The sequence below is a fragment of the Atractosteus spatula genome, chromosome 11 (genome assembly GCF_055471065.1).
Source record: "Atractosteus spatula isolate fAtrSpa1 chromosome 11, fAtrSpa1.hap1, whole genome shotgun sequence".
Lineage (NCBI taxonomy): Eukaryota > Metazoa > Chordata > Actinopteri > Semionotiformes > Lepisosteidae > Atractosteus > Atractosteus spatula.
Window position 1 is genome coordinate 19,813,164 of NC_142716.1, and position 60,948 is coordinate 19,874,111.

At 38.5% G+C, this 60,948-nt stretch overlaps 6 protein-coding genes across 7 annotated transcripts in view; 4 read left to right on the top strand and 2 right to left on the bottom strand.

Moving 5' to 3' along the window:
• Positions 1 to 1,889, bottom strand: part of ttc22 (tetratricopeptide repeat domain 22) — an 8,557-nt gene extending 6,668 nt beyond the window's left edge. Inside the window, exons 1-2 of the mRNA XM_088927777.1 lie at positions 1,211 to 1,889; positions 1 to 21 (exon numbers count right to left, since the gene is read on the bottom strand). The exon at positions 1 to 21 is cut by the window's left edge and continues 35 nt beyond it. Of these exons, the coding sequence (XP_088783903.1) occupies positions 1 to 21; positions 1,211 to 1,777 (588 nt within the window). The 5' untranslated portion in view covers positions 1,778 to 1,889. The remainder of the gene's footprint in view (positions 22 to 1,210) is intronic.
• Positions 1,890 to 17,722: 15,833 nt separating this feature from the next.
• On the top strand, positions 17,723 to 27,151 carry LOC148823639 (ciliary microtubule-associated protein 2-like). The gene is made up of 10 exons (XM_088928399.1): positions 17,723 to 17,772; positions 18,116 to 18,203; positions 18,855 to 19,025; positions 19,281 to 19,403; positions 20,443 to 20,583; positions 20,962 to 21,105; positions 21,802 to 21,975; positions 22,862 to 22,990; positions 26,342 to 26,472; positions 27,046 to 27,151. Exons 1-10 carry the CDS (start codon positions 17,723 to 17,725, stop codon positions 27,149 to 27,151), a joined length of 1,257 nt encoding a protein of 418 aa, XP_088784525.1.
• Positions 27,152 to 27,639: 488 nt separating this feature from the next.
• dhcr24 (24-dehydrocholesterol reductase) lies at positions 27,640 to 43,258 on the bottom strand. The gene is made up of 9 exons (XM_088928037.1): positions 42,735 to 43,258; positions 38,816 to 38,971; positions 36,557 to 36,662; positions 34,965 to 35,083; positions 34,081 to 34,344; positions 32,705 to 32,848; positions 31,117 to 31,314; positions 29,493 to 29,671; positions 27,640 to 28,918 (listed from the first exon to the last, which is right to left on the bottom strand). Exons 1-9 carry the CDS (start codon positions 42,963 to 42,965, stop codon positions 28,765 to 28,767), a joined length of 1,551 nt encoding a protein of 516 aa, XP_088784163.1. The 5' UTR covers positions 42,966 to 43,258; the 3' UTR covers positions 27,640 to 28,764.
• A 764-nt stretch (positions 43,259 to 44,022) lies between these two features.
• Positions 44,023 to 48,068, top strand: LOC148823641 (uncharacterized). The gene is made up of 2 exons (XM_088928038.1): positions 44,023 to 44,604; positions 47,281 to 48,068. The coding sequence occupies exons 1-2, from the start codon at positions 44,333 to 44,335 to the stop codon at positions 47,519 to 47,521; spliced, it is 513 nt and encodes a 170-aa protein (XP_088784164.1). The 5' UTR covers positions 44,023 to 44,332; the 3' UTR covers positions 47,522 to 48,068.
• A 3,697-nt stretch (positions 48,069 to 51,765) lies between these two features.
• LOC148823642 (uncharacterized) lies at positions 51,766 to 57,230 on the top strand. The gene is made up of 3 exons (XM_088927486.1): positions 51,766 to 52,043; positions 52,801 to 53,847; positions 56,156 to 57,230. The coding sequence occupies exons 2-3, from the start codon at positions 53,582 to 53,584 to the stop codon at positions 56,322 to 56,324; spliced, it is 435 nt and encodes a 144-aa protein (XP_088783612.1). The 5' UTR covers positions 51,766 to 52,043; positions 52,801 to 53,581; the 3' UTR covers positions 56,325 to 57,230.
• Positions 57,231 to 57,323: 93 nt separating this feature from the next.
• Positions 57,324 to 60,244, top strand: bsnd (barttin CLCNK type accessory subunit beta). Of its 2 annotated transcripts, none has more exons than XM_088927484.1 (3): positions 57,324 to 58,220; positions 58,954 to 59,081; positions 59,471 to 60,244. In XM_088927484.1, the coding sequence occupies exons 1-3, from the start codon at positions 58,044 to 58,046 to the stop codon at positions 59,850 to 59,852; spliced, it is 687 nt and encodes a 228-aa protein (XP_088783610.1). In that variant the 5' UTR covers positions 57,324 to 58,043; the 3' UTR covers positions 59,853 to 60,244. The 2 variants fall into 2 exon arrangements, with proteins under 2 accessions (XP_088783610.1, XP_088783611.1); XM_088927485.1 differs by having other exon boundaries at positions 58,954 to 59,057.
• Positions 60,245 to 60,948: the final 704 nt, after the last annotated feature.

Consider the following 60,948-nt stretch of genomic DNA (forward strand, 5'->3'; position numbering starts at 1 on the left):
TCTCTTCTCTTCAATGGGTATCTAAAAATATTAGTGATGGTAAATACAGAATGGTAAATCAAACAAGATAACCAAACATGTAAATTGGATAATATGAATATAATCTCACTGACCATGGTCACAGATAAAGGTGGAAATATGATGACATCTGTAATGAACCTCATGTAAGAATTATTTCACAGATACAGATAGACACTGTAAACTTTAAATCCTTCATCTCATCTTAAGATGATTAAAACCAACACAACATTGTTTTTCTTTATTTCTCGAAGTCATCTTCTAAACACCTTTTAAATCTGTCCAAAACCCTTTATTTCTTATTGCTGATTCTAACTTGACACAGGGATTGTCTGTCTGGGCTGCATATTGCATCCCATTGGCAAATTCGTGATCCCAAATCACTGACTGTTCAACTGTTCTGCTATGCTGCTGGACATTGTACACACTGTACATTAAATTATATTTGTGATTGACTCCTTTAATTGTAGCCTGTATTGTTACAATACATCATCATTTGCTGCTGAGTGTCATGCCCTCTATATCTCAACGGTGCACCTACTCTATCCTGTTCCTAGTTTCCCTGTGCTTTGCTTGTCCTTCCGGTTTGTCTTTGTGTGGGGCAATATATTTCCAGGTCACCCTTTCCTTCTCGCTCAGCATTGATTGTTCGGATGTCTTGAAACCCGCCTAACACCAGGTCGTCTCTTCCGCGGCCCGAGGACATAGGTTTCTACCTGACATCGTCTGACCTCCTGAACAAGGGCTAACCCCCGTTTTGCCGCAACACATAGTGTCTTAATTGCTCTCCTGGCCATTCCAAGGCATGCCTTTCCAACATCCATGACACTGAGGGTACACTGCCTGTTGGTGCCAATCATTGTTACTGTGATCTACAACAGTTAAAATTAGACTGTATAAATTCCTGTGTTGCATTTTGTAAAGCCATGCATTCCTGTAACTTATTGTGCTTTTCAGATTTTATCCATTTATTTATTTTGCATTTTGTTTTCAACACATTTAAGCAAGCATTGGATCATAATATATGCACTTTAAAAGATGGTATTTCCTAGTGAGAATGTACCCACAAACATCCCTTACATTATTTTAAAAGGTGGAGAAACCAAGGATATGGTTATATTTAATTGTTTTGAAGGTTTAACCTGTTTAAAAGTACATTTATACACAGACATTCCATTCTATCCTGGCTCACCTCCTTAGATCCATACCCAATGGCCTTATTGTACAGCCCAATAGCAGCAGTCAGTCTCTCCCTGTGCTCTTCCTCACCATTCAGATCTACATCATAGGGGTGAGCATAGGCCTGCTCTGCCAGGCATCGGGCCACAAGAAGCCTGGTGTCTTCCTGTACAGTGTCGCCTGTTCCAATCCCCATAAGAGCAGACACCTTTTCCACACACTCAGCTCCCTTGGCCTCCTTCTTCAGGTGATCGTATACATAGCCGAGGTTTGTCCAGGCATTCAGGTTGGCTGGGTCCCCTTCACAGATGCTGTGGAAGATCTCCTCGGCCTGGTTAAGTTCATCAAGATGGAAGGCCAGGAGCCCCAACAGGTTTTGGACCGCATACTGCTGGGACTTGGCCTCAGCCCCCAGCTCAGCAAGCAGGCTATCCCTCTTGAGTCGAGTGTCCCGGCTTCGTAGCTCGGCAGGTCCCCGGGGCTCACAATTCAGGTTCAGATCCAGGTGGAAGTGTCCTGGGATGTACTCCATTCCATCGATCAGGGTCTCAATGTCTTCTTGTGAGGCACTGTCCTCCATTGTACCTGTCCGTCACTCGCCGTCTGTCTCTTTCTGTCCATACACAGTGCCGTCTGTTGAGCCTAGGTGTAGGTGCTCTGAAGTTTGTTCTCAGACACAGAGAGAGGTGGGGCACTACCTGAAATTCAGGTTTTGTGGATTCAGGTAAGAAGGACTTGTAGCAGAGGAAGATTCCCTGCTTGACAAACTGGTAAAGTCAGTTTACAGTAGGTTTACTTGAACACTTCAGTTTAAAATTTTGTTTTGCTTTCCATTTCACAGAGAATATCTCACTGCATTCAACTTTGCTTCCTTTTGTTTCAGTGTAGAACAAAACATAAAATGCATATACACAAAATAAAAATTAAATGACAAACCCATTTCACTTTTCCCTGACAGGTACAGGTGTACTTAATTGAAATATTATAATTTTGTTCTCGGCCAAATTCCAGGGAAAAGTGTATAGTACCCTCCACTTGTTATTCATTTGCTATAGTCTCTGTTAGAGTTCTGAGGGCTTTGCCTCATACTTAAAATCATTGCCCCAAAATAATTTAACTTTTTTCTGATAGGTACAGGTATATAATTTAATAGGAACAAGTAATAGGTTTATTCCATGCTGAAAAAAAAGAAGAAAGAAAACACAGCGTTTCGGCCGTGGAGCCTTCTTCAGGTGTCAATGTCAATATAATTTAATAGGTTTGTCCTGGTGCACATCTCCAACAATATTTATTCTGGAGATAAGAATTTAAACTGTTAGATAATTATTGTAATTATAGAGTGAATGAAAGATTTTCTGAGTCTGTTCCTATTACACCTGGGGACAGAGGCACATCTCTCAGATGGAGGGGGTTGTTGCCAAACCAACAAGTAAGGCAGCACTAAAACACTAAAATTGTGAAAATAGGTCATTCTGTCTAAAAGAGGCTGTGTTTCTGATTTATAAATGATGTCACAACATTTGTACCAAAATTAGTTTATTGTCTATTACCAGTACAAGCATTTGTAGTCATTGATAAATTTGTAGTCATTGCACAAACACTCTGACCATTAGTTACAGCAGGCAGGTGCTTTTTCCACATTACTTGCTGGGTGGTTGCAAACAATCATTATAAAAATTTTAGGAAACACTTGAGGAAGATAGAAACGATGCATAGAAATGGTTAGCAGTTCAATGTCAAGCGTACACACTCTCACACATGATATTTTGGCTCAACTGGTTATTAACTGTTCAACAGACTCCTGCACTAAAATGTTTACTTGAGGTCTCTGTCCAGGAAATATAGTGAAAACCCTTCATGCTTAAAATCATCAATCAATTTAATTGATTCATAAATGTTCTATAAAACTGCTCTGGGATATCACTCCAATCATCAAGGATATGTTTGTTGGCTGGTCTTACATGTGTGAAAACCACAGAAAGCCATCAGCATTTTTTTTTTGTTCTGGGGAACTTTTCAAAGACTGTTACAGTACCATATTCAGTGCTTACATTTGACCAAAAATAAATTACTTGACATTTTTATTTATGACTCTAAGACATTTAAATACTTTAATAATAATTGCTTACACTTATATAGTGCTTTTCTGGACACTCCACTCAAAGCACTTTTACAGATAATGGGGACTCCCTTCCACCACCAATGTGCAGCATCCACCTGGATGTTGCAACGGCAGCCAAAGTGTGCCAGAACGCTCACCACACATCAGCTATCAGTGGGGAGGAGAGCAGAGTAATGAAGCCAATTCATAGATGGGAATTATTAGGAGGCCATGATTGGTAAGGGCCAATGGGAAATTTGGCCAGGATGCCGGGGTTACACCCCTTCTCTTTTTGAGTAACGCCCTGGGATTTTTAATGACCACAGAGAGTCAGGACCTCGGTTTTACATCTCATCCGAAGGACGGCGCCTGTTTACAGTATAGTGTCCCCGTCACTGGCCCCACTAACACCTTTAAGCACAGTGGATAACTGTGACATAACTCATTCCTGCCGTTAGTCACTGCCATGTCACTAAACCAGAACACTAGAAAAAGATAAACTTGTGAATACAATCAAAAATTCATACTTTGGTCTATATTGCTTTGTAGGTGCACCTGTAGGTTGTTATATAACACAAACATAAAAATCAGAAGTTCAGAATGTCTTTAAAATACAAACTTATTATTTTGTACAAACACTTTTACAAACACAGGTAAAGGTTCAATCTATGCTGAAAGGTAAAGAAAAGAAGCACAATATTTCAATTGCTGAGCCTTCTTCAGGTGTGACGGAGAGAGCAGTAAATAAATAAGGCAAAGGAGAACAAAGGACAAATCAGGTGAGAAGGGACTGAGACCAGGGGAGAAATGGGCATAAAGCAGGTGAGAATGACTGTTCAACAGAACAGGAGGAGAGGTACTGTATGGAAAGGTGAAATCTGCAAATGATTAGAGAGGATTTAGAAGGAGATGAGTCTGTTGTTTAGAGAAGGAAGAATGTGTAATCCAAGTTTTTTTAAACTTTTTAGTTAGCGATGAAAGGGTTTACAAACACCATAACCAAAACAGCAGAATAAACATTGCCTTCATCTAACATTTCTGCCACATTGTATATATAAAATTAACTATTTTCACTATGCCAGCAGGTATGGAGGGCCATATAAAAAAAAAAACAATTGTCTGATAAGAAACACAACAAACAATAAAAAAGTCTACACATAGATATCACTGCATATTTTCTCATAAACTAGAATCAGGTCCCTGTAGAGAGATAAATTGAATCCATGTTTCCCAGTATTTGCTAAACCTCTCTGCCTGCAATCTGAGAGAAAAAGTTATTTTTCCATTATATAGATCTCATTCACAACATTAACCCATTGTTCATGTGTTGGAGGTTCTTTTATAAGCCATTTTTGTGTAATTACTTTTTTACTAGCTGCTAGAAGAATCCTTAATATATACACTATAGTATATCTATCCTTACTTCAATATCATCAAAGTCAAAATTGCCCAAGTAAAAAACAGAAAATTCAAATGGTATATTCATATGTACTAAATTAATAAGAGTTATATGTATAAATTTCCAGTATTGGTGTATTTTTGGGCATGACTAAAATATGGGTGAATGAGTCGCATCTTGCTCTCCAACACTGTGAACTGCTGCCTTTTTGTTTGGCTTGAATTTTAGGGCTGATAAAAAAACAGGTCAAATTCTTCCAACAAAACTCTTTCCAAGTCTGTGAACTTGTAGAGCCCTGTTAAAATCTACACATATAAATCCACTGATCCATAGAAATTGTTGTGTTGGTTTCTTTTTCCCATTTTGCTTTAATATATTCCATTGAGTCTTTTTTCATATATTCAATACTACTGTACAGCTTTGATATTATTTTTTTCAAAATAACTTGCTGATATGCAGCTGCAAAATTATCTAGTAATTTATTGCTTTCCTTTATACATGTCTGCTTTCTCCAGCTATTTATATAATGTCTAATTCTATAAAAATCTTCGTTTTCCAGATTATATTGTTGTGATAGATCTTCAAAGTTTTTCAGATGGTCTTGTTTCATCATAGTACATATTGCTGTAATCCCTTTTGTAGCCCAAATCTTAAACCGTGTATTAGATTTCCCAGAGGGGAAATCTGAATCAGAAACTATCCATCTTAATAGTTTTACCTCTCTCTCCAAGTCACAGGTTTTTATTATCTTAATCCAAATTTTAATTGGTAAATTTATCCAAGGTATGCCATTTTATATACTGTATAATTTTTGCCAAAGATCTATCTCCCAGGACCGTCTGTATTGGGAATTCACCTATAATCAAAGACACAATCTCTTTCCATTTTGCAGTATAATATCCATCGCACCAACATCTAAATGTTCTAAGCTGAGGTGCTTGGTAGTATGACTTTAGACATGGTAGGGCAAATCCACCCTTCTTCCTGGACAATTGTAGTGTTTTAAACCCAATTCTTGGTTTCTTTCCATTCCATATGAATCTTGAAATTCCACTGGAAGAGACTGAAAAAGATATAGTAATTGCGGCAGAATATTAATTTTAATTACTTCTACTCTTGATCCCAATGAAAGAGGTATCAGACTCCAACCAGCCAGATCATCTTTTATTTTAGAACTGAAATTTGAATTGAATAATTTTCATAAATTCCTTGGCAAATATACTCCCAAATACTGTACTTATTAGAGGGTGATAATCAATTTAACTTAAATTTTTCTTTTACTTGATCCATGGGGTTGTAATTATTACATAGAACATCTGTTTTTTCTATATTTAATTTGCACCCTGATAGCTGACCAGATTTTTCCAAAAGATCCATCACTCTGATAAATGATTCATTGGGGTCATCCAAATATAGCAGGACATCACCTGCAATTGTACAGTATGTTCTTGTCCTTTAATTTCTATACCTTTTTGGGTCTTGTCTAATCCACTCTGCTAAGGGTTCTATATATAGAGAAAACAAAAGAGGTGACAGGGGACATCCCTGTCTTGTACCTCTTTTCAAACAAAATCTCTTAGACAGATGTCCATTGATTTTGATTTGTGCTATAGGATTTAAATAAATTGTTTTTATTATGTTGATAAATTCATCAGCAAATCCAAATCTCTCCAATGTCTGATATAAAAATTCCCAATTAACCCGATGAAAGGCTTTTTCTGCATCTAGGCTGACTAAAATCGCTTCCCTCCTTTGATCATTAATATGCCTCATATTATGAAGGGTACGTCTAATATTGTCTTGTGTTTGTCTGTTCTGAGTGAAACCAGTGTGATCTAAGTTTATAATATGAGGTGCTTTTGGGATAACAGAAATGATAGCTTCATTCCAAGAGATTGGTAAATCCCCTCCACCTCTTATCCAGTTGCAAGTGGACAGGAGCAGGGGAGCCAACTGTTTTTTTGAATGTCTTATAAAATTCACTTGGAAATCCATCTGTCCCTGGTGCTTTATTAGATTTAAGATCTGAAACAATATTATTAATTTCCATCTCATTTATTACTCTAGTTAATATGCTATTTTATTCCTCACTTAAAATTGGCAGGTTAAGTGACTCTAATAAAAGAACTATATCTTGTTTATTTTGAGTTTCAGAATTGGAATATAAGTTTTTTATAGTATTCTGTAAACATTGATTGTATTTCTTTTAATTTGGAATGTATTTGGTTGGTTACTGGATTAACTATTTTGGAGATTATTGATTTAGATTGTTTACATAATCTTCTTGCTAATATTTTCATTGATTTGGCTCCTGATTCATAATAATTTTGTTTTAGAAATTTTAGTTTTGTTTCTACCTCTTTAATTTGTAATTTATTTATTTCTTCCCTAATTTTCAGTAATTGTTTACGGATTGTACGAGTGGGTGTTTTTTTATGTTTTTGTTCTATAATTTTTAATTCAGATTGTAATTCTTTTAATTTGTCTTATTTTATTTTCTTTTTATATGAACAAATGGAAATAAGTTTCCCTCTAAGTACAGCTTTAACTGTTTCCCATAATATTGCTGGGGAAACCTCTCCCATATCATTATTCTGCAAAAACTGTTCAATCCCCTGTGTAATTTGCTCTTTAACATCATTATCATTCAATACACTACAGTTCATCTTCCAAGCAGTATTCTTTATTACCAGATTTAAGACTAAAGTCAGATAAACTGGTGCATGGTCAGACAAATCCAAAGTTCCAATTTCACAGTCCTTTACTCTTGATCTGTCTAATTTATACATAAGAAAGTAGTCTATTCTACTGTATGAATTATGAGATGTAGAAAAATGTGTATAACCCCTTCCTGTAGGGTAAAAATCCCTCCATACTTCAATTAGGCCTAAATCTTCTATAGATCAATTCACATACTTCTCTAAAGGCTTTAGTTTAGTTTTTTACAACTCTTAGAGGTATCTAATTTTGGATTTAAATTGAGATTAAAATCTCCTACAAATATCAGCACTCCTACCGTTTCTTTAGCTATTAAATCAAAGACTTAAAAAAAAGACCACTTCCTGGTGGTGCATAGATATTAAACAATGTAATTAAAGAGTCTTCTATCTTCCCTCATACAATAATGAGTCTTTGATCTCTGATAAATACTCAAAGTTAACTGTTGGAATGAGTATAATTTCTCCCCTTTTATGTCCCGTTTTATGAGATGAATAGAACACTTTATCAAAACCTATTCTTTTCAATTTAGCATGTTCTGCATCAGATAGATGAGTCTCCTGGAGAAACACTACCTGGGCCTTATCACGCTTAACTTTTATTAGTGTTCTACTTCTTTTTATCGGATTATGCAGACCATTTACATTAAAAGAAATTACTTTAATATTCTCTGAAGATATCATTTAGATGAAGGATCCTGCATATAAATCTCCCAGTCTACCAACCATGCTTGCATTTTAAACTATTCTACAAAAACAATAATAAACAAAAAAAACATTGTTTTTTTTTTTACTTCAGAGCTTCACATGGGGGGTCGAGAATACAACCCCACCCTTTATGCTCCTATAAAAATTAGGGAACAATAATAAAATTAAACCTCTTTCTAAGAGGACCCTAAATAAATATACTGTAACCCCCTCGCTCGGTGGTAAGAAGGAAGCGCACCTAGGCACTCATTGTACCGCGAAGCAGGCTGGGAGTTGTAGCCGGGGGGAGTCTGAGGGTCAGCATGATGACCAGCAGCTGACCCTGCATATGTAAATAGTGTTATAGTAGTTTTAGTGTCCTGTATAGCTCTATAAGTGTATAGCCTGTAGTTAACGAGTTACCACCCTATCGATGTGTACATGTTCCGTCGGTCTCCTCATGTGTGTGTATAGCCTTGTGTGGTTTCGAGAGGAGAATAAAGCAGTCGTTTTGTTTACTATCACGTCTCCACTAGTCCTTTGTCCTGAGGTAACTTGAAAATGCTACAATACTATTATGTTTCTTCGCTTTTCTCGGTTTCTAATTTATTTTACCTTATTCAACAAGGATATTTTATTATTTTATCTTAATTTGCAAGATAAGTTATTTATCTACATCAACCAAATTTATATTACAAAACACAAACAACTCCGTGATTTTCTTAGTTACTTCACAGCTAGTTGAATCTAGTACTTTTGGAAGGTAATGAAAGGGGTGGAACTTTACGGTAAATTATAAAACTAATCCAGTAGATAAACAGGCGGTTTAGTTCTGAGGAAGGTAATACAGTCTCAGTCATCTAGTGAAGTTCGGCGGCGGAAACCTACTGCTCCTCTGTCAGTGTCTCCTTGTGTTTCCCTCTGCGGCTGTGCGCTTGCTGCCATGATCCATGTCTAATCCGCTCCTCCGCGGCGCTCGCTCTGGCCGCACTCATAATCAGACCTTGGCGTATCAAGTCCTTAGTAGCTTCCGCGGCACAGTTATACGTCTGGACACCCGAGTCGAAAAAAACATTTAGTTTGGCTGGAAAGGGTGTTTTAAATTTTGTGTTATTTTCTTTCAGTGTCTTTTTGATTCCTTTGTACTCCAGCCGTTTCTGAAGAACATTGGGTGCATAATCGTGATTGAAGTACACCCTTTTGTTTTCATAGAACAGCTTCTTCCCCCCCAGGCTTTCTTTAGAGCCTCTTCTTTGGTTCTAAATCTTCAAAACCTGATGACAATAGATCTTGTTCTGGACTGGGGGTTCACTGATTTAGGGGCAAGTGCTCTGTGAGCTCTTTCAATCTCTAAATCAGTCGCAGGGGGGAATTCAAATTGTTCTCTAATAAACTTTTTGATTAACTTGGTTATTGGCGCTCCTTCGCTCTCCTCCGGGATTCCATAGATCTTCAGGTTCTATCTCCTTGACATGCCCTTCAAATCCGCTATTTTGGCCTCTAACTGCTTCTGTTTCTGGAGCAGGTCTAAAAGCACGCCATTTGTTTTTCACCCCATGCCTCGGTTTGCTCAATGCGTTCCTCCATTTCATTTATCCTCTACTTCGTTCTGTTTATTTCTTCAGTAAGGTCCATCAACATTTTGTTAATATCCCTTCTGAATTCTCTCAGTTCGTTAAAACATTTTTCGAGTCTCACAGGGGATTCATGATCTTGTCTTCGGACTGGCTCCTTACGCCCCGCTGAGCAGGCAAAGTATTGCGGTCTCCCCGTTCCTTTTCAACTTGTAAAATGCAGAAGCTGTCATTAATGGTCATGGGATTAGAAAGGGTGTTAGGGTGGTATGGAAGCACCAATGGAATGTGGTTTTGAGCCTGGGATTAAAGTAAGCTTGACGTTCGTAAACGATTTTGGCACGCCTGTAGCGTTTTTACGAAACCTCCTAGAGTTGCGACAACACTTGCTTTGGGTATAAAGTACATTGTGAATGTTTTCTCAGCCTTCACTTTGTCGTTTTTATGACATTTTTTTTTACCACGCACGAATATTCTTGTGTCCATATCCTCGCAAGGGAAACACAGAAAGCCTTCAAACCAAATGCATTTTAAAGAACACGACTTGTGAAAATGTTCACAACCCCTTCATAAACGTATGTGAGCTAATTATTCTTTTCTGACACTAGGGGTTTTGATTGATGCGCAATTACGCACCATCTGGAACACTGGGGGACCGCTGTATACATAAATACGTTCACAACGCGAACAATACTGCTGAAGAGTTTCATGCGAAAAATGACCTATGACCATAGGAAGCAGAACAGCACAGTCTCCAATTACCCAGACTGTAAGCAGGGGAATAAAGCTTTGTTTTATTTCTGAAACCCTTTCTTTATTTCCTGTTTTCATTCAGCAGGAAAATTCCTATTCTTTACTCAACAGCTTTTTAAAAACAGCACCCATGATGTTCAAATCATGATGTCCATGATTTTTTACACAGAAGACTGACACAGCTTTGGGTTGTGAATCTCTTTTTCTCTGGTTTTATTGCATGTGGCACTATGCACTGGGATAGGGGGATGCTGTTCACAAGCCAATAGCATTTAAACCACAGCACCCACAATGCTGCAAGTAAGTGTTTTACACACTAAGCAGGTCCTCTGACCTTTCCAAGCCTTGCTTTGGGATGTGAAACCTCTTTTAGTTTTTTTTATGATTTTTTCAATACGGCACCATTAGACATGCAATACACTGGGATAGGGAGGTCTTCTTCATGACTCAATAGCTTTTGAAGCACAACATTCACAATGCTGTAACCAAGTGTTTTATACACTAGGCAGACCCCCTCACTGTCATGGGAGACCTGGCTTCAGAGGATTGGGATCCAATGCGTGGCTCCTCAGAAGGGGAGCTTCAGCACAGTGATGGGATGCTAAGACGTGGTTGAGTGAAAAGCTGGGTCCAAAATCCAGGAAAGCATCTAGGGAGCATCGGTACAGAATCGGGAGGCAAAGGCGTAGTCGGGGAAGAAAGGCAGGGTCCAAAATCCGGGAATCTAACACCAATAATTTGCGGGAAGGAACGTACTAGTACGGAGCTCAGGGAGAAGACCTCAATCTTGAGCAAGGAAAGGAAGACTGGTGAGGGTTTAAATAGTGCAGAGAAGATTGGTGCGTGAACATTTGGGGAGAGAAGAGCTCATGGGAAGGCAGGAGCGCTTGCATGCGCGAGTGCGATTCGTGACACTCACTTTATACAACCTTGCTTTGGGTTGTGAAACTTTTCTTTATTTTTTATGATTTTTTCAATATGGCACCATTAGACATGCAATACGCTGGGATATGGGGGTCTTCTTAATGACTCAATAGCTTTTCAAGCACAACATTTACAAATGCTGTAACCAAGTGTTTTACACACTAGGCAGTAGAGCTGGGCGATAATTCGATAACAATAATTATCGCAATATAATTTTCCTTGACATAATTTTAACAAAAGTTCAATAAATGTTCGATATATATGTTTATGCTTTGCGCATGATATGCGCATGCGCACAAAATACTGCGCGAGTGTGTGTGCGTGTTGCAGACCGGGCAGCTAACAGATTTGTTTAATGATTCTGCTGTTTGGCAAGTGTGTGTTGTGTTCTTAAAATAAAAAGTTATTTAATTTACCAATTAACTGTCTGGTTTCTTCAACTTTCACTCAGGAGAAAAAATCTGCCTTTAAACTTGAAAGAAATAATGATTTGACATTTATCGTGATAATTATTTTTATCGTGATAATGTTTTTGGCCATATCACCCAGCCCTACTAGGCAGACCCTTTCACTTTATACAACCTTGCTTTGGGTTGTGAAACTTTTCCTTATTTTTTAATGACTTTTTCAATATGGCACCATTAGAGAGGCAGTACATGGGGATAGGGGGGTGCTCTTAACAAGTCAATAGCTTTTGCACAACCATACTCATTATGCTGTAACCAAGGGTTTTACACACTAGGCACGCCCACTGACCCATCACAACCTTGCTTTGATATGTGAAGCCTTTCTTTCAGATACCTGGCTATTTTTTCAGATACCTGGATATGTACATTTTTCAAATCCTGGTCTGATGAGGGTATGGTTTGCACAATGTCACAGTGGTAGGTTTTGCAAGCAGGATATGTAGTGATAGATTTGAAAGAAACAAATCATAGTTCAGTGGAAGGACTATAAGTTTATCTGCAGGAGTATTGGTTCTGTAAACTAGGGAAAAGGAATCCAACAGCAAGACAAAAAGGAAACACAGAAGTGTTTATCGATAAATCAAATCTTTTTTTAATCGTTGTATTTCTTATTACATGCATGCACAATCATCGCAACGATAGAAATCAGATGCAACAAATGTGATGATAAAATATTAATGCAATTCAGTGTTCTATCCAGTAATATTAAAACAAAGGGGGGAAGTGTCACGCCTGACATCCCTGATGAGTGTCACGCCTGATGAGCCAATGCTAGACCCCGCGAGCGGTAATCTGGAAAACCCTGGACCCTTATCTGGATTTTTTTTTCTCCCCCAAATTCTTCAAGATACCCTTCCTGTTTTTTTGTCAAGATTCATTTCTGTTTCACTGGACAAGGTAATTTTTTTGTGGATTTTTTTTTAAAAATAACTTTTGGATTTTTTTCTGGAACTATTTTGGTGATTGGACAGCCCTACCTTTTTGTCTATAGTATTCTCTGGTTTTATCTCTTGTATATAGTGATATTCTGAATTTCATTCTCTCTGGTTGTATATAGCCTGTGCTTGTGATATTCTTGTTGTTGATAGTATTGCCCTTGTTTTTAACTGTGTAGGGTGTCAGGAGCCTCCCTTGAGGGGGGGGGTAGTGTCACGCCTGACATCCCTCCCTAGAGGGCGCTCCACTTCTCCTGTTATTGTTTCTGTGATAAAGCTTCCCAGGTGTACCTTTTTAGGTTTATTTAAAGACTAGCTCCTCCAGTCCTCTGGGCTCATCATTAGGGTAAGGATGTCGCTAGGCCCGCCTGGCACCAGGAAACCCTACGTCCGTCTCCTGAGGGCATAGGCCTCATCCCCGACACCTCCTGCTTCCTGAGCCCGGGGTCTGGAGGATCTCGCCCCGTCACCCTTGGACCTCCAAGGGTCCATGTTTTGTCTGTCCGTGTGTTCCCCCCTCCCGGGGATTTTAACCTTGTCGTGTCCCAGGATGGATTACTAGCTGATGGACTTTTGGACTGTGCTCTGACCTGCCTTTGGATCTGTTTGGATTTGGATGCCATTCTTTGTCTCCCCTGTTCACTGTCTCACAGACTGTCACTATTATTTTGTGCACTATTAAACCCCTGTGTGTTCCCTTTTACCACGCTTCCTGTTTTCTCCAGCTCTTACTGCATCGCATAAGGTCTACTACAAGACCCGACACGGATCTTAGTCCGTGTTCGTGACAGGAAGACCATGTCTTCAGGATGATGTTAAAGACCATGTTGTTTTGTTCTTTGGCATGCTGGAGCCAGAAATGTTTGGATTAATTAAAACAGAAAAGCATTGTGAAAGTACTCCAAAATGTGTTTCAGTTGTACAGACAATTTCTTGCTGTAAAAAAATGTCCCTAGGCATAATTTTTTTTTGCTATAAATATGTTCCTAAAAAGGAATTAAAAAAAACATTTGATTCAAATAGCTTTGGCAAAATCTATGGATACTTTGCCTTTGAGCTGTGAAGCTTTTAGATTCTTTGGGTCCTTTAACTGTAGGAGCACCCATTATTTAAAAGAATAAAAAAACTATAGCTTTCATAAAACTGTGAGAGTATCTTAATGCATTCTTCTTCATAGCACTTTACACTTAGTTTAAACTACCGAGTGAACTAGGTTTAATACGGACATCTGTTCTGGGCAGTTCTTTAACCGGTTGTGGGTCAACTTCAACAACTGTCCAACTGTGTTTTTGATCATTTTACTCGGGCTTCCACTATTGATAAGTAAACAGCCACCCCATACTGCACAGCATAGCATAATAGCTATGTTTGAAAATCAAGAAAACAGTAAAGAAAAGTACATGTTTTCTCAGGATAACTCCCCTCACAAAGAAAGCTAAGTAACAGTTTCAATATGCCCAACAAACAAGACAAACAAATGTCTTGCATAAGTGTTAACTTTCAGAACCAATGTGGAGCTGAATAAAACACAGGAAATCCAACCCAGAAACTAGTGGAAGCACCCCCATCCCAGTGTATTGCCTGTCCAATTATGTTATCTTCCAGAAATAGTAAAACATTATGGAAGGGATTCACATTAGAAATCATGACTCCCGCACCCAGACAAGAGAGAGACACAAGACAAGCCCGCCAAGAGTGCGGGCCCGAGAGAGACAGAGAGAGAGACAGAGAGAGAGAGAGAGAGAGAGAGAGAGAGAGAGAGAGAGACACCAAGGGGTGCGGAACCAGGGATCTATTTACATGGAAAAGGGGCGATCTCCCCAGACTGTACGCCCGTTTCACTGTTACCTGGATACCTCTTGGGGGATATCCTCTATATCCTCTTGGGGGGAATATCCTCTTGGGGGATATTCTAACAACAAGTGATTATAAGACGAATATAAGAACCGGTTGGTTCACAAACAGTGTACTGTAGACACAGAGACTCAGTAGCAATAGCAATTAACAATATCAAAATAGCAATATTATGGACACACAATTGACTTTAAAAAAAAAAACTTTTTTTTGACAGCTGTTTTTTGTTGACAGCTTGACACAAGTTTATCAGTGAAAAGACCACGGGCATTCTTCCTCCCCCCTACATTCTCAAAGTAGAATAGAATTTATTATTAGCACAATTTATTACAGTGCTAAATTTAATATTATTGATTACTAATAGTTTATGCTAACACCTAGCTTTCTTAACGCGAGAAGTACTACCGTAAGTAAGTACTGTACAGTAAGTACTTACTGTACTTACTGTACTGTACTTAAGTACTACTACTGTAAGCAAAAAAAAGTTTTGGAAGGGGGGGAGGTGTCTTTCGCCGGAAGACTTGCCCCCTTCTACTTTGAAAATACCTGTGAAACCGGTTTAATTCGTCACAGCCAGCACTCTCGCAGAGAGTGATGAAAACCGCGCAGCGCCAGGCGAATGCACATTAATATGTTGGGCTTTTGGGCTCGGGTGGAGTTTGTGCCCTACAGTTCAACCTGCGGTACCGCTGTGTACTGTACATACAGTACGAACATGTGTTATTTTGAAATATAAAAAATGTCAATATACTGTAGGAGAAATTGAGTATTGGTGTGTATTTTTTCTTTAAAATACCAATAACAGCAACATACAGTTTACATAATATGTTTATGTTCCTAAATTATTATCGTTTATGACCTTTATGACCTTCGTTATGCTCCTCTGCGTTTTATGCTTAGCTACTAAAATTTCCCTTTAGTAATATAAATTACTTTAGTAATATAAATATTCAATACTAAGCGGAATGCTTAAAATGTGCACAGTAAAGAGATTAAATGATTAAATCTTTTCACTAACGACCAATACACCACATTATCTTCTGTGTCGCATTAACATTGGAATGTTTTTTTTACAAGTGTCAAAAGAAGCAATACACAACCTGTCTCCTCTATAACTCTTCAGTTTACAGAGAAATTCCGCCAGAGCCTCACAACATTGTCCAATAATACTCTTCTCGTGTCTAATTTTTAGTTAAGCAGGATTTGAGCTACAGACCATAACAGACCAAAAAACAGAATCCACCTGCGATTTGGGTGTTAACAAAACGTTTTTACAAAGAAAGAGAAATACAGTAATACTACCAGCTATATAGATACATAGATTTAGATATTTAGATCCTTAAATTAATATCATTATTAATTTATTTAGATACGTGATTACATATTTTCGATTATAAAACAGATAATTCCGGTCCTGGAATCTGACTGGTTGAGACCCTTCTGAAGCGGTACCATAATCTCTGGTATACGGACGCCCCTAAAATTTGACTTTTTACTGTGTGATAAATTTTAAAAGCTACTTCTTAGCGTAGATAAGAAACCGTAGATAAAAAAGCTTGGATTCTCATGTATCTGGTACAAGTATCTTTTAAAACAGTCTTTGTTGTGCTCTTGAGGATCCTTGTGATATTTTGAGCTCTGGTTGAATGATAAGTGTCGCAGTTTAAATAATTTTCGTTGTTAGAAATTATGAAACGCTCTGTTAAAAGCAAGGGGTTTTTTATGTCAGTTATACTAAAAGAAAATGCCTGACGAACTAGGGATTGGACAGTTTTTCAGTGCTTGTACAATCGATAGAAATGTTCAAATAAATGTGCTAAAGAAATAAACAAAAAAAGTAATTTATTCCTTTATCATATTGGCTAGCTAATGTCCCATCCTTGTTAGTTAGATCAACGAAATGCTGTGGTGTTACTTTTTGTTGATGAAAAAATAAAGTCTTTTCATTTAAAATGACGATTTCAAATAATGTGGACCAGCATAATACTTTGAGTTTACAGCTTGTCCAAGGTCATTCATTATTAATACTATGAGTAATATCTTCGGTAAAGGCTTTGATGCATAAAATATTTCTGCATAATTAAAATATTTATGATAAAGGTAGGTTTGTGTACTTTTGCCCAACTGAGCAATCTTGCTTTCATAAAATATACCAACTTTTTAATGACTGATGATTAACATGCTGTAATACACAGTTTAAATTTAAAAGCTCAAATGCTGTACATGAGAGGTTAAGCTTTATTGGCTCCTCCTGGTGGTTTTACAAGGTGATTCCGGATACTTTCCGGTATGACGTCAAATGACGCGATGCACCGCGTGATATGCGTGAAATTGCGTTTTGATGCGACACGCCCACCGCAGGGTACCGCGAAATACCCCACCCGTTTTGAATGGCTGCATCTGTACGTAAACTTTTTAATTATTTACTTTATGTACCAGTATTGAATATTCTAGTCATGTCAGTCCAAAGAAATGAATTTAAGAATGCAATATTGACACTACTGTTAAGTTGCAGGTACTGTACAGTATATATATATAGATTAGAACCTATTGAGACTGCATTTCAGAACTCATTTGAACAGCTATATGAAGTAAATTGCAAGAATAAACTTTAAAATGACTAGAAGCATAAAAACTGCATTCTTTAAATAAGAAATGTGCACGTAACATCTTTAATCATTACCGTTATAACAATAAATAATGACTGATTATTTGACTGACGCCCTTATTCACAACAACACCTTAAATTACACTTGCATTATTATTAATAGTAGTAGAACAATAGTAATGCAACACGCATCCATATATATGATATAATTTATATACAAAATACAAATACTAGGAAACGTCCGCTTGCAGAATGTCTGCAACAGCTAAAAACGATTACTTTTTATAATTAATTACTATGACGAAGGTATATAGTAATAACGTAATCTGGTAAGCCTGTCTGTTTATCCCCTACTCTGTTGTTGCCTGGACCACGCTTTAAATATTCAAGAAGAGCAATGAGCGTCGCTTGTTGCCATGGTCACCAGTCCTCAAAGAGGCCTTCCGGCTGTTTGCACTTCTGATGTTTAATCATTCATCTCCATTAGCTGCGGTAAGGAAACGATAATGGGGGAGAAGAAGTTCGAAGGAGCCCCATTCGGAGTACAGTCTGCGAGGTAAAATATGGACTTTTTTGTATTTATGTGAACTATCAGACCTATTTTGAGTTGTACAGTATATTTCATTTGTAAAAATAGTGTCGATAAAAGAAAATAACAGTGCACATTTAAACAAATATTACAGTCACGCATTTTAATTATTACTTCGGCTTAGTTTTCAAGGATAAGGGCTACTTCTAGAACTAAAATTTAGTTTAATTTAAAAAACGTAATATTAATACAAATTAATAACAACAACAAATTTCACTCAAATGTAAAGTAGGAAGGTTGTCCAGGGAACATGGGAAAATCAAACTTAATCATGCAGTACGTTACTATAGATTTTTGCTCTGATCAACAGGTTCGACGTCTCTGGCGTCCATCCTGCTAATAAGAAGACGGGTACCTACACTGAGATACCATACTGCAAAAAAAGTACAAACGAAATGGTAAAGAAGTCTGAGGGAATCTGTTTTCTGTTATTGCTATGCAGCAATATTTCACGTCTCTCCCACAACAACACGGAAATGTGTTCCTGTGTTCAGTTCCCGTGTCTGTGTCATAACAAACACTTAAATGAAAAATTATACTGAATTGTAAATTCTTCCCAAAAAATACTTGCACCTTAATAGCTGTTAACTTTAATTCTCCAAGACAATTCTATTACAAATGCCTGTTTTGTTAAAAAAGTATGAGTTTCTATACAAAACCAGTTTATGGTGGGAGACACTAACACATGTAGGACTCATTATGAGAGAACTCTGTCACTGCTATGTCCAAAATGGCTCTAACTACACACTGGCCAATTGGGTCATCCTCAGGGTCATCCCCTGAGCTGAAAGTATCTAAAAATATGTAGCTCAACATAAAATAATACACATATTACTGTCTGAGTAAAAAAATATTTCCACCTTGGTTTTTTAACTATAAGAACCTTAAGAACAATCTAGACAAAACAGTGAAATATAGACATGCACACTTCCCTTGTTAATGGCCTTTGTTTCTGTTTGTCTGTCTCCCTGTCCGTGTATGTCCTGTCTGTGTCTGTTCCTGTCCAACTCTTTCTTTGTGCACCTGTCTCTGGGAACATCTGTCTGAAGGAGAGGAAGCTCGGCCCTGGCACATATGATCCAGAGATGGGAGATTTCAGCCCAAGGGCAGTGTGGCAGCGAACAAGGGGCCCAGGGTGGAAGAAGGCACAAGAGACAAGCAGACTGTCACAGGTGCCCCTTCTGTTGTATAGAGATGTTTGGGGGAAAAAAAGCTTCTTGGTAAGTGAAGCAATTGGATTACCATCTAGTTTTAAAGATCAATACTAACAAATCTACCTGAGTAAAAGGAGTGCCTACGGTCTTGCCACCATCAATACTCATTAGGACAGGGTACAAATCCACCAGCAAGGGAGAAGATGAGGACAACTTCCCAGTACTCTTGCTGTTTCAAAGTTGTGTGCAGAGTAAGTGATCAGCTTCTAAATATATTATAATGTGCAAAGGCACAAAAGTAAGTTTTGCTTTTCCTTTTAGAAAACCAAAGTGGGCCCAGGAAGCTACAAGATCTGTGACTTTATTGAGCTGCAAAAGAAAAGGCCATCAAGTAAGAGAGGAGTGTGTGAAGCCAGAGAAGAGAGGTTTAAAAATCATCCGCAGGTATACTGCAACCTACTGTAGGACACAGTATAAATACACTGCCAGACTGTATATAACAGTATATTGTAAACAGTACTGTATGCAGTATTCAGTATCCACTCTTTGCCCAGATACTCCCTAAAGTGTTGGATTATGTTGTGAGTGTACAAAGACAGGAAAGTGGATGACAAAAAGTATACACCTATATTAATTTACTTCCTTACCAAAATATTTGTAATAGTGGACCAGTCCACTTCTAATGGGGAATACAGCAACAGCATTTAATGGGATTTATTTTACTAGAGGGTCACAGCTGTTTATGGAGAAATGGGACTTCTCAGTCAACAGCAGTTGACAGAGCTGTGCATGAAATTAATGTATTTTCTTTATTCCAAAACCATTGCCTGTAGGCCACTTAGGCTGTCAGAAATGACATGTTAGCCAGTTATGCCTGTTGCCACCTGTCAAAAGCACATGTACTAACAAACCTTACCTCCTGTGAGGTGATTTATATCAGCCTTCTTTCGCAAAGCACAACACAGTAGAGAAAGTAGTTCAGGTGGGTAGCTGCGTCAGCATGCGTAGGCTGCAAAGGAACAAGTAATAGGTTTATTCCATGCTGAAAAGAGAAGAAAGAAAACGCAACGTTTTGGCCGTGGAGCCTTCTTCAGGTGACACCTGAAGAAGGCTCCACAGCTGAAACGTTGTGTTTTCTTTCTTCTCTTTTCAGCATGGAATAAACCTATTACTTGTTCCCACAGTAGAGAACTTTTACAACTTTACAGTCCTTAGGGTTCACATGACCTAGCACATGCTGGGACAGGTGGGTCCCTCCAATGAAACATATCATTCTCAAATGATATGGAGGAGTAGAAAATATGTTTATTAATTAGGCTGTGTTTCTGCATGGTGTGCAAAATATCTGTGCAGATGTATTGAACACAGAGGTTCAACATTATCAGGGATAATACAGCACCTGAATTCCTTTGGTTTACTTGTGTTTTTGGTGTGAAGCTCATTTGGGAACCATAGCAGTGATGTCAGGCACTGTCTGCTGCAGAGCTGGACCCCGGGGCCTGGGAGTTATGGCAAAGGGGGGATACCATGGGCAGTACTGGGGGAGAAGAAGAGCCAGTCAGCAGGAACATATCCCCCCATGGACTTCAACTATGGGGTAAAGCGATTTGAGGAGCGTACAGTAGTGAGTATTTATCTTCTGAGACTTTGGAGTCCTGCAACCTGTATTGCATGAACTGTACTGAATCTACAAAAAAAAGTGCTTAAAAAGAAATATGAAGGCATTGTTTTTATATGTAGTCCCAGTGAATTTGTATTTAGATTGACTACTTTTTGATTGAATAAATAATTATGGTTTATGTTAGGTAACAACTAAACTATAATAATAATCTACTTTATTTTACACTTTTAAAAGCAATCATCTCAAACCAAGCAATATATAATCAAAATAAAAAAATAAGTTAAGGCAACTTATTTAGGTGACTGTATTATTAGCATTATAACATCGTCCATACCCTTGCATTATTGCTTGCCATTTTATTTAGTATATGTGTGTTTGCAGGGCTGCAATTTAGGACCGGGCACTTATCATCTGAAGAGCTCCATTGACCTTCTTCTAGGTCACAGAGTCAGTAAACGAGGACCATATGACCTGTTCACTGGCCGCCGAGACAGGCCTGCCACCTGTGGCTATTTTGCAGAACTGGTATAAGCTGCTTTCTTTAATACCTGTGTATTTGACCCTCTGGGGTTTTGACGTATTTACTGCCACCAGCCAGGTTTCCATATAAGAACCTCACGCATTGGAGGCTGACAATGGTGCTTATGCTAAAGATGAAAAGTTCCAATAGTGTGTTCCTGGTCAGGTACAGTATGTGTCTTTGTACAAGAAATGTGAAGTTACCACATCCTGCCAGCAGGGGACATCCAACTCCTAATCTGTGCTCTGTGTTCTCACTAGCTAGGCTTTGTAAAAAATGTAATGTCACAAATGCAGTAATACTATTTGGATACATTATTTCACACCCCAGCTAAATAGAAGTACGTTTTGTAAAGTGCATAAGAAGGTCAGAGGTCAGGGAAGCCCACTGACTCTGCCATGCCAATATTTTAATATCAGCTACCATTCTGACAATTTGTTAGATTTTTATAATTGATTTCTAATCTTCCTTCCTTTCTTTTACATTGTGTTTGACACCTATTATTATGTTTTTCCCTATTTAACTGTAAGGTAACCAGATAGTTCTGAATGAAGGTGCAAACAAAATATGAACAGTGAGAGGGATGTCATTATTATTAAAAAGGTTATTGTCCTAATTCACAGAATCATATATCCATGTGTGCCACATTCACTGTCCTAGAGTCCTTATTCTTCCTTCATTGTGCTTCACCACTTTTCCAGAAAAAAGCAAACCTGGACCCTGGAGAATACAGCAGCGGTGTGAAGACATTGGTGGAAGGGCTGGAGAGGAAAGAGAAGAAGAAGCATGGTGTGTTCAGCACCCTGCCCCAGTACCCTGCTGTCCCCACAGACAGAATCTTCCTCAATTCCCTGTCCCTGTGTCCTCGCCCTGCGGTCAGTTCTCACTAACTTGTACAGTATCTCTAGTGATCTAGTACAAATGCCAAATGCAGCACCACAGGTCTGGGTTAACATTGGCAGTGCAAGGTCATCCTTTGTTTTTGAACATTGAAGTTAAAGCTATGTAGTTCATTAAATGTAATGTTGTGTTAAAGGGACCCAAAGAAAATCATGTTCTTTTTTACCACATTTCCCATCTGCAGCATCTTCTGTTGTGAAAAGACTTGAGGCTCACCACAATCATAAACATTTCTTAGAACTTCATGTATTTGACTTGTTTTTTTACATTATGATGGGTTTTCAAGAATTCATGATTATGATCATTTGCATCTTAACCAGACAGCACATCAGACTTTACTGAAACACAGTTCTTGTTACGTCACTGATATTGAGCATCTGCTCCAGCAAGATATTGGTTGATGAGACAAATCCTCATCTTCTTATAAAATTAAGTGTTTTAATAGGACTTCTGTTCTATGCCTGTTATTATAATTATAATATTTTAATCAGCCAAGAGTTAAAATGTTAAAAATATATTAGTGTGATTATAGGGTACTTTTGTAATTTATCCAACTTACCAGGATTCTCATATCTGAATAGAAATTAAGATTTTTAAAAAGTGCATGAGTACATGTTAGTAATTAAAAGCACTTATGTTAGTCTACTGCTATTTCTACTCCTGCTTCATCTAACTCTTTCTACACCTCACAAACCAACACACAAATAATCCAAACACATATTGAGAATTTAAAAACAGCACACTTACTACAATGAGGCCCTGGCGCTGGCATGGGTGCTCCCAGTATCGCCACCTAGCGAGATCAGGGCAGTGTGTTGCTGTTGTTGTCTGATGGTGTCTGCTCTCTCTGACTGCTCCCAGACCTTCCCTGGCCCTGGCTGGTATGATATGGTTCTAACTTCCCAACCACAGAACCAAAAACCACCTCCCTTCCTTTCCTCTGCACCACGTGTCAACAGCAGGACAGAGAAACTCCAGAATGGAAACTATGTAAGTACCTGCTATGCTTATCCATGGTAACCCTGAAGTCTATGCAGTACTATCACTCATAACAATATGGAATGCCCATATGAAAAGAAAAAAAGTGTACTTTGACTGTGAAAGTCAATTTTCTGAACTAAACTAAAAAAATCTAAACTAGTCATCTGGACTTTTGAATATATTCATTGAAAAAAAACTTGTGTAGATAATGAGGAAAATATAATATCTTTAGAAAGAAATCTGTGAAATGTTTGTGGTTGTTTAACAGGTGGTAAGTGGTTTATCTAAACCAGACAGGCATTAAAACTGAAAGTATACCAAGGATTCCAAAAGGGGTGTTGAATTTTATTTTTACGTTTGTGACAGTGTTTAACATTGCAAAATTTTCATTTCTGAGAACGTTTGTAAAATATTGCATCATATTACTTAAACTCAAAGGAAAATAAGTTAAAGTTCAATACTTTATTGCCATAACAACTACTGTAGATTCATGGAATTTGGTTTGGTGAGCTCATACAATGTACTATACAAATAAACAACTTAAAGTAAATAATAGACAATACCCACTCAACATATCGTCACATTCTAGACGCACACCAGTAATAAAATAAATAACAGTTATAGATAGAATAACGTTGAGCTGTCCAAAAATGTCAAAATTAATGTGCAGAGGTTTGCTTGTGCCTTCGGGTAGATGCTTTTATGGAACCTAGTAGTCTTTATCTTGATAGACCTAAATTGCCTGCCAGAAGGAAGGAAAGTAAATAGAGGTTGGGTAGGGTTAGAAGGGTCAGCGAGGATCTTTAGGGCTTTTTGCTTCAGTCTAGAGAGGTAGAGTGAGTCTGTAGTCGGAAGGTGGCATCCTACAATTTTGGAGGCAATATGCACTGTTCTTTCTAGCTGCTTCTTGTCCTGGCAGAAGTGTTGCCATAATACACAGTGATGGAGAAGGTCAAAGCACTCTTACTGGAGTTCTATACAACAATTTCATTGCTTCCTGTGACACTCCAAAGTTCTTTGTCTCAGAAAGAACAGCTTCTGGTAAGCTTTCTTGACTTTAATGGATGTGTTGACCTACCATTTTAGAGAGTTGGAGATGGTGGTGCCCTTTAAAATTCTCTACCACCACTACGAGCTGTCCACTGATGTATAGTGGTGAGAGTTCCCCTTTGTTTTGCCTGAAGTCCATCACAGATTCTTTTGTTTTACTGACATTTAGTTCCAGGTTGTTTAGGCTACACCATTCAACTAATCTACTTCGTTCCTAGATTCTGACTTATCATTGTTTGTGATGAGCCCTATGAGAGTAGTACCATGAGTGAACATTTTGACTGAATCTGAATGTGAATTACTGTCATTTGTGAACAGAGTGTAAAGGAGAGGTGATAAGACACATCCCTAGCAGCTCCTGTGGTGACGAGTTCTGATCTGTTTGGTATTCTTCAGTTTCACCACCTGCTTCTTATAAGAAATGAAACTCAGTAGCCAATAACACAGAGTCTAATTAATACCTATCTCTGTCAGCTTATCAAAAAGCTTGAAAGGGACGATTGTGTTAAAAGCAGAACTGTTGTCAATAAAGAGGATTCAGGCATTTTACTGGGTACTTCTACATGTTGAAATACATTATAGAGCTCCAGGGAGACTACATTATCCATTGTTCGCTCTGTAGGCAAACTGGCATGGGTCCAAGTACACATTAAACAGGAAATTGGCTGAGTTGCTTGAAAACTCATTATCACAGACATCAAGACTACTGGTCAAGGCAGTTCACAGTGGATTTCTTAGGTACTGGTATTTTGGTAGCCATCTTAAAGCAGTGTGGTACCTTAGCTTGCTTAAGGGATAGATTGAAAATATCTGTAAAAATAGGAGCAAGCTCACTGGCACAAGATTTCAGTGTATCTGCTGAAACAAGGTCTGGCCGAGATCCTGCTGTTCTGTATGCAGAAAAATTGTCTTACACTATGCTCCTGAATGATAAAGGGTGATTGGAGGGTTAAACTGGCTGTCTAGGTGAAATTTGCTGTTTGTTGTTTTGTGCATCAAAACTGCAGTATAATTCATTCAGCTTGTCTGGGGAAAAAGGGATTGTCAACTGGAGCAGTTTATTTCACCCTGTAGTCAGAGATTAGTTGAAGGCCCTGCCAGATGCTTTGGATGTCATTGGTAGTTTATTTTCTAATGTGGTCTTGCAGTATATTCAGCCCTCTTTACTGCATATTGGAATGCTGGTTTTGAAGTCAGTATCATCTTCTTTTTAATGCCCTGTTTTTCTTTACCCACAGGGTGTTGAACCAGGGCTTATTATTATTGTACACAGTGACTGATTTGCAAGGAATGCATATGCTCTTGGAAAAGTGAATGTATATCACTGTTTGAAGAGCACAACAGGCCTCTTTAAACATGCTCCAGTCTGTGGTAACAAAACAGTCACTTAGCACTTCCTGAGTCTCAGCTGACCACAGTTCGTATGGTTCACAGTTCTTGTGATTAGTTTATATGCCTTTTATATATCTCCGTTTATATCTTCGACTAAGAAATACTACATTATAAACTGTTTGGCTGAGAGAGGTGCAAAGTAACACCCGGTATGCCTCCAATATATTTTATTTTTCCTAGTTGCAACTTCTACCTGGTGTTTATATCTAAGGAGAACCTTCCCCAGGCTAGCATGATTAAAATCTCCTAAATGATGGGGGAATCTGAATGTGATTTTTACCGCCAACTGTTACAAAGCAGGAGCTGCATTCACAGCCGGATAAATACAGTGTAAACAGCCACTAGTACAACCGAGGCAAATTCTATGCATGAATAAAAAGATTTGCAATTTATGTAAAGCGTTAGAAACGGACACCTCTGCCTGTAAGCATAAATGAATGTTCCTGTATCTGTCCTGATCTTTCCTCCTTACACTACAGGTCAAAGCCAAAAGTCAAGCCAGTCAGTCATGACATGCAGTAGCACCTCTGCTCCTGTTGAACCACATCATATTTGGGATTTCCCTTGAGTTCTTACTCTACTAAGTTGAATACTTGATTAGTCTAAATTACCATGATTTATGCATATTTAGCCATTGCATGTTTTAAATTATCTATAAAACTTGCAAAATGTTGTCCCTCCAGGAGCAGATATAAACTTAAAATTATGTAAATTATTCAACTGACTAATGCACTTACTGGAGGCAAGACCCTGTAATGGGGGGTCATTATTTGAGCATCTCAGACTGTACATTAACTAGTACAAAAAAAATCTTGCATTTCAAGGTGTTACCTGATGGTCTGGTCAGCCTTTCTCATGGTCGGTCCATCACAGCCTGAACACAAGCATTCCTGTAATGTGAGTTGATTACTGTTCCAGAACACAGCTGGTCCAGGACGCTATGACATCAGTAACAGACAGTGGAACAAGACCGCCAGAGGCTATCACTCGGTTTTCAACTCCCAAACTGAGCGCTTCCTCCACAATCCAGATAGGGATAACTACTACCGGTAAGATTCACTTTTGTAATTTCTAAAGTGGTACAAACAAATCACAACAACTAGGATAAGTAAACAAGAAAACAAATTCAGAAGCAAACAAAAACTGTAAGGAGAACAGAATTCCAGAATATGAGAGTGCTTCAGCCTGTCAAGCTTGTTTAGTTGATGCATCACATTTTATTAATACAAACATCGCACAAAATGGAAAATGAACCCACAAAATATGGATATGTATTTTCTATAAGACTACCTGCATGTAAGCTCAATCAGTAAGCGATATAAAAGAAAAATGGGGAATCTGTGCAATCAAAGAAACAAGTGACATTCAAAATATTAGTGTTATACTGTAAAACTCTAAATGATAACATTTGCAGACAAGATATTGATAAGGAAATAGATACTTTAATTTGCAGGTGCCATCAGTAATAATTGCCATATCTTTTATAATTAGAACCATGAATATTGAAATGGCAATGATCTCCCAAGTATAAAACAGTTTTTCAGTAGTGTAGTACAGGAATAAATAAAAAAAAAACTTTGCCACAATTAAACAAGAATATGTAATCTTTCTTTTTTATCCAGGGAAAGGCTACGGTCTATTAATATTCCAGCTGAAAAGAGGTCTTTCTTAGTGCTTCCTGAAAAGCCCTATGGAGTGATCTCTCCCTGCAATGCTGCTTTAGCCTAGAGTTTCAGAAAGATTGACTGTAACCATCTGTTAATGGAAGATGAAAACCTTAAAACCTTCACAAAGCAAATAAATATATAAAAAAACCAAGATCATTTGTTTTATTTACCCTTGGCACAAATATGAACTGCTTAATAAACATTCCTTTCTACATGCACCAACACATGCAAAATACTCACCCAACCATGCAGATGGTCCAGTAGCAAACAAAGAACATGGTTTAACTAGGAACTTCCTGACACACATGACTCCTGCCACTTACTTGCATTGAATTAACCTAAGCATGTTACTTAATTTCATGTCTTTTTAATTAATGAAATATAATACATAGGTTGTCCGCAACCGCAGTAGATTGTACTCTAGTTCTGTAAGTTGCTTTGGATATAAGCATCTGCCAAATGACATTGGTTTAAAGCCAAGTCTTTATTTGAAGATTAAAAACTCTCTAGTTTCTTCTAGTTATGTTAGAAATGACAGGAAAAGAGTAATTTATTTGCAGAATTCAAATTTATTTGTCCATTTGTAACCAAAGCCATAAATAAACACATGTATATTCAATTTAAGTGTAGTTCCACAGTATCACCCCTAACTCTTCCCAATCACAATGACAGTAACTTCAGTAGGACTTTAGTAGGACACAGGAAACACTTAAAAATGTGTGGGTTTTGTATTTACAAAACGTTGTCTATTTATTTTTTACAAATTTGGTGTTTCTAATCTATACAAAACCTCTTTTTATCCTACAATGCTCCTGCTCCATAAGTCAAACTTAGTTATGTACCATATGTGGTATTCCAAAGGTGATTTATTGTTGGTTAATCTTTTATTGCGCTTCTAATAAGAGATCTGAAAACAGCAGTTGGAAGAAGGCACCCTTCAAATCTGGGAGAACTGTAACAGTTTGCACAAGAAGAGTGGGCCAAACTGCCAGTACAGAGGTGCAGGAAACTCATCAATGGCTATAGGAAGTGCTTGATTGCAGTTATTTTAACCAAAGGCTGTGCTACCAAATATTGAGTTTGGGGTGTCAATAATTTTGTCAATGCCATTTTTTTTATTTTCTGATTTAAATGATATATTAAGTTATTAATGAAAAACAAAGGTTCTGTAATATTAACAGTGAAATAAAGAACTTTGGAGACCAAATACTTTGGTCAATTTCAACTTATTCTTAGAGAAAAATGTGAGTTATTTGCAAAAAGTTCAAGGGTTCCAATATTTTTGGCCACAACTGTACTCTCCTGTCTAAGCCTCCGTGTTTTATTTCAAATGGTGTTATTTTATCTTTGCTGGAAGCAAGTGATAATAAAAAGTGGAAGGTTGTCCAACTACAGGTACATAAAACTAAGCTTATAAGTGTACACATAGTTTTAAATGTTTATATAAAAGATTAAATTAACTCCATGGCTGACAGAACTCACTAAATACATTTTTTGTTTCTGATGGTTTTACTAAAATTGGATTACACAGCAGGGTAAAAATGTGAGACATTTACCAGACTGCAGCCCAGGTGTATAAAAGTACAATTTGAAGAGGGTCAGTCGAAATGAAACACAGTTGAGCTGAACTGAAACGGGCACTCACATATTCTCCTTCTTTTGGATAGGGGTGGATCAGTGTCGTGCTGCTTTACAGATTTTGTCATAAACTTCAGGGAAACCGTCCTTGCAGCCCAACTCCTCCCTCAGCTTGTGATACAAAGAGCCATCAAACATCTCCCAAAACTCCTGACGGTCCATGTACACATCAGCGTATAGCATCTGGAACCTGAAAAAGACAAAGCAATCTCCTCTCTAATAAACCCTGCATAACCCTATAACAGCACAGACCATGTGGGGACCCAGGACGTGCTGATAAAGAAAACATTACAACATGCTTATTTTCAGCCATTTACCAGCCATTTTGGCATCGGCCAGACAGCAAGAAAGAAGGGCTTGATTATCATTTCTACCTACAAGGCAGAAAATGTGTCACACTGTGTTGAGATATTCCAATGCAACAAGCAACAAGACCATTCTTGATGATTGCTTTTATAATTTAGGTCAATAAGATTATGGGAAGAGCTGACTGAAAAAAGGTAGAGAAAGAGAGTGAGAAGCTCAGAAAGAGACAAAAGAAAGAGAAAGAGGCAAATACACGTGAGCTCTATTGTCTCCATCTGCTGGCAAATCTCCTCTTCCACACTAAATTAATTAGGCAGTTTGCCAATAGTATGAAAAGGGTATAGGGAGTGATAGACAGCCTGAAAGAGGGGAAACCACGCAAAGCAAAGACAACAAAACTAAAAACAAAACTAAAAAGACACTAAAAGGAACAGATACAGAGAGGACATCACTCGTACCCGTGCACGCCTCTAACAAACTTCTCCAGCTGCCTCATAGAAGCCCGAGCCTGGAAGTGCTTGACGCGGGGTTCCCCATATGCACCAATGTCCACATAAAGCTCAGCCTCGTCGCCCTTTGGATGCACCATCCCTGGCTGGCTGGGCAGCACGAACGGGCACAGCCACAGAGGGTACACCTGCAACCAGCACACACAGTCCCTGTCAGAGCCCACACTTTCACAGAGCAGCAGCACACAACAGGGAAAACCACTGCTTTACTCACTGACTGAATTGACTAGCCCTGATGCAGAATATCACTTAAATTATTAATGGTAAGTTAGAAGAAAATACTTGCAATGTAAGTATGGAATGTGGAGAATAGATACAGCCTACTCCTGCATTGGGAATTATTTTAAATCAATAAGGCATTAATTAATATTTGTGCTTTTTCTTAAATGTAAAATTTGCCTTTCTTACAAAAAAGAGGGTACAAGTGTAAAAACAACAGGACCACTTTCAAGTTTTATGCACCAGAGTAAGATCTGCTCCAGTTTTACTCTTCCAAAATAGATCACACTTTCAAAAACAAAATGTGTTATGTAAAAAAACACATTTTTTAATCTTTTCTGCACTGGTTTTATTTACATCTTGATTTGCTTTCAATCTGCTTGGTTTTCAAAACAAGTATGAAGACGCCAAGTCTGCCACAGAGAAAAAGCTTTGGAAATCCCACAGTAGCTGTGCCAGTGACACAAGGTATACCACTTTGGGGAGACTGGGTTCACTCTGTGCACTGTAGCCACTGATGGAGAAGACAGCATAACATTTTTTTTATTAATTAGATGTAATAGCCAGAAGACAGGGCATCTCTAGTTGCAGTCCCTTTTTCTATTTGAAGGAATTGGGTTGTACAATGCGTTCTTCCCTCAGGACAGTTCAGTTTATTGAAAGTTTCATTTTATTCTTGTGAAAATAACACTCATGATAAACACCCTCCATTCTAAACTATGCAGATGTTAAAAGCAAATTTATATTTTTCCTTTACTTTTCCATTTTGCCATCCTCCCTCTGTCCTCCAACTGAGACTATAGTAAATGCTAGAAACTGTATTTTCTTCCAAGGGACAGAAATATGATTCCAATAGCAGAGTTTTTGAATGTGCAGGATTTGTGAGTAGCAGGCTCTCGTACAAGCAGAAAAGAAAATGTATACACATAACTGCACATTTTGGTCTCTGGACATTCATTCCATATAATGAAATATTTGCTGCCCAGTACCGATTTCTACATATGAACATAAATGATGTGGTGGAAAAACTATGCTCATCAGCCAAAACATTAAAAAAGCCAATTCAAATGAACAGAAAATCATTGGCAAGTGATGTGCACCTGGCTGAAGAGCAGGAGACTTACCCTGACTTCCGTTGCCAGAACAACGCTCCAGTCTGACTCCTGTCATATTCAGTTATAGTCCAACAGATGGTAGTTTTGTACCACTGGCTATTCAGTGAAGCACATTTTCCAAATGTCTGAGCTGCCAGTTTCTCTCATACTGAGAAGGCTAATATTTTGGCCAGTGAATGTACAATATGCAATAGGAGTTCCATTTCCTACTCCCCCTACTGGATGCATGCAGCACTCACATGGATGTTCTTGTGGAAAGTGGTGATCGCGCTCTCCAGGTGCTTCATGGGAACCAGCATGTCCTGGACAACATGGTGCTGTTCGTACAGCTGGCGGATGGTCTCGCCCTGGGTTAGCTTTAGTAATGAGATCTTCGGTGGAACCATCCACCCAAACAGGCCCCGGAACAGTGGGCTGTTGCCAAAGGGAATAATATCCTGTGGGGAAATCATGATGTTAATCACCAGAGCTCTGACAACTGTCTAGAAATACATCTCCCCCAATTTTCCTGACTTTTTTCCCGCTTTCCATTGAAATTCAAGTCTAACCCTTGAAGGCCAAAGGATCTTCAGTTTTCTTTCCAACTGAACTTTACTTATCTTTGCTTAATAAATTATTCACTAAGCTGGACCAACTGTCCCGAGTCTGAAGCAGGCAATCATTCAAACATATGTAAGATCATATGCACTGAGACCCTAGAGGACAAGGCTCCTTGAACCCTACTCTTTCTCTCCTTTTAAAATTACTTTTCATACATCTATGTGTTCAATATAATATCAACTGTTTTTGCTAGCTGTGTCACTGCCTAGTAATATTGTGTATAAACCCAACCCTACATGTCCAAATACTGACACACTGTAAAGATGTGCACAAAATAGCACAGTACCAAAACTCCTATACAGGTCAATATTTCTAATTACCTTCGTGGGTCTATAGTTTCTTTGCAATACTTTGTTCAGCTTGCGGTTAACCCAGTTCATACCATCTTGCTACAGAATCAGAATCTTGCTACAGTCAGCCCCTCTTTTACTGCAAGAGTGAGAATAGAGTGGGGGCAATAGGCTCTGAGTGTAGAGCAATCCTGCTTTTCATTGGCTAAAGGTTTATTATTAATACTGTAAAAATTATACTTTTTTGTGTAGAAGGAATGGACTCACATACATGAACTCAAAAACCTGTAGAAAAACATATGGAGAATTGAATATGAAGTGAATATTTAGCTGCTAACGCTTCTTGTACGAGGTGTGAACCATAATAAATTACTCAACGGTTGTGCCTCAAGTGTTCAATCAAAGTGGCGAGAAAAATGAAATACTAAATGATTTAGACTTCTGGTTTCAACGTCTGGAAAGACTAATGGATCTGGGAACACTCCCTTCTGAGTGTTTCATTGCTGAGTCAGGAGTGGTCTGAACTACATTACAACATTACAATTAGAATAAGTCCATCACAATCTGTTGCTTCTCTGTCAAAAACAATATGCATAATTTATTATGGTTTTTATCAAAAGGAAAAGCACAATTATTTGACACAGTACTTTGGCTTGGCGATAATGCTCTAAAATGGCATGGTAATTTTGCTTATATAATGCTTTGAATTCCCTGGGCAGTGGAGGGATTGTCACTGTATTAGCTAATTCCCTGAAAAGGAGAAGGGGATGGTGGGAAAAATTGGTAGGATTAGATTTAAGATGTATGATCTTGCATGCCAGCCTTGCAATAAGCAAAGGTTTGGTAGAATAGCATCTTAATGTGGTGCTCTGCGTTGTTGGTCTGAGCTCCCACAGTAGCACAGAGAGCTGGCCCTGCTGTATGTGACAGTCCTTACCTGCAGCTCCCAGAAGATGCTACGTGTATGCCGGTGGTAGTAGTGCCTAAGGGGAATATACTCCACTCCTCTCCGGTTCTCTTTTAGGTAACTCTCCACATGCTTGAAGAACCAGGGTTTGTAGTAACGCCCGATACAGTTGATCTGAGAAAGGACAGCATTAATCCTTAAAAGAACTCCCAAGCAGTAAGGTATAACAGCATTACAGGTGCTGTTTAATAGTCATTTACTACAGTATATTTGTTCAGTTTACTATAATGTGCGGTATAAGGTAGGGATATCAGAATAGACTGTAAACTGAACTGTGTAAAGAATGTCTATATTATTTAGAGTTCCCCGTATGCTTTTTTAATCCGGAACAATTATCAGCTGCTTATGTTTTCAGGCCATAAATATTCTTTGGAGTTTTTCATTAAAATTCAGGGAAAACATAAGGCTCTAAAAACTGTAGCAGCAGCATTTTGTACACATTTTGTAAAGCTGAATAAGGATAGCACACCTGCAATTGTTAGAACAGAATGCTGAGGCCCACAAGATCATGTTAACAGCATTAAATATCATTATCACATTGTCACTGCCACTGCAGGCAGTCAGAAATTATTCAGACAGGTATTAGGATTTTCAGAATATGGCTGCTTTGTGCTGTTAATCCTCTGTATCATATATGTATGTAAATTATTTTTTTATTATTATTATTAATAAACTAATAATAGTAATATTATAGCACTTTTCTGAACACTGCACTCAGAGCCTTTTACAGGTAGTGGGATTCCCCACAAATGTGCAGCATCCGTCTGGATAATGCAACAGCAGCCATAGTGTGTCAGTATGCTCACCACACACCAGCTATCAGTGGGGAGGAGAAAATAGTAATGAAGTCAGTTCAAACATAGAGATTATTAGGATGCCACGATTGTAAAAGGGCAATGGGAAATTTGGCCAGGACACCAGGATAACATCCCTACACCTTTCAAGAAATACCCTGGGATATTTAATGACCACAGAGAGTCAGGATGTCATCCATAGGATGGTGCCTTTTTTACTGTATAGTGTCACCATCACAATACTGGAGCATTAGGACCCACACAGACCACATGGTGAGCACTCCCTAGTGGTTCCACTAACACCTTTACTAGCAACCAGGAGGTCTCCCATACAGATACTGGCTACGCGCATACCTGCTTAGCCTCAGTTGGTTGCCAGTTTTGAGTTGCAAGTTAAAATCAGAATTGTGTGATGTCCCTATTATTTGATTATTTAACTGTTAAAAAAAGAAAAATATTTTTATATTATTCTAAGCAGTTTACTTAAACCAGTCCAATTACATGTATATAGACAATTCAGTCAATATATTGCACTATTTTCCCAGCATTCACCTTGTCAGGCTCTGCCTCTTCTGTCATAATCCCTGTCATGATCACGGCCTCATCAAGTGAAAATTGCAACCCCTCCACAAACTGGTTCTCCTTGTTGGCAGATTCCTCTGCAAACCGCTGACAAATTCTCTCCAGCCCACAGACTGGCTCGTACCGCAGCTTAACAAAGCGCCGTGCTGGGATTATTCGGATTTCTGCAGCAACCAAGAAGCCCAATGTGCCACAGGACCAGGGCACGGCGTAGAAAAGGTCAGAGTTCTCTTTCTAGAACACAGGTAACATGTGATGTAGAATGCAATGACACACTGCACACTTCAGAATGTAAGAAAGGGTACAAACAAGAGTAGTTAGAAATTAATTGATCCAGTCTCATCCAGTCTTTTATTGAAGGAATTCAAGATATCGGCTTTAGCCACGTGGCTGGATAGCTTGTTCAATTCTCCTTGAACTCACAATAGCAGATGTGAGTGTTCTAAAATAAATATAAAGCAGACGGGCAAGCTAGTCATTCTAGAACAGACATAAGCAGCAGTGGCCCTCTCATTTCTAATCCAATTTGTTCATTCACTGGTTTGGTGCCCTTAACACAAAACAATTTTGAAATCACTGCAAGATTTTTAATTTGTAAAAGCTCTTCTCACAGTAAAATGTATAAAAATCTCCCTTTATAAGTGATGTAATTTTTCACTTCTATGTCAGATTTCCCACATAGTAGGACTGGAAAAGTATGCCAGCCACTTATTACCCAGCTGCACTTCAGTGGTGTATAAAGGTGGCTTTTCTTCAGTATATGTAAAGTACTTAGAGACCCCCTTGGGATGAAGAGTTACGTACAAATGCAGGGAATTATTAGGCACCCCCACTTCTGAAGAGGTAGGACTCACCGCAGTACACCTGACCAGGCTGCCATCAGCTAAGACCAGTTCGAAGGCTACACAGATGTGCTGAAAGAGGCCATAGATGTGGGAAGAGGACTCAATACCTGTGCCCATGATCAGTCCCCCTGTGCAGCAGAGATAAATGTCAGAGTGTGAACAGTCAGGGCGACCTACATCAGTGGCACAAAAGCAGCTTGGGCAGAAGCCCCTGATAAAAATGTATTTTCAGACTTCAGAATCATCTTTCTGGAAACTTGTAAGACCATTACATGACAAAGGTAAAATTGTCAGATCTATAGACCATGTTACTGTTTATGCATATAATTTTAGAAACCTTTTCTTTCAGCAAGAAAATGTGTGATATAGTGGAAATAGATAGGGAAAATGATAGGCAAATAGCTTTTTAGAGGGTCCTTCTTCTTGGTTCCCAAGTAACACCCTGGCCTCATGCACCCATACGTGGGAAACATTCAAGAATGACATGAATTATCAAATTGGAATGACAAGCCCCACCCCTTCCCTGGACATCTGCAGCAGAGGAACTGTAAGTGGTTACAAGAGGTATAGGAATAGGAATCCTGGAGGCTGGGTGCCATCAAACAATGTTTAACAGTAACAACAAAAAGATTCAAGGCACCAGATTCTTCTGGAAAATAAAATTACAGGCAAAAAAGGTGATTATTAGATGTTTGGATGTTTTGATTAGTATCATATACATCTCTTCAGATCTTATTGGGCTCCACTTTAAAGAGTAAATAAACCAAACTTACAGTGAATTCTCACAAATACTGTATATACAATATAGCAACTTGCATTTAAGACCCTGTTTTATAAGAAAATCAATTTATTGATTTAATGTTCTTCTGAGCGCAAAAATGATCGTATCTCCATTATATAATCTGAAATTGTAAAACTGTTTTGACAAAATGAAAAAAAATTGATCATGCTTCTTTTATTTTGGTTAACAACAATACTGTTAGCTGAATACATTTTTAAATTAAATTGACTGTATTCTTACTTTATATTATCCAGGTGTGCTTTTGTATCTACAAGCTTCTAAATGAATTCCTAACCATGTAGCTATAATGGATGAGGTTAATCCCAGCAGAGACTGAAACCCATTTAGGAAACTGATCCAGGAAATATCCAGGCCTCCCCTTCATTTAGACCAACATCTTGCTAATGTAAGTCTTTGTAAATGAGTTAGTAAAAGAATTATATTGGCATTTAATACGGAACATGAAAAACAGCTTAAAACTCATTTCTACTTTTTAAAAGGTATTTTTTAAAAGGTCTTCTGTTAAAATTCAGATTTTATACAGGGGAAAAACTAAATACCAATGCCAAGGCAGAAAATTCTTACCTACACTCTGAAAATAGAAGGTGAAAAGAAACTGTTTACATAATGAAGCATCTATGAAAGTTAGTTTTTTAAAAATGCTTTATTATATATATATATGTTTGTCAGACTGTATAAAAGGAAAGACTTATTTTAAAATTATACATAAACACCTATGGGTATAAGGAATGACTCAAAGTCAGGGCAGTATTACAATGTCAAATAGATCCTCTGTGATGTCATAAAGAACCATACACACCCACTGTGAGGTCATCTAGTTCTGGTAGAACTGGAAGGGTCCAGCCAATTGAGTTGAGTAGAGCAGTCACTTGACCCATGTTCACAAGGGGCTCAACACGAACAACCTAGAGGGAAAGATGCACACACATACTGTAGGGAGAAAAAACAATGATTCCTACACACAGACACAACCCACTGTAACACTCAAATGGATCTTTTGTTCAGATATCGTAAGAGGTGGCAGGATCTAAATTTGATGTGTAACGATTTTTCTAGTTTCAGTTTTACAGTTGCATAAGAGTGGAGCTGGGTTACTTTTATTCCTGAACACTATTTCATTTAGTCAAAAACACATTCAAAACAGTAGAGTACAGTGTGGATTATGAATATTTATAAAAATGAAAAAAAAGATAATCCATCCTTTTGGATTGTTTGTATTAATAAAACCTGCCATCTGAGGATGTCTTTACATTCTCATAACAACACACCCAACAAATACAGAACAATGCTGATTACAGAAAAAGAAGAAAGTAATATAGAACAACAGAGAGAATGAGTAGAATGGAGCTCCATCATTCTGTTTTCTCTATCATCATCAGGAATTCCAGCAATCCATGTAGTGTAATAGTACTTGGAAAAACACAGATATAGCATTTGTAGAAAGATTTCTTAGTTTTCAAATGTACAGTATGGAACTGATATAGGTATGTCAATTCAAAAATAGCATTCACTGAATTTCTTTAAAAATTAAGGAGCTTTGTTGTCACTTTGTAAACACTATGTTGTTTGGTATTTTTGAGATTTTAAAAGGTCGGATACTGTGTTTGCAGTCCTTTGAAATGTGTTCAGGTAAGCATATTTGATCAACAGCATGAGACAATCCTTTGTGCTTGACAGAATGACAGCAATTCCAAGAAGATGAAAATGAATTAACAATGAGTCAAGGCGACTGTATAAATGAAGTCCTATAACATGAAGAACAACACATGATGAAGGCATAGCATGGCTAAGGAGTTTAAGTATCTCATTGAGGTTAATTGCCATGGATGATAATCTAAGAACTGAGAGGTGGACAACATACTGAAACAAGTTAAAGCACTGCAAAATTTCATCATTAATGCCAGTGGAAGATCCTTCGAATAGAGCCAGAAGACAGACAAGCCCATGTTTGTGTCCTCTGAACAGCTAACAATGAGCAATGAGCACTGAGGCAATTCCATGCAACGTCAGCATCACTGGGCTGGCCATGTTGTTCAGGTATCCCATTCCAGACTCCCTAAACAAGTCTTCCACCACCTAAGACATTCCATATAGGAAGACAAAGTTGACCTCAAGGCCAACATGGAGCAGTGTAACATTAACATCACCTCATTGGGAGACTCTGCCCAGGACCAGCTCATATGGAGATAGTGTCTGTTGGAAGGATTTTAGCACTTTGAATCCAGATGATCACAGCGAATACTTGGAACTGCAAGAATTGTGTAAACACTATGTTGTGATCATAGACTATAATGTGGTCACAGTTCAACAACCCAGGGCCATCCATTCTACATGAAACACAATCTATATGAAAGACAAACCCTGTCTATCTATCCTTACTGTTCTCTGCAACCATAAAGATGAAAGGTGCATTCTCCACAAAACACAATATTGAGCTACTGCTTTGTTTTTAACTTATCACAGGGCATTTATTTCAACTGTAATGAACTGAGACCTACAGCTTGAATTCTCACACATACAGGTATGGTGTACAAGTAAACAACAGACTTTGTACTCTATCAAGACAAAAAAGAAACTAAACTTTGTGTTTTCTTTTAAGTGCAGAAACAGAATGTTCTGTTTTTAGACAAAAATGAAAATCTACAATTATTGCTCATAATAACCACAGGAAATATAAAATACTATTCTACATTCATTTTTTTCAATAAACAATCACCTAATCATTTATTCATACAACCCTCGTTCAAAAATCAGCATTTTTAATAAAGCTGGCTCACTTTAGTTTTCAAACTTTATCAGGAAAAGACAGAGACAATATTCCAATCCAGAGGTGTCTCTGAAGCATGTAGTCCTCAGAGCTAAGATCTGATAGTCAACTGATACAACTCTGTCTTACCCCACTGCTATCAAACTGTTGTCCCACAACTTACACGGGACACTCTTACAAAAAACAAGAATATAGCATTACTTCTGTGGTCTCTTTTTATTTTGGTCAGGCTCTGCAGGAGCATAAAATACAATGCTGGCCAAACAGGATGATGGAATGAATGTCCCTCACCTGTCGCTTAGTGTCAACTTCTAAGATGTCCATGAGGTTGATCATGATGTTCTTGTGGGTCTTCTTGTACTTGCCAACACGGAGAGAGACAGTCAGCCAGCCGGGACGTCCAGTACACATGTAGGTCTTCCCTCCTTCCTTCTTCCACTCCCGAACCTGTCAACAAGACCATTATGTGACAGGATAACTTCAAATTGCAGTAAGTGCACAGGACACTATAGTAAATGAAGTGTCTTTGTCTTGGTGAACTATTAATTACTTTGACTAACTGAACTCCTAAACTGAGCTGCTTGACATGCTTTTCATATGTTTTTAATGTTTCTGGTCTTTGGTATCAAATGTGCTCTGCTGGTGTATTTTTGCAAAGAAATTCCAATAAGCTTTTGCAAACATGACTCTCCTAAACATGCTCACTAAATGGTTGCTCCCTTTTATTCTGTCCAAAATACTCTTAATACTATTAACAATGTATAATACTTAATACTGTTAACTAGGATACTATTAAAAGTGCCCAGACAAAGGTGGGAATGGCTCTATATCAAAATATAAAACACTCACACAGAAATTATTCTTTGTTTTGATTCACCTACATAATAGTCAGCAGAAAGGGAGAAATCCTGAAACCCAGAGACTTGTAAAGAGGTGATGAAATCACTGTCACCACTACACCTTTTAAGGGAGAAAAGTGGATTCAATAAAAGGTCACAAGAACCAACTGTCACGAACACGGACTGAGATCCGTGTCAGATCTTGTAGTAGACCCTATGCGATGCGGTAAGAGCTGGAGAAAACAGGAGGTGTGGTAAAAGGAACACACAGGGGTTTAATAGTGCACAAAATAATAGTGACAATCTGTGAGACAGTGAATGGGGAAGACAAAGAACGGCATCCAAATCCAAACGGGTCCAAAGGCAGGTCACGGCACAGTTTGAGAGTCCATCAGCGAGAAATCCATCCTGGGATGCGACAAGGTTAAAATCCCCGGGAGGGGGGAACACACAGAGAGACAAAACATGGAGGTCCAAGGATGACGGGGCGAAATCCTCCAAACCCTGGGCTCAGGAAGCGGGAGGCGTCGGGGATGAGGCCTATGCCCTCAGGAGACAAGACGTAGGGTTTCCTGGTGCCATCGCGACATCCTTACCCTAATGATGAGCCCTGAGGACTGGAGGAGCTAGTCTTTAAATAAACCTAAAAAGTTACACCTGAGAAGCTTAATCACAGAAACAATAACAGGAGTAGTGGAGCACCCTCTAGGGAGGGATGTCGGGCGTGACACCAACACAAGATCAATAGTTTTCATTATGTAAGAGCTGAGCTGCAACAGAGGAATAAAAGGACACAGGATTTAATGGCACGGGGCTAAGAAACACAGCTCTAACATGGAAGAAAGGAGCCAGGAAAATGGGAATTTAAAAGATTCTCTGATCCTAAGCAGTTTTAATAAAAGGTTATTCCTGCAGACAGGAATCTCCATCCAAAATGGAAGAAAAGAGGAATGGCTTGTAGGGTTTACCAGAAACTCGTGGTTGTCTGTAACGTAACTGTATTAAATAGATAAACTACATTCAAAAATTGCCAAGCATTTCCGGAAATGGCATAATGTTATTTTACACAGGTGCTAAAATTGTATGTTTGAGACAGAACACCTTTACTACACTGGACAAAAAAGTAAGAAAGTGAACAAGAAATAGAGCAAGAAAACAAAAAGAACAGAACAAGAAGACAATGTAAAAGCCTAATAAGAAACAAGCCTTACGAAAGCAGTGGGCACGCCCTCTGAAATGCTATTCAATGACACAGCATCCTTCTGCCCACTAACTACTGCATTTGTCAATTCCATTATCCTAATTTTAATTAATGGTACCATTCATAAAATGTGTTTTATTCATAGCACTTAACAGAAGAACACAAAGCTACTAAGGAAGGTTTTCACTTGAACCAAAATTGAAAGCTTTAGATTATTTTTTTAAAGTCTAATTTTTTATTAGATTATTATTTTATGTATTTAGAGGAGATTGGTGTCTTGTTGCCATGTATAAGCTGAAACGCTTTTGGGCTGCACCACATTCTGATAACTCATAATAAAACACTTGACAGATTCGTAGCTACTAATAGGAAAAAACACTTGTTACCCTTGAGTAAACCCTTGGATGTTTTCATATAGCGGTAATAAAGGAAATATACTGATGGAAAAAAGAAATGCAACACCTCCTCCTTCTGTCTGCGTGGAACAGGCTGAAGAGTGACTCATCTGTAAAGAGGACCTGATGCCACTGCTGATGAGTCCATCGCAGCCTCTGTCTGGCCCAAGCCAGTCAAGTGTGACATTAAGGAGAGGACCTCTGACAGGTCGCCTTGCTCCAAGGCCAGCAGCATGGAACCTCACTGTCCTGTCACTGATGCGGTCATTGTGTCTGCCGGCTGTTTCAGCAGCAGTACGTGTGGCAGATCTAAAACAATCTCTCAGATGGAGCAGTCTGATGTATCAGTCCTGCTCTGGTGTGGTCACTCGAGGGCGACCGGATCTTGGATGGTCATCTGTCCTACTGGTCTGCTGAAAACTTCTCTGCAGTTGGGACACAGTCGAGCAGCTTACACCACAGTGTCTGGCAACGCTGGCACATGACATGCCTGCCTATAGCATGCCAATGGCCCTCTTCCTTGCTTCTGGTGACATTCAAGGCATTTTGGAATGCACAGAAAACTGGCTAAGTGTGGCCTTTTTCTTGCAGCGACCTAAGCTTTGAATTAAGGCCTTTTTAAAGGTGACCTGATCAGGCATTGTTCCACCTGGACTGTGTTGGGTAAAAGTGCATCTAATGAGCATTCGTGTGATTGGCAAGTTGCAATGCCTCACTGCACAAGCTGTATTGCTGGTCAGAGGGCTTACAACAAAATTGATAACTTTTTGTGAAAGTACATAATATTCTCATTCCAGAAAATGTTGTTTCTTTTTTCCATCAGTATATATACAGGTAAGAAAGATTTCACATACTGTATGTGGTCTAGCACAATAAAAACATTTATTGTTTTCTGCCAATGTGTTTTACCACACATTAGAAGGAATCTTTCAAATAATCTGTTGGAAAAGTGCTTCAGAATGCACAATACCTTTCCCATTTCATCTTGGTTTTTTTTTAAACTGTACATTAAAACTGTTATATAAGCTACCATTATACAGAACAGAATGGCTACAAGAGAACATACACAACTCTCACACAAAAATATTATTACAGGTGGATGTTTTTACCCTCGGTTTATTTCTAAATTCAAACAAAATTATATTACTCATATTTCAGCAAAGCCCAAGCTAATAAAAGAGCTTTAGCTTGTCTTGTTGCACAATCCCTCAAGACAGCTCTTCCATACTTGAATGCGGGTAAAGTCTTCATTAGCCCCACACATTGCACCTTCGTTAGACCTCCCTGCCCCCTACACAGAAAAGTGAAAACTGTGGACCCAAAAGTTGCAGGGTGTTGATCTATCGGGATTCAAACTCCCACCTTTCTAAACGTGATCTCCTCGGCCACTTTGACATATATTGAGTAACTGCTCAATATCAGTTTTCTAAGACGTAAAATAACATTCAAAGCTAATAATTACTACTCAGGTTTATGAAATGCGCAAGTGTTTTCACACGTATTGAAAAGGATAGCATTTAAAAATCAAAAAAGTATTTTTTTTAAATATGTCATTACTACTTGGACTATCAACTTAGTGTGTGGCAAAATTTGCAAACCCCAGCTTTTGTGTAGACAGTACACATTTCCGACTGAAAAAGCGATTTCACACATGATTGACTGCAAAGACAGCACTACCACCTCGCTGGCCACCGCCGCGTGCGGTTACTGTACAGAGAACCAGTTTGTTGCGTTACTACAAAACATGAATACTGCACCTGGCGACGGCAGCTTACCTGCTTTTGAATGTCCCGGACGCGCTGGTCGTGCTGTTTCGGAGCTGAGCACATCCTGAAAATGAGCCAGGCTCGCAAATAGTAGTACACATCGAAAATCACGGACAATGGCAAAAGAAACAGACAGACAAAGATCCACCTCTGGTGAATTATGACGTATTCTAATCCCTTTATTTTCACCCACAACAGGAATAAAACCACCATGCCACCGAGATACAGCAGTGGGTCCATTTTGATTCTTTAAATTTTAATCTAATTTTTCCCTTTGGATATTTTCAAATCTAAAGGGAGCACTGCTTGTTCACAGAAACACTGATGCGGTTCGTCAAAAAGAAACGACTGTTGTCTTATAGCAAACAATAAACGGATAGATATCAAATGTCTTCCTTATCTTGAAATAATTATGCTCTCTAAAGCGGTACATAAAACCATACATAAAGCAGCTCTTTTCGAGCAGAAATATTCCAAGCCGACAACTGCTTTGACAATTTTGCAGCACGCCCCGCCCCCTTCTTCCGTTGATTGGCTAAGATTTCTCCAATTCTGTGAGCGAGCCTGTTCGTACGAAAGCGCTAACCAATGGAAGTGGAGAAGACCGTCAGACCATTCAGCCCAGCGAAACTGCTGCTCGCCCTTAAAAAAATATTAACAGGCAAGGTACGCTGACAGCATTATCCCAGTACGACAGCGATAAGGGGTTGCTCAATGGAAAATGTCAATATGTTGACATTTCTGATGAAGAACACCACAGCCATAAATATAGTGAATATACAGAATTAAAGAATTATATATTAATCTAAATATTGTTGACAGTTTTAATGGTACTGCATTTTTCCATATACATTTGTCAATGTATCCAGTGAGTAGACCAGATGTAGTTGCAGTTTAAAAGGGGCAATAAAGAATTTTAAAGTTTCCGATAAAACACGCTCCAGGGCGGGGCGCTGACATACTCCCCCATGATGAAGACATATTGCTATTCACACGGCAGACACCATAGTCAACACTTGCCTTGTAAGCATTCACCTTCACCTTGTTAAGAGTTTCCTGAGTCCACTGCAAAACTTTTTTTTTCTTCCACAGAGGTCACGAAATGATTGCGCAAAGAATTTTCTGTATATGCGAATCGCAAAGCGCAGATACATAAGGTAACGTTACTTTGTCTCATAGAAAAAAATAAACTGCAAGCATCAAAAAGGAAAGTCGTCTGGATGGGAATGAGAGTTTTTGTCTTCATCATAATTCATCAATAATTTCAATCAGCGCTATAAAACCCGTTTTAAAAAAGGAAAACGATAACTACGTTTTTGTGCTGCGAACTCAATTTTTTCAAGCACCTGTATTCCAAGATCTATCTACGGAGCAGGAGACACACAGCTCGGACAACCAAAGCAGTGCCTACACTTGTAAGAGAATAACTTTGTCGATCGCTCGCTAACAGGTGAAGGCAAACGGAGTGCGACAGTGTGGAACTGTCCCGCGTTCTGAACAGCAGCACTTTCTTCCAATCCGCCGCCCATGGAATCCTGCAGACCGCGCCCCGCATTCAACAGCGAGTAACTCCCGCAGTTCGTTCTCCACAAACCTGAGGGTTTGACATGCCTTCTTTACACCATGGAGCCATTTTCATCGGGGTGTTCCTTATTGTTACTGGGGGGTCAACTGCCTTCCTGGGCTCCAATCAGAACAAGCTGCACGCTTTCAGTTTATGTTGCGTTGTGATGGGGGCAATGCTCCTAATACTGGGGCTGTTTTGGGCCATGAAAGAAAAACTCAGACCCGGCATTACTCCCAACGATTACGGCCACGTTCTCTTTACCCCTCCATCTGGGAGTCATATTCCGGAGTCTCAGGCCGTCTTGCTTCAAAGGTGGGTGGCATGCGAGTGATATGTCAGCATTTTATTTTAACTATAGCAGTTTCAGTTCAATCTAAGCGTTTATATGCCGCCACACCTCCAGAAATCTTGTGTCTAATATGTGTAATGTAAGAACAGGACGTAAAGGATTTACTTCCCTCCTAATATTTTCTTATTCCACAAAAGTAAAAGGGAATTTATTGTTTTGTTATATCTCAGACCGGGCACCGTTTTCTTATGCTATTGACTTCTTCTCTGTAAAATGTGCTGATTGGAGAAACTGACCCAACTGGTGGAAAGCCACAGTCTTCTGTTTTTACAAGGATCTCAACATCGTTACTTTTTGGGTGTTTACCCAGTACAAATGTTAAAGCCGATTTACGATCGATAATCGACTCAGTAGATTAGTAGATTCAGTTAGAGCAAGAAAAAACAAGAAAATGATTGAAGATCCTTGGCTGATCGCCACTTAGAGATCTTTGCTTCACCATTCTAAAAAAAAAGCGATCTGCTGCCATCGCGTGGGCACAATGAAAACATCATGTTTGTATTTCCATAGGAAAGCTATAACAGCATTCGCCGCGTTTCTTGTTTTTATTTCATCTCAGTCATTAATGACGTAGTTGAACCAATCAAGTTGGTGTGAATAAAAATAATATTTTAAAGAGGTCCTATTTAGATACTAATTGGGAGTATGGGACAAGCTACCAGGCCATGTTTGTTGAAGGTGATCTCATAGCTTTCTTCTGCTGGATGAGATCCTTGTATCAATTAACCACCAAAGAAGTAGGGCTAGATGGGCTGAATTATCTACCCCCGTTTGTAACCTTTATGTTCTTATTGAGAACTGCTTCTAAAACCTCCAGGAAGTGACACTTGACACTTGCCTACCCCTGGTCTGCAACATCAGTATTGTACAATTAGACCAAAGGGAACACATTACTACAGACAACAGCTATGATTACATGCAGACATTTTCAAGGAGAATGCTTGTGAACTTAGTGCCTAAATGTTAGTGTAAGCACAGATTTCACCTGAACTTGTTAAAAAGTGTGTAGGCATGAAAATCCCCCACTGCCATAGATGAGGGTAGAAATGTTTTACTATCTTGCTCATGACACAGCAATGCCAGTAAGGTTTTAACACAAAAAAACCAAGCACAATCCATTTAAAATAAACCAGGAGGCAAACGTAGTATCTAGTCAAGTGGTTCTTGTAACATGTAAACAATGTTTACAACATTGTTAACATGTAAACAATGTTTTGGAGATTTTTCCAGTAAACTACATGATAATATACATGGCACATTTAAGTATTAGCCATCCCCTTTTATTTTCCCTGCCTTTTTTAAACAGACCTCTCCTGGACAAGGAGTAAAAAGTAAAAATGTACTTTTAAATAAAATTCTTAAATAATGGAAAACACACAAGCTACTGACACGAACTGTGGTGAAAAATAATAACACCCACTCAATCTGTGTACAGTTTGGTTGTTCACAAGAACCTGTTCCTGTGGTACAATTTGTGTGTTACAGACTTTTTTCATAGCCTATTTTAATATTGTTGTTAAAGCCAAGACAACACAAAATATAAACTTGTGGGTTAAATGTCTTCCTAAAATTGTCCTTTGTATGTGTGCATGTGTGCCCTTTGCTGGACGGGGATCTCCACCAGGGTGTATCCCGCCTTGTGCCTGTTGCTTGATCAGGCTTGCCCATGCCTTTTTCAGATGAAGCAGCTTCTGTGCTTCTGTTAAAGATTAAATCTCAACAGGATGACTGCAATAATCCAAGGACCAAAGTGTTTACATGAGATAAGAATATTTTGTAAAATGAAAAGCAAATGACAACCCAACTCATTTAAGTCATTGATTGAAATAAACGACTAATTTCAGAGTTAGGAGAACAATCCATGCTGGAATGAAAAGAAAACAATAGTGGTTCTGAGTTATTTATTGCCTTCCTTATATTGTTTACTTGTTCAGTATTAGTCTATATACTAAAAGAAAACACCTGCATTTCATTAGCATTATTTAATATTACATTTTTAAAGTTAGACCGTTGCAAAAATATTTTTCTTTTATGAGTATCCTCATGAAGTGCTGAACCACTGCATTACAACACAGACTAAAACTGTTCAATTGCCATTTTAAGCAAGCAAGTTTGTTCATATTTAAATATTTGCATGACTTTATATTAAAACCAGATTAAAATTTGCATGCGTTAAATGTTCTATCAATTATTAGAAATATTCTGCTTTTACTCAAAGTGAGGGTCCTCAAAGACAGGGTCTCCAAACTGAAAAGGAAGCTTTTCATCCCAAGTCCAGTAGTGTGTAAAACAACCACAATTTAGAACAGAGTGCTTCTACATTGACACTGACTATGGATCAGTTAATGTTCTGACCTGCAGTTCTGCTTTTAATACTTGAAGAATACTTGTACAGAATTACTTATAGTTTAGTATCTCTAATACTTAGAGTTTGATTTTAGGATTAACCTGGTGGTCCTTACTGACAGGTGGTTTGAAGTGTCTTTAAAACTATAAGGTCTTTTAGTTTATACAGACCTTAGATAGATATATAAGACTTTATTGATCCTGAAGGGAAATTGAAGTTAACCTTAAGCCATGCAGTTATTCTAATGGCTTCATCAGTGGGCAAAGTTCTTCTAATTCTATTATTATTTCAGAAGACTCGACAGAATGAGGTGGGTCAGGTACCACGAGAATGACTTTGACTTCCCCCCAAGTGACCCCGTCATCAGCTGCCCAGGAAGGCCGCCTCACTGGGACCTGGAGGCTCCGCCCTCATATGAAATGGCCATGAAGACGACAAAGAGCTCCACTCACCTCCGGCGCTGCTACTCTGACACCCAGCTGCCGAGCGAGCCATTGTTTGGCGAGTCAAGAGAAATGAGCTTCGAAGTCTAGTGCTTTTTACTGACAAAGCCAAGATTGTAGATTGTACAATCTGATTGTATCCCTGTACTCAGTTACAAACTTTTCAGATGTATCTCTGCACACAGAAGCTGTCCTCTAATACTTATCCTAAGATGCCACTGGTATGTACAGACTGCACAAGCAGTAGGTTTTCACACTAGTCCAGTCCACTTTCCAGTAGTTGTAAAGTGAATGAACTGGAACTCATATTTCCAGGAGAAGTAGGGAATCAAAACTTTAATTGGAAAGTGGCAGATTATTGGGAAATGTTTCTGAGGTTCATTGCAGGGTAATCTTTTCAGTCTCCTGGCTTGCAAGCCTAGCCCCCCTTTTACTTTTAAATCATGTTAATACTGTATATATGAAGAGGGCGAATGTTTGGTGCACAGTGGCTCAAATGGAGAGAACTGTGTGCTTAATCTTTTCTACAGACGTTGAGTTCATTGAGGATTGTATTCATAATGAATTTTACACCATTGGAGCACTGGCCTTTGGAGCACTTTTCTGATAAAGAATTAATAGACTTCAAATGTTACAAATAGACATCTAAACAGGGAATCATAAAAGAAGTACTCAAGGGTACTAACAGTGTGAAATGATGGTAAATAGAATAGAGTGAGGGCATGTGTTTTCCCAACCTGTCCACCAGAGTGGGAAACACTTTGCACTGCTGAGATTCCAAAACACTGAGTGTGAATGGTTGATCCAGTACTGCACAGCTCAGTTGCTTTTGGTTCCAACAGCAATGGACAAATGGCCTGATGATGTCTGGTGCTGTTTTGTGGGAAAATTTTCCCACATTTCCCATGTTTCCTATTTTTTTACATCCATCTCTGAATTTACTATTGCAAAGGGCTGGTTTACAGACCAAGACTACTCTGTGAAGTCACTAGATTTCATCAAGGCACCAGTCTTGGACTACCCAGTGTTATTTCAGGTAAACAAGTTTATGATAGCTACATTACTCAGGAAAAGAATACAGGAATATGAGTCCTTCAGTCCTACAAAAAGCTTTACAATACCTTTGCTCTCGATTAAAGAGTGTGGATAGCAGACCCACACAAGCAGTAAAATTGTTCAGTTGCCTTCAACTATCATTCAGACAACATTAGGACTGACACAATGTCATTGCCTTATCTTCTTACAAACATTCCTATTCCTGGGATGTGTAGCCTTGGACCTGGAGAGCCTTAGAAATTCTAGTTTCCAGGGACTTCTTGATTTATGTAGTATTTAACAGAATTTCAGGCCAGATCTTAGACTTGCCTACTTCCACCCTCCTACGTACATATGTACTGTATCTCACCTCCTGAACTTCCCATTGTGCATCTCACTCTCTGGACCCATCTCTCCACACCATGCAGCAGCACCCTGGCTTACTACTCGCAAAAATGAAGGAGGCTTCAGTCAGCCTCGTCTTTGCAGTTAGACTGCCATTTCCTCAGCTGGGTGAATTACACCAAACAAACCTCTAATTTTCTGCTATTGCATTTATCAGGATCTGACCAAACTGCTGAATATTCAGTTGTTTGAAATCTGCATTGGTAGGAGGGTGAAAGATTTTTATTTTATTAGGGTCTATCTTTCTCCAGGACCATTTCTCCAGATCTCTGTCTTAAAGGTGCCTGACTGGGTTACGTTTTACAGAAATGTAAACCACTGCTTCATACTCCCAAAAACTTTAAAAACTTTAAAATGCTGTTTGTTGCCTTAAACTGTAAACATAATACCAAGCTCTACCCACAAACATTGTTTCTGTGAGATCATGTTCAAAACATTTTTTGAACATGCATTTATGAACTGGATATTGCAAAAGAAAAGTTAACCACAGCCACCCAGCCACAGAGGATTTAATCATACTTTGGCATTATACCTTGTCATTACAATTACCTATTGTAATGCTATTTAATATGCAGTGCACTTTTATCTGCTGATGTGCTCATTTCTTAATGAGACAATTAAAATGACATTAACAGAAGAGAGGATACAAATGAGTGGAACATCTAGCTCATTTGGTGGCTTGTAGGCTGTTGATCTGGGTACCACATCAGATTGATTTTTGAAAGAAGCAAGGAAATCAGTTTCCATAATGTTGCTGTGTAGCTTAATACTATAAAACAATAATAGCAAGAGCATTTATATAATCAAAGACACAACAGCCTGCAATCGTAGCAGTACTTCATATGGCATTTCATGCTACACCTACTTAGTAACATATCTCAAGACAAATATGTATCTGCCCCATCTTATCCAAGTTTCCATACTCTGATAGATAAAAAATCCTTAGTCTGAGGTCATAGCCACAACAGTACCCATATCTTCACAGCTCCTTTCAGACCAGAAGGTCATCATTAAGACTCAAATGCTTAGACTTGAAATCTCGTACTATTCTCGTCATTAGCTATCTGGCTTGGTTTACAGTGCTAATCGCAGGTCACATCATGTCGGTATGCATGCTAAAACTGTATTGCTTAAATTCGAAAAGTAGTGGACAGATCAGTGCACATAACTCAGATTTTGTACTCATGCTCTTCAGTATGAATTTGTGAGACTTGTCTAGTGTTGCAGTTTGCTTTTGGTGCCACAGTGTTTGAACCTTTGTTGACAACAGTATCAGTATCAGTATCAGTATCAGTATCAGTTTGCAAAAGAAATTGAACCAAGAAATCTAAAGAAAAATCTTATTTGCTGAATTGCTCTTGTTTTTGGTACATTATGTTACAATTATTTTTTGTGTTTTCTGTTTTAAGAGTATTTTTTTCTGAGTTGACCTTGGTCACAGTTACCTTCCATTGTCTTCTGCAAACTGATAATGGATCATCCTGAGATTCTCAGACTCTCCCCTTTGGAATAAGTAATACTGTTCACTGTTAGAGCAAAGGTTAGGGCAGGTTCTGCAAAGGGAACATGCAGAGATTAATTACACATTAATCCATTGAATCGTACAGTGAAGAGAGTGTAATATGTAATATTATGGCTATGGAGCTCCACAGCCAAAATATTGTGAATTTCATGCTCATACTTTTTTCTTTGAACAGCTTCTTATGCTCAGCATTACAATCAGACCAAGTGGAAAGCCAGTATGTTTTTTTGTTTACTTATTGGAAAATTAAAATGAACAATAATTTTCAGGTATAGATAACTGTAAGACTATGGAATTAAGAAAATAAAATTCAGAAGCATAATACTTTGGTAAAAAATTTGCAAGTGTTTAACATTACTTTTAGTAATGTGTGTGATATTTTCAGATCACTCCTCACCTGGAGGCACTATTATACTTTGTTGTACACAGAAGATTACATCTATGCATAATGATTTACTATTAGCACAGAGCTGAAGTATTCTGAAAATCAGTGTTTCACCTATGCACTTATATTAGGAGCTTTTTACTGAAATACGGTACTGCCTCACATAAACTCCAGAGAACTTTTATATGTTTCAATGACAAAAAATGTTTTTTTTATTAAAGGAAACCTGCCTTCCTTTATGGAATACATTTCAATAGGTTATAAAATATGCCTGTGTATGCTGAATATGATATGATATGATGTTGCATTTATATTTTAATGGCACTGACGATATGTAATAGAGCATAAAGCTAATTATCTGACATGCGCTTAGATGGAGTTTACTTATCTGCATGTGAAGGCTGTTACTTTGTACATTTCTAAAAAAATAAAGGAATTGATGTCTGTTATGAGAACGCATCTTTTTAACGTGCTCGATAATTATCTGTAAATTGTATGTTTAAATATTTCCTCAACATACTGTATTTAAATATACTAACAGTAACACCACTAACATTACCTGAAGTTAACATAATCTGTTAGCTGCATCAGTGAAAGTAGTGGTGTACAAGCAGTAAGACATCGCAGTGAAATAGTCTGAGCAAGCAGAGGTACAGTAGTAATTACAAGCACAAAAAAGACAAATTGTGAAGGTCAGTGCTGCTGCTGTAATTGTATCAGTGATGTTGTGCTACAAATTAACTTCCATCATCCTAAAGATCACCAATCTACGTATTCATTTATCCGTCAATCAACAGTGTTTAATTAGAGTCAGTTAGTGGAAGGAAACTAATCCATGATAACAAAGTGCTGTTAATTTTAAAATAGCAAGACATTAACTAGATGAAATTAACAGTATAGACTTAAAACGCACACACAAACAAGATTTGAGCATGCAGATATTGTGGCAGTGCACAGCCTGTATAGAACAGTTTCCTAGGAGAAGTTGAAGTACAGTCAGCCAACTGCGTAGAGAGGGAGCGCGAAAAGAGTTGAAGAGAAACTATCTCGACATCTTAAGTTTTTGAAAAAATTAAAGTCGCCCGTTTTGATAAAAAAATCCTGTGCAGTTTTTAGCCTTACGCATATTTAAAATATATAAAAACAGTCCTTTACCGAAGATCATTTACGTAACAAATATACAATTCTGGCAGTAACGGGTCTTTCCCTATCTTCTTCGCGGAACTGCAGCGCTCTAAAGCCGTCTTCCTCCAAGCAACTAAGAGGTAAGAATAAGCTTTGTCCGCACGGAAACATCTTCTTACTGGTTGTATGTGAGAGATTCTCTTCGCAATTCCCCTCGAATGCAAACTATATAATGCAAAACTAGTAGATTAAACTAATGTAAAGATATTTTTGTGTTTTGAGACACACGCATGTGAAGAGTAGCAGAGTGGGGCTGCGCCCACTGTGTACAGTAAATTGGTGTAGTCCCGCGTTTCATTGTTTATGATCTGAATGCCTGTTTTTCAAAGTGACATACAGTCTATAAAATTTTATTTTGTTTGCTGTGTAATTTATCGATTAAAGTATAAAAAGCAACCGGAAAGTTTGCTCAATGATGGATGGTTGAATAACACCCCACAAATTTGGATATCATTTCAAGAAAAAATGTGTACACTAGTTTACCCACAAAACGTACGAAAAATATTCCAAAGGTAATAATTACAGTAAGAAAGAAAAGAAGAAATATACGTCGTGATATATTATTCTAGTATTTCGTGATTTTATGTGGTTACAAAAGCTTTTTTATTTATAATTCTGAATAATGTACAAAGCATTATTAGCAGATTTTTAATAGGCGAAGCCATAAAATGCTTGGGATAAAAATGCAGCTTTTGTGTACAGGAGTAAACAGCAGACGATATCTAACAGTCTTTCTTGTTCACATGCATTTGTGTTATTGTCTCACAGCTATATTTAAAACAGTGATCATACTTATTTTCTTTATAAAGTACCTTTAATAATGTTTTTTCTCCATAGAGCACCTTGAAGTGTTTAATCTCTTCTGTTGGCCCCTCCTGAACCCCAGACTGGTGATTGGTCATTGCTGTCAGTTCCTGCAGTGGGTGTCCAAGACTTGCCAGGATCTTCCAGTCCTTCCAATCATTAGACTCCCTCTCGCTTTGACTGCACTGCCTTTGAAGTTTTTACATTTTACTTGGGAATCTCTGCAGTTACGCTGAGGGAGCCCATTTCCTTTTGCCTAAATGAAGTGGACTCCATGCCTTAATGGCAAATACATAATTGCTGAAGTGGTCTACATTGGGGAGATTTGTCTAAGGAATTAAGAATCGTGATAAAGCCACACCAGAACTTCAGGCTCAGCACAGATCGGCCATATCTACTGTAGATAGTACGTGGCACCGGAGTGCATACAAATTGAGCACAGGAAGGAGGCACTTCTCTACATTAAGGGGGAGAGTGGACCGTGAACTCAGCTGTTGCAAGGAAGTACCCGATTTTGATTTTAACAAATGAAAAATGTGATTGTTCATGAAATGTTCTGCAGTTCATAACCTTTGTGGTGCTCTTTAGTTTGCCCTTTCTGTTGTCATTAGTTTAGGACTTGCCTGGGTTTTCTTTCACCTCCATCATGACTCACTCCCAAGGGAGTAATGAGGGTGAGAACTAAGTGGCTGGGCCGGTTTTGTGTTGTGATTTAAAACACATAGAGTACACTCCCTTTTTGTCTGGCAATCCTGCATACGAAGGCAAATAATAAGAAGTGAGCAGAAGCAGAGCTTCTCTAGGCTGTGGAGAAATGCCTTCCGTACACAGCGGAGTCATCTCTCTGGGGATATTCCTCATGGGTACTGGGGTCCTCATGTTTCTATGTTTAGGAAACTCTTGGGAGGCCCAAGGAGCAAGATTGTTTGGCCTGGCCTTGGCGGTATTTGGTGCCATCCTGATAGTGTTGGGACTGTACTTGGCCATGAAATCGCAGCATGTCACCACTACAGGACACTTTCCACTCCACCTAGGGGCCTGCACCCGTTACCATGGAAACCAGGCTGTTATCATACAGAGGTGGGTGTGCAGTGTGTTTCACATATTGTTTTGGTAATGTTGGTCTTCTGAGGAGGACATCCTTCTGAGTTGAAAGTCATCTTTTAGTCGTTAGTCCTTGGGTTGAGTTCTGATCACAGCTCAGTGGGTTCATCAAACCAGAAAACTCTTGGTCCTGGAGTTTGCCCTCATGTAATATAGGTCTTACACACGCAGAAAAAAAATATTGTCACTCTTAATTTAAAATATATCTATAAAGGATGAGTAAAGTTATCAGGTAAATTAACAGAGTACAGACATGGATGGCAATACATATTATCATATAACATAGTTTGCAGCTCCATAGTTGATCACACATTGTGTTTAGGAGGAGGTCCATATAGGACTGAAAACAGGAGACACTTTTTAACACAATGGGTCATGAATCACCAGAGCATTGTTACCCAGCAATTTGCTGGGATCCTTTTAAGAATTACCAGCAAACCCCTGAGCAAGATGGACTAAATTATATTCTCAAATCAGTAAGGTGTAAACTAAATGACTGAGAAGGAATTATGTTTTTCAGTTATGTTCTTGTGGTCAGACATTTTTCACACTAAAGAAGGCAGAAGTCAACTTTCTCTGGTATTCTGCTGTTAATGTTGAGTTAGGTATTGTAAGTATGGGTCATTGAATAGCAGACATAATGGATGACTAATAAAAGGTTTACAATACTATGTTTAAATTGATTAGAACAAAAAGCAATACTCAGTTAATTGTTTGGCAAGGGTGGTAACATCTGTGACCTCTATATAGATTTGTATTGTATTTGTATAGATTTGATATGTATTTGCTGTACAGACCTGATGGAAATACTTCTAATATCTTAAGGGGCCAAGGTTTGGAACACTTTCAAAATACTTTAAACCTACAATATGGCTGTCCTTTAGTCTGTTTTCCCAAGTATAATAACCTTTGCCATTCCAGTAAAAAAAGACCATTCTCTTAAGAAGTGTCTTTGTGATATGTGATCTTGTTTCAGTAATGAGAATCTTGGAATAATAAAAGCAGCATGTGTTAAAGCTTTTGTGTGGGAGGGGTTGTTCATGTCTGTAGAATAAACAAAATGTGCCAAATTTAAACATTGAGCACAGAATCCTTGAGATCCTGACAGGGCATTGGCTGAGCAGATACTGAGGGCACCATTCCAATTTCCCCACTTCCTGTGTGACTGTACCACTTCATTCTCTATAAAAAACAAATGTTAAATTGAAAGGATGTGTAGTCAGCAGGCAAAGTGTTTCACTCAGAATGTCTGCTTTTTTCTGTGTGCTTTCTTTATTATGATGTATCTATTCAGGTTTCATTTTTACTAGTTATAAACAATTCTTTCTAGGCCCCCTAACTTCAACAGCATCTGACATTAATACAACACAGTTTGACAACATTTAAGACCTCTGATTGGTTAACAGTAACCCCTCCCTCTAAACCAATAATATTCTGAAGTGCAGCAGCCCTTGAGGTGAAACAGGACTTTATGTCAGGACAACGCACAACAGTTAGACTGTAATAATAACACATGCACAATCACTGCACAATAACTGGACTGAAAATGAAACCTTCACAACAGCTGGAATGTGAGAATACCACATGCTTAAGCAAAGCACAACAACAAGGCCAAAGGACAATACACACAAACACTCACACACAACAGTTACACAACAGGAGCGAAAAACAAATTTCACAGCAGCTAAGAATAAAAACTTTTGCACACACACTACCACAAAATTGCCTGTTCCTAGGGAATAAATAGCAAATCCTTTCAGTATGAAATTGGTAGCTTAATTTAATCATTTTTGTCAATCATTAACTTAGTATATGTATCTGGTTTTAGCTGCCTTTGTTGGTACAGTATGGGTTCTTTGTATTTTTCTTTATCTTATTTAATTTCCAAGTTGAATTCTGCAGGAAGGGATTAGTTTGTTAATGAGCCATCTGGGCCATATTCAGTGGGCAGAGATTATTAGATTGAAAAATGTTACTCTTCTTTTTTTTAAATCCTCTCATCCATTATAGATAAAATACAATTTTTTCTTGTAGTTTATATGAGTATTGATATTCTCTTTTACTTTCAAGTACAATAAATTGCAGTTAAGAAAATATAATGATGCCTGCCTGCAAAACACCTAGGAGGTTGCAGGGGGCTCTGTGAATACAGAGCCGACAGAGCTCTGTCCGATTATTCCCACCCTACCCTCAGCTGTGCTTGACCAATTGTATATTAATGCCTGGGGAATGGCAGTCAGAGTATGCTATTTACATGAACATCTCTATTTTCCTGTGTTTCTAGGAGACTTGACAGGATAAGAAGAGTTGTTTCCGAAGACAGAGAGCATGTCCAAGCCCCTCCCAGTCACAGCCATCACAGCATCCTGGGATACCCCCCACTTTGGGACCTGGACCCTCCGCCTTCATACGAGACTGTTATGAGGAGCACCATGAGCACGGCACGGCTCTGATGGATGTCTGACTCCACAAACAGAAACACAGTGCAGCTCAGCAGGAGTAAATAGTAAACTCTTTTTCATGCCCTGCTTGGATTACAGAGCTGCTATTTAACCTTTCCCACACTTTCTCTCCTGCCTGACCTGGAAGAACCTAAGAACCACACAGCACTTCTTATACCAGGGTTGGTCGTTTATTTCTGTACTAGGGAGCAGACAAGACATTGCTCACCTACATGAAGCTGAAGGCTTAGACACTTTCAGATACAGGTCATATTTCTTTCTTCCTCTAGCATAGCAAGCAGACTCTCTGGAATGCTCCATGTTCTCAGACTGATCATAAGCATCCATACAGTGTACTTCTGCCCTTTTAGAAGCTGAACATCATATAAACAGGTCGTGCAAGAAAGTCAGTTAATAGTAAAAGTGCTGGTATGGCCCTGGGGGAAAAGCAAGGAAGATGAGTGCTCAGATTAATCATGGTAAACTTTTTTTATGGGTTTGCCAGGACAATGGCAAGAGTCATTTGTGGCTGGCCAGACTGGTGCCCAGCTCGTTTCTGGAAATTCAGGATGTTTCTGGAATTTTCAGTTAATGAAAAACAGATATGATGTTCTGCTTTATTTGAAAGATACGTGTTCATGTAATATGATTCATATGTAATATGTTTAATACCCAAGGGGTAACACTTATGTTACATTTTTTTTATTACTGCAAAACGTATTACACATTAAGGGACACTTCATAGAAAAATATTATAGTAATTTTAATAATAGATCAGTCATTCCAATTGTGTTTCATTGTATATTTGCTTTTAAAGCAGCTACACTCAGGCCTTTTCTGTTACTATTACTGCATTAGGCCTGCAGCTGTAGTTGTATTCCAATAAAATATAAATAAAATACAGAACAGACTTTAGAAGTTTGTCCCATTTCCTCTACATGTTAAAATGAAATAAGAATTACACAAAACATCAAAAAAGCCTACATTAATAACCCATTGTGAGGTTGGGCTATTTAAGACTCCTTGAATTAAAGAAAGAATTTTGAAACCAATGTCTATCCAATCAGTCGAGATTGACAGTTCAGTCATTGGGCAGTAAGGCCTGTTATTTATTTCTAAGTTTTATTACCTTCACAGTCATGTGCTTTAAATGGCTTTAACCTTGGCATAATGGGAAATCTGAGTAATGGGTTATTTTTTTAAAGATGGAAGTGGACACACTTATCCAAGTATTCTTTACCTTACACAATGACCTGTTATGTGGACCAGACTTCTGAAAAGTGTAACCATGCCAGCTTGTTCCCTGTGGTTTCTGGCACATGCCTGGTTAGATTTGGTCCCTCGCAAAAGATGGAGGTGTACAGATATCCTATTCTCTTGCAAGGAGAGCCTGAGGCAAGGTCACATTATAAGGCCACATTACAAGTGCCCTAGCAGTGAGTCAGTTTGCATTGATTACAGTCGGTCATAACCAGGCTGGGTGGAACTTGGCCTGACCAGGCTGAAGCAGGTCCCTGTGTACAAAAAACACTACATGTGCTTACACAATGTCACTGTGTTTAGAGCACTGAAAGAGACTAAACCACAGCAGTAGTTCACCGTGATTTTCCAGAAGATTCTCCTCTGTATTTGAGACTTACATCCCTGGATCTTTATTTATGAAGGAATAACAGGAGTTTGCTTGCTTGTGTCTTTGGCTGTGCACCAGATCTTCTGAATTGTGTAGCTTAAATGGCAGATAATAAACCATATCGGTACAGTCTGATTGTGTTGGGGCTGTTCGTGGTCACGATTGGGATGTTTCTCATGAGTGTTGAAGAGCCCCAGATCTATGCCACCTTCTGTGCTATGGGCATCCTCATGGTGGTTGTGGGCATCATCTGGAGCATGTGCCAATGCTATCCAAAGGTAAGGAGGAAAAAGTATGCATGTGTTGCTGTCCATTTATACAAAACACATGCCTTCATCCAGCTATCTGTCCATCATCTCCAGAGTGTTCTTGGAGATGGATGGATTGGACTCGCTGTGTCTAAAGGCTTATATTTAGAATGGTCTGATATTCTTGTGGATGTATGTAGTGACAGTAAATCATGCTTTTTGTATATTTAGTTGTACCTGATTTGAAAATTCGGATTACAAAATGTGTAATTATGACCACTGGGCATGAGTAATACAGTTTTTAACATGTTAGTGTACCCATCTGGCTCTATAAATGCACATGAACAACAAAACATTGCAGGCTTACATATTTGGTTTTAAAAGACAAAATTCTAAAAACAAACAATTGGAAATGCACACCTGTAAAAAGTTACTATATATACAAGCTAATATATACTGTATAAAAACTACACTACTCAAAATTCCTTCTTGGCATTTGTTTTGATTGTTTTAGTGGTATCCATGAAATGTCACAAAACCTATTTAAAAGTAAAGAGGAATGGAGAATGTTGTGACCTTGTAATAGTATATTTTAGCTGTCATTTCTTATTATTATAGACACATGAGTTATGCAAGCCTTCTTGTTTGTATCTTTATGGCACTTTCAGGCAGGCATTGTTGCTACTTCTGTGTTTAGACTGCCAATAAAACACAAATGCAGCATCTTACAATGCATGTCATTCTTACTCCCTTCCTCTTTCAGGTGACATTTTTACCTGTTTCTGAGATGCAGGATGATTTCCTTTTCCCTGAGAAAGCACCTCTTTGTGCTGCTCCATCCACAGCTGAAGTCCTAGACGAGAAAAGGTGCAATGAGAGGCATTTCAAAGGGTGACTGAAAGGGTGAAATTGACACAGCACAGCAGTATGAAAAAGAGCACAGTCTGTTGCTCTGGGTCTGGAAAAAGCAAAGAGGATGAGATCACAGCATAATATTTTAATCCAATTCACCTCTACCATACTTTTAGAATACATACATTTTACATAATTTTAAATGTACAGTACAACTAAGCCATATAATAGTAGATGGAACTTAACTTGGTACTGATACTAGCAATGCTATGGATAGTCATTAGGAAACATTTTAAGTCAACACACAGGAAATTTGGTGCACTTCATGATTGCAATATATTAGGCTGATCATGATACTGCATCTGGCTACCTCTTTCTACCTCATCAACATGAAGTCACTTGAAGAGTACTGCTCTCTGTCTTCACAGGATGGTAAAGCAACAGCAAGGAGCACCCCTGGCTGTGTTTCATGAAGACATGGAGAGTGTGGGACAGGGTGACCTTGCCTCATTGTGCTCACTCCCACATGACCAAAAGGAGAATGTCACTTTCAGGCACCAGGCACACAGCCACTGGCACCACTGTTCTGATGACATTGCCATGATCGACACGTCCGTGAATAACGAGAAGCACTATTGCTGTACTGAGGCGGATGGTGTGCATGCCAACACTCTGCTCTCTTCACCCCTGGGACACTTGCAGAAGGCAACAGAAAAGGGTGCTGAAGCAGAGGAGCTGTATTATGGGAAAGTGGAGGACCCCTGCCATGTGGCATCTGACCTGGACAGTGAATTGAGTGAATTGCCCTGATCTGCACCCTAAGGATGTTTTTAACTTTTTGCAGCCCCCACTTTAAATTATAAATAACATATTTATATTAATGTTTTTCAGTAATTTAAGGACATATTTAATGGACCCACGGCAGTTGAGTTTGACCAAAAGATGATTAACACAAAATAATATTGGAACACTTGGATGTTGGTGGAGGAGTACTAATTAGCCATTAGTCAGTGATTTGTGGAACCTAGAATGCTGAGGCAACATTGTTCAAATTAGCAAAACAGGAGTGCTTTTCAAAATCATTTAAAATAAATCTTCCATTTCCATCTTCTATTTCCAAAATTCATATATATATATATTTTAAACTGTTCACATTTGAAAAAAAAAATATGCCAGTAAAATGTGAATAAACAGAAAATGCATTCTGAATGATTCTGTTTCCTTTACACCTATTCTGTGTTATGCTCCAAGTCACAAGCAGCATTACTATTTTGTAGCCTGATCTCAGAAACTCACCAAGGTTGAGCCTGGTCAGTACTGGGATGGGAGATTTCCAAGGAAATCCAGGTTGCTGCTGTATGTGGCACTGGTGGACCAGCAGATGATACACTTCCCTCAGGACCGAAGTTGCTCTAGCCTGGGTATAGGGGGCACTGTGCTGTAGGAGGAGCTATTCTTTGAATGAGACAATAAACTGATGTCCTAACTAATGGGTCATTAAAGAGCTAATGGCATTTTTCAAAAGGGAAGTAGTCCAAATTAGAGGACTACTTTGTAATGTCCCTTGTTGGTATCCTGTTAATTTCCACTCTAGACTTGTATAATCTGGACATCCTAAAGTTCTTAGTGACCCAATTAGTGATCTGCTGTCTACTGGGGCTGCTGGAGCAAGTAGTTGCGGTACATCACCCGGGTGGGAGCTGTAGTTGAAGTGAGTCTCCTCCTTCTTCTAACGTTTTTTGGGTATTAAAAATGCTATATAAATGCAATTATTTTTATTAAGTCACAGGTCATTAATTACAAGGCCATTAAGAACCTGGAAAACAAAATAAAAAACAATTGAAATGAGTACAATAACTAGAGCTCTGGAAAAATTACATTTCACTCATTAATATGCATAAGCTGT

Coding starts and splice junctions, on each gene's coding strand:
- dhcr24 (XM_088928037.1), bottom strand. CDS start 42,965: ATGGACCCACTGCTGTATCTCGGTGGCATGGTGGTTTTATTCCTGTTG. Junction 35,084..36,556: donor ACTAGATGACCTCACAGTGG/GTGTGTATGGTT, acceptor TCTGCTGCACAG/GGGGACTGATCATGGGCACA. Junction 34,345..34,964: donor GCCTGGTCAGGTGTACTGCG/GTGAGTCCTACC, acceptor CCTGTGTTCTAG/AAAGAGAACTCTGACCTTTT.
- LOC148823641 (XM_088928038.1), top strand. CDS start 44,333: ATGCCTTCTTTACACCATGGAGCCATTTTCATCGGGGTGTTCCTTATT. Junction 44,605..47,280: donor CAGGCCGTCTTGCTTCAAAG/GTGGGTGGCATG, acceptor TTATTATTTCAG/AAGACTCGACAGAATGAGGT.
- LOC148823642 (XM_088927486.1), top strand. CDS start 53,582: ATGCCTTCCGTACACAGCGGAGTCATCTCTCTGGGGATATTCCTCATG. Junction 53,848..56,155: donor CAGGCTGTTATCATACAGAG/GTGGGTGTGCAG, acceptor CTGTGTTTCTAG/GAGACTTGACAGGATAAGAA.
- bsnd (XM_088927484.1), top strand. CDS start 58,044: ATGGCAGATAATAAACCATATCGGTACAGTCTGATTGTGTTGGGGCTG. Junction 58,221..58,953: donor TGTGCCAATGCTATCCAAAG/GTAAGGAGGAAA, acceptor TTCCTCTTTCAG/GTGACATTTTTACCTGTTTC. Junction 59,082..59,470: donor AATGAGAGGCATTTCAAAGG/GTGACTGAAAGG, acceptor CTGTCTTCACAG/GATGGTAAAGCAACAGCAAG.
- LOC148823639 (XM_088928399.1), top strand. CDS start 17,723: ATGGGGGAGAAGAAGTTCGAAGGAGCCCCATTCGGAGTACAGTCTGCG. Junction 20,584..20,961: donor GATTTGAGGAGCGTACAGTA/GTGAGTATTTAT, acceptor GTGTGTTTGCAG/GGCTGCAATTTAGGACCGGG. Junction 22,991..26,341: donor AACTCCAGAATGGAAACTAT/GTAAGTACCTGC, acceptor TTACTGTTCCAG/AACACAGCTGGTCCAGGACG.